This window comes from Benincasa hispida, chromosome 8 (assembly GCF_027475165.1).
Source record: "Benincasa hispida cultivar pf3 chromosome 8, pf3_genome.v1.1, whole genome shotgun sequence".
Lineage (NCBI taxonomy): Eukaryota > Viridiplantae > Streptophyta > Magnoliopsida > Cucurbitales > Cucurbitaceae > Benincasa > Benincasa hispida.
In genome coordinates, this window is record NC_143485.1 from 37,095,145 (window position 1) to 37,167,233 (window position 72,089).

Sequence of the window (72,089 nt, forward strand, 5' to 3'; positions counted from 1 at the left end):
TGATTCAACATGCTTCTTTTAAAGCCACAAGATAGCATGAATGAGTCAAATTTCATATACCATTGCCTAGGTGCTTGCTTTAGACCATATAAAGCTTGTTTAAGTAGACATAGCTTATTTTTTGTTGATTTATCTATGAAACCAAGTGGCTAGCTCATGTAGGTTTTTTCAGAGAGATCTCCATGTAAGAATGTTGTCTTGACATGAAGCTCCAAGTTGTATTTAGCAACAATTGCAAGAAGAACTCTAATAGAAGTGTGCCTTACAACTGGTGAAAAGTTTTCACCATAATCCACACCCTTTTTTTATGAAACCCCTTAGCTACAAGTTTAGCCTTGTACTTTAAGGAGTTAGTTTCTATGGAGTTCTGTTTCAGTTTAAATATCCATTTGCATCCAACAAAATTTTGATCCTTTGGTCTATCCACAAGTTCCCAGGGTCTGGTTTTTCATCAAAGAATCCATTTCTTCTTTCATTGCTTGTTTCCTTTTGTTGCTGTCTTTAGGTTGCATTGCTTCATTGAAGGTAAGGGGTTCATATTCTGCCTCTTTTTGTTCAATAGTCAATGCAAAATAAATAAAATCTGAACTAGCATACTTAGCAGGTGGTTTTATTTCTCTCATTTCTCTATCTCTTGCTAAATTGTATGTCTACAAGTCTTCAGTTTCAGTAGATTCAGATTCTATTGTCTCCACCTGATTTATGTCCTCCACCAGAGAGGGGCTTTCAGAGGTTGGTTGATCTACATTTCTACTTGAAGATGATTGAGAAAGATCAACTTAAAGATCATTTCCTTGTATGGTTTTATACTTGGTTGATTTAATTCAACCTTTTCCATGGTTTATTTTGTTTTCATCAAATGTATCATCCCTACTTATGATACGTTTCTCTTCTCCTTCTTCAATGCACCATAGTTTATATCCTTTTACACCTTTAGGGTAACCTAGAAACAGACAATTATTTGCTCTGTTATCTAGTTTTCCTTCTCTAGAATGTGCATAAGCCACACATGCAAAGACTTATAGGTTTGAAAGATCTAGTGGATGTCCTGACCATTTTCAATGGGTGTTTTGAAATCTATGGCTGATGAAGGACATCTATTAACTAAGTAGGTGGTTGTTTCAAGTGCTTCCCTCCAAAATTTTCTTGGTAAAGCTGCATTGGACATTAGACATCTTACTTTCTCTAGAAGAGTCCTATTCATTCATTCAGCAAGTCCATTTTGCTGTGGTGTTCCTCTCATAGTGAGATGTCTTTGTATTCCATCTCTTTCACACAAAGGTTTAAACTCATTACTCAAGAACTCAAGTCCATTGTCTGTCCTTAATGTCTTGATTTTCTTGTCAGTTTGCTTTTCAACAAGTATTTTCCACTCAACAAACTTTCTATAAGTTTCATCTTTTGTTTTAAACAAATAGGTCCACACTCTTCTTGAGTGATCATCTATAATAGAGAGAAAATATTTAGCTCCCCCCATTGTAGGTGTCTATTCGGGACCCCACAAATCAACATGGATATATTCAAGGATACCTTTGGTAGTATGTGAACCCTTGCTAAATGAAACTCTAGTAGACTTACCAAAGATGCAATGTTCACATACATCTAGTGTATCAATGGTTAGTTTTCTAAGCAATCTTTGCTTACTCAAATGCTTCAGCCCAACCTCACTTATATGTCCTAGTCTCTCATGCCATATTTTTACCTCATCTTGTTCTCATTTGGCAACTATTGTAGTTGATCCAACTATTGTATTGCCTTCCATCACATAAAGCCAATTATGATGTTTACCTCGGATTTTTATTATTACACCCTTAGATATTTTAACTGTGCAATTTTCTAATTTGCAAGAGAAGCCAACTTTATCAAAAACTCTTTGTGATATCACGTTTCGTTTAAGGTCTGGAACATACCTAACATCACTCAGTTCTCTTATTTGATTATCAAACATCTTAATCAGTATAGTTCCTATTCCTTTTATACTACATTCTTGTAGATTTCCAAGAAGAACCTTACCACCTTCAACCTTTTAAAGATTTTGAAACCAATGTTTATTAGGACTCATGTGAAAGGAACAATTTGAGTCTAATATCCATCAGTATCAAAATCTTCTTTTGACACTGCCAAAACCTCACCAACATCACAGTTTTCTGTTATATTAGCATTATGATTCTCATCTTCTTTCTTCCCCTCACCTTTCCTTTTATTTTTAAGCTCATATCAGTTCTTTCTAATATGCCCTTCTTTATGACAGTAGAAACATTTCTTTACCCTCCCTTGAGATTTAGATCTACTTCTACTTGAGTTTTTTGTAGTCTTTTTATCAGATCTACCCCTTTATCATAAGAGCCTTAAGTTCTTTTCCCTTTCCCTTTTTCAACTCAAGTTCTCTAGATCTTAGGGCATTAAGAACTATATCCATAGTCCGACTATCCCTACCATACTTTATTGCCATTTTTATTTCATTCTATGACTAAGGTAAAGAATTCAGTTGTATTATAGCTTTGTTTTCATCTGACATGGTTTCTTCTATGTTACTCAGATCAAGCAATATACGATTAAAGTCATCAAGATTATGTTCTAAATATTTACTTGGATCCATCTTATAGCCAAAAAAATCTCTTCTTGATATACAATTTATTCGTAAGAGATTTTGTAAGATAGATTGCATTAAGTTGAGTCCCTACCTCTTTTGTTGTATTTGCTTCAAGAATCTGTCTCAACACATTATCGGCAAGGTAGAGGATAATGGTGCTATAGGCAATCTCCTTCATCTCTTCTATCTCCTCTGGTTTTAAGGTTGCAGATAAATCTGCCTTCTCATCAAGTGCTTTTGCAATCTTCTGTTGCACAAGCAACACCTTAATCTTCTTCTTCCAAAGTGAAAAATCTCCCTTGCCATCGAATCTTTCTATCTCAAATTTGGCAGCCATGATTTCCTCTCGTTTAAGAAAAAAAAAAAAAAAAAAAAAACACTTATCCCACCTGTTGGCTTTGATACCAGACTGTTAAACTAAAATCAGTGAACTCTATAAAGCAAGAAGAAATAACAGATTTTTTTTTAAAAAAATAATATTATTTTAATATTTATTGACAAAAATAGGATTGGTTTGAAACTATTGACAAAAAAAATAGGTATATAAAATCATGGACGGGGTCCACCTTTTTTGAGTCAACACATAAATCTGTACCCCGTAAATCATGTACCCCATCTACTATTTAAAGCCAGCTATGAATTAAGGTTAATTTTTTTTTTCAAAAGCCTATAGTAAAATAAAAATTGAATCAAATTTTTAGCAACGAATTAATGTTAAATCTATTTTTTTTCCACATTTTCCCCAACTTCTATCTTCTTTTATTTTGTAAATAAAAAAAAAAATAAAAATCCACGAGTTCGTTAGCTGACATAAAAAACGTGTACCGGGTACACGTTTTTGCTACTCTATTTTTGTCAATACATTTTCCCTCCCCATATTTTTGTAATTTCTTTCCTATATACTCTATTTTTGTTATTACTTTCGAAAAATACACTATTCTTGAACATACCCCGAAATAACAACTATAAATAAGAGTAAATGAGAAGTAGAAGAAGAATGACACAAAGAAATTTATAGTGGTTCGATCTCAAGGAGAGATCTACATCCGTAGGTAACTTCTTTACTGATCAAATAAACAAATTACAGGTATACATAGCTGAATCAAAGCAAATAGACTCATGAATTTGATAGAGAATCATAAAAAAATGAGGATTAGAAACCCCCTTAGCCGAAATCCTAGCTTATGAATGCCTTCAGCCTTCACACTGTAATTTCAGATTTCCTTCTAACCTTCACTCTGCCTTTTCACGAGGGATAAGCATCCCTTTTATAGGGTAATAACGACATTACTCTAGCATCAGCAACCCACATAATTCCCTTACCTTTCTTGGATCAGTTACCTGCAGAATAGTGATGGATCAAACCCACCATTCTTGGCGCAAGAAGAAATATTAACAGGACAACTCGATAGTCCATAGATCAACAAGCTGTCCAGGAATAAAAAAAAGGTCTGATGACTTCAAATTCATAAAATAGAGAGTTAGTGAATAAAGCCGCAAAACTCAACACAATTGACTAAAAATAAGAGATAGTAAAGGACAAATGCATCTTACAGTAGTGGTAATTTATTATGAGTGAGTAATTGTAACATGCATTTCATTCATCTAACATATATAAGAAGTTTGTTGCCATAATTAAATTAAATTATACTTTTTGAGTAAGTAATTATAGCATTAAATTTGTCAACCAAAACATGGTTAAATACATTAAAGCAGATGTTCTCAACTAATAAGTTTAAGAGGTTCAAATCCTCCAACCTTCGATTGTTGAACTAAAATAATCTATATAATTACATTTTGAAAATGAAAACAGAAGCAAAAATTATGTAGGAAGAAATTAAGATGCAACATTCCTTTAATAAGAATGATGAAAAAAGTTTAAAATGTTCCTTTCTTACTAATGATATCGTTTTTAAAAAAAAAAAAAAAAAAATTCAAATATTGACTTCTTAATCGAAGATATCCATGTCGTAACCAATTAAACTATATTCAAGTTTGTAGCATATATGATATGTTGGGGTTGATGCTCTAAATCTCGTAGGATCCTATAGTTTGTAAACATTGTTGAACAAACTCATTATGTATTTAATAAAATATATGATATTTTATTCCTTGTCTATAAAATATATGATATTTTAGTTGGATTAACCACAATCCAATAAACTAAAATCCAAGGTTGTAGTAGATGGTACCTTATTCTGGTGACACTACGAGTATGACCCGCTTTGTAGGTGTTACAATTATTGAAAAGTGCTACAAATGATTTAGTCCTGATTATTCATGTATAGACAAGCGACTCAACAAGTCTACCATTTTGGGGATTCGTCTATTTGGGAGTTGGGAACACAACTACACAAGATGAAATTCAATCATTCCGAGGCAGGGGTAAATAGATAAATTGGCCTGAGAGGGGTTTAGTCATAGTGGGACTATGATTTATTGTTCATTGGAGGGATTAGTGGTACTAGATGTAACTACAGGGGCAAAACAATAATTTGGTCTAGCTGTATTTACAAGTAATTTGTGAAGGGTTGTCGTACTGTTGATTGATTATATCCAATGGACACAGAAATATATCTTTAGTGCGAAGATTGCAGCTATCGGTCTTTAGTAGAGTGTCCGACAGTTAATGAATTGTGAATAATGTAATTAAAGAGTTTAATTAATTATTCATGTACTATTAGAGCTTCAAGCTATAGCTCAATAGGATTAATTGAGAATCAGTTTTTGGATTAATTTGAATTGTTCAAATGAATGGAGGGATTTAGTTATATATGATATAATTAAGTTGATTCAATTATATGTGATATAATTGTCATAATGTATTTGATACATTATAGCTTAATGAGAGGAAATAAATATTTGAATGAGATTCAAATATACTTTTTATGAATTGAATTTATAGTTGTTAAATTTAATATAAATATGATTTATATTAAATGTCATATAATAGAGAAAAGAAACTATAGTTTATATTGTATGTGATACAATATTTACAATATAAACTATAGGTTATATGTTATATTTGATATTATATATATATATATAATATGATTGGTTAGTTATCATATTTATATTATTATTATTATTATTTTAATATTAAGGAAGGGAGTTAACTCCATTCCCCTCCTTTTCTCTCCACCCACTTATATTTGACAAGTAGAAAAGAATTTTTTTTCTTCTTCTTGCTGAGGTTAATCGAAATTGAAAAGGAGAGAAAGACAACAAAAGTTTCTGTCGTGACAACAGAAGTGTTCCGTGGTTTTGAGTCTTTGAGAGAGTTCTCTAGCTTTCCTCCTATACATTAAGCTTTTCCCCTAAAAAATCTAAAATAGCTAGAGCACATCACTCCTGGGTTCTCACCCTAAAAATGCCAAGGTAACATTTGTGGTAGTGTTCGGTTTTGTTTGAGGTTAATCTTGAAAAAAGTCTTCAAGTTGTTCGTGAATTGTTCGAAGGAAAACGTGAAGAAAGGTCTTCAAAGGTGAGGTTTCTTGAAACTTTTTCTAAAGCATGCTGTAATTTAGAATTAAATGCATATCTTGTTTATTGTTTACCGTAAACTTTATATTCAATGAAAATAGAATTTGGTCAATCCGCTTCCGCTCAAGGTTCTCTCCCATCAGAGTTCCTTCATGATATTGTTGTTTTTTTTTTATTATTATTAATTTACATCATATTATTAATAGGATATATTATTGGAGTACTAGCTCTTGAAATAAATCATGCCATTAATTTCTTGGTGCTAATCTAATGTTTTGTTATTGTTGTTGTTTTAATGTGGAGTTCACTCTAATGCAAGGTTGGTATCTTATAATGTACGGAAAAAAAAAACAAGTAATAGATGTTCTTTCCACAAAATTTCAAAAACATTCCAACAAAAGATTGTTGTTAAACTAGTAGAAAGAATCATCTCTTCCCTATATCAATCTCATATAGTTATCTTTTTCTAAATTGAACTGATGACTAATAAAGAATTATTGGAAGAACAGTTCTAATAATTTATGTGGAAGGTTTATCCAAACAATTAGCATTAGTTGCCATTGCCAAAGTGATCAAATTTTTCAATCAAAAGGAGGCACAAAGATTCTAGTTACGGATCACGATGGCTAATCTAATAGATCATGGAGCCTTTCAACATCGACAAAACCGGAATTGATTAAAAGATATATCACGAGTCGCTTTATTTCTTCGGTTTATTGCTTGCACTAAGACAAAAAATGCAGACCTGCACTATTACAGAAATTAAATTACTTGACAATTTTTCAATGTCAAGTAAAAGGTATACTTGACACTTATAAAAGTGTCGCCTATTCAAGTGTCAAGTATAGTATAATAACTTGACTCCGAAAAAATGTCAAGATAAATATTTCTTAATACAATTTTCGTGTCAAGAAAAAAAATACACTTGACATTGGTAGTATGTCAAGCTTATTGATTCTTGACATTGATTACGTATCATATATGATAACTCTTTGACGTTTTTTATGTGTCAAGTATATGTCTTTTTTTTTTCAAATTAAATGCCCCAATCGATATTCTCATTTTCTGCCTTGTATTCCAACAATACAATTACATCAACTAAATAAACATTATACATTTAAGATCTATCAACTCAATATATTCACTAAAAATCCATATGTTCAACTATGATCTTTCATATGAACACGCCTCACAAATTACAACAATATTTCTCTTTCACATGTACATGCACAAAATAAAATCTCAACTATTGCTTTTGTATACAAAACTCAACTTTCAACAAACACAAAAATGACAGATTGTTTAATAAATAACCTCTCAACAAAATACATTATTTAATCTATACATTGAACTTTGAAGTCTAAAGATCGAGAACTAAGGGTCAGGCAAGCCATGTTTAAGCAAGTCAACCTGCAAAATAGAATAAAGGGCGATAACATCAAATTTCAAAATATATAAATAAGTATTAAGATACAACGACGCCAAAAAGTCAAGCACATGCTAAAATTTAAAATAGAAGAATGCAGATACCTTTCCCCCAACTTTCACAAAAAATAGAGAATATTGGAAGCTTAATCTTATCTACAAGCAATAAAAAAATTTCTTCAAAATTTCATTCACCAAAATAACCAATTAATTCCAAATAGATTACCCAAAATGTGACTTGATTCGAATGCCATTTCAAAATTACAACAAAGTAATCCAACCTACGAAAAATTCAATAATAATGGTTACAACCAGCAACTATGTAACAATTCCAAAAGAGTTTCAAGGCCTTAATACTATCAAAACGTCCAAATATCGTTAACTTTGTTGGACAGAGGCTCCAATCCCTTGAAATCTTTGAATTGAACATCAAAAATTGAAAATAACTTAATTATTAGACCAATACTTCAATGGGTAACAAAGAATTATTAATACTAACCTCCAAACTTACCAAAAACCTTGCCAAGATCGGTCTCAAATCTATTAGATAGTAACTCAACTCCTTCCAATACTTCAAAATCAATATCATCATCAAACATTCAAACAAGAAAATCATTACAGAAGATGCTACATTAAAACCCAAATCACAAATTCATTCAAATACATCCAAAACACTTACCCGAAATGTTTGCTCAAATCGATGCTTCACTCGAGCCTCGACCAACTTTCCTGAAAAGAAAAAAAAAAGAGGAACAAGAACACTCATACACTGATTTATTTATCCAGTCTGAATATACATCAAACCAAAGTTTAATAACAAGTTACTAAAAGTTACCAAAATTTGCCAAAGTCAAAACCTTGCAACCCCGCACAACATGCTTCCAATCTTCAAACTCCGCTACAACCTGAATCTATGACCCAAACATAATGGATTTTTATCAGAACTAACCCAAAATCAAACAATAATCAAGATTATGCATATAAACCCACAAATTATCAAACCTTACCCAAAACAAGGATTGAGGGCATTCGGCTACAGATCTGGGCAGGGCTGAAGCAACAGAAGTGACAGAAGCGACAGAAGCGTTCAACTACAGATCTGGGTGCTGTTGAAGCGATGGAAGCGGTTGGGGGCATTTGGCTACAAATCTGGGTAGGGCTGAAGACTAGCGAACGACGTGTACAGCTGTCCCGTTGGTGCGGCTGAGCAGACGACGGAATGAAAAACTCAATAATAGCGACACGAACAGAGGCGGGGGAGAATGAAGGCTGAAGACAACTAGGGCTCTCGGGCGCACGGAAGAAGAAAAAAAATTAGGGGGAAGGGGAAGGTTGTGAGTGAGATGGTGAAGGAGGAGAAAAAGAGTTTTTAATTAAAAAAAACAAAAAATATTATTTTAATAAAAGAAATAAAATAAAATAAAACTTGAGAGGGAAATGAAAATGGGAGAGAGAAATATTATTTTATTTGATAATTTTGGTAGGAGGGAAACCAAATTTGAGAGGGAAATGAAAATGAGAGAGGGAGGGAAACAAAAAAATAAAGATTAAAAAAATATATACTTTTTATATTTTACTTGACATGAAAAAGTACAACTGTCAAGTAATGTAGATTTTGTAGTAGTGTGATCGCTTAAAGTCTCTACACGATCATTGAGTAACACTAGATGATCACCCATAAACACTCCGCGGTCACTTACCCGGAACTACTTGATCGCTTACAAAACATTACACGATCCTTTACCAGTCTCTATAAAATCGCCTACCAAATACTATACGATCGTCTACCAAATGCTACACGATCGCTTAGCTCTACTACACGATCGCTGAGTAATACTAGACGATCGCCCACAAACACCCCGCGATTGCTTACCCGGAACTATGCGATCGCTTACAAAATATTACACGATCGCTTACCAGTTTCTATACGATCGCCTACCAAAAGCTACACGATCGTTGAACTCTGCTACACAATCACTTAGCTCTGCTACATGATCACTGAGTAACATTAGATGATTGCCTACAAACACCCCGCATCACTTATCTAGAACTACACGATCGCTTACAAAATATTACACGATCGCTTACCAGTTTCTATACGATCACCTACCAAATGCTACACGATCGCTGAGCTCTGCTACATGATTGCTTAGCTCTACTACACGATCGCTTAGTAAAAGTAGACGATGAGCGGCACACTGCGATGACTTCTCCACAACAGAGTCTTCTGAACTCTCACTCTCAAGAGCTCCCCTTCCTCACTCTTGATATTCAGATTTCATTGCCCTCTCTTTCCGTTTCCTTCTTATTTTAAACCTCCACTTCTCTCAACGGAATTGGATGTCCTCTTTAACCGATTCAACTGCCTTTCCTTTATTCTTTCTTTCTTGATATTGCTAGATAATTTGAGGCCTATCAAATATCCGAAATATTCCGTCAATCTCTGCTTTTTTTTAACCCTTTTACTTGACACGAAAAAATGTCAAGTAAGAGCATCTTATACTTGACACGTGAAATGTGTCAAGTAAGACCTTATATTACTTGACACGAAAATCGTGTCAAGTAAAAGTTCGAGTGAAAATATCTGAAATATTCCGTCAATCTCCGCTTTTTAACCCTTTTACTTGACATTTTTTTGTCCAAAATCATATTACTTGACATTTTTTCCACAGAAACGTCAAGTAATTAAAAACTACAAGTGTCAAGTAATGTAGATTTTGTAGTAGTGCTGATTCGACAATCTCTATGGACTAACACAAGTCCTCTTGAAAAGCATATGTTTTTCACTACCCTTTTGCTCCAAACGAAGTTTAAATCCATGAACCATACATTCATTTCACCCCAGATGAAAATTATGCAAATGTTAGGAGATTGATGAGGCAGATTGAGGATAATTATCACAAGAGCCTATTGGACAAGGATTCACACTGTGATTTGAAGAGCAACCACGAATTGAAATGTGGGTTCAATTCGATTCGAGTAATGGGTATTTTTGTGGTTTTGATGATGTTCATTTCTGTTATCTTTTCGGTCTTTGTCATTCTTAGAGACCCACCATTAGATGTTGTAATTGAAGGTTCAGATGTGTGGATTTCTCAGTGGAACTCTGACCCAGGTATTTGATTTTTGAACTTCTCGGAAATTAGTATATGCTTTTTGCCACTATCTTCAGGCTCTGTGTATGGGACATTGCGTTGTGAGTTTCAGTTTGGATTGCCTTCAATGCATTGTGTGTCAAGTGTTATGAGTGTTGAGTTGTATGTCATAAAACTCACAGTTTGTAAAGTTAAACATTTTTTATTATCAATAAAGATATTATTCAACATTTATTCAATAAAGTTGGTTATTGAATTTTGTAAATTACACTTGTAAAAACAAAATCTAATAAACTAAGATCCATGGCTATTATATGAATACTTGAACTTTATGTAGAGACATGAAGATGGATCAAGTTCGAGTAAATCGCCAAAACGGTCTATAGTATACGAATAAGGTTGGGTGTCTTATTCTGGTAACACTATCGGATGTGACCCACTCTGTAGTTGTTACAATTTGTTGTAAGGTGCTACAAACGAAGTGATCCTGATTCATTCATGTATTGACATGAGGACTGGGGGCGTCCTCTGCAATGAATTTGCATAAGACCGGATCAAGAAATAAGTCACTCTTACTTTATAATGTTGTTTACTGTTTAAGACTGACTATTTCACTTAGATGACCTAGGTAACTCGATCTTAATTCTGAGCTAACTATGGACTTCTGTTTATTCGGGATTATCCTTAGATTTACATAGTTGAGGGATTGGCTCAATAGCGCCGGCTCAATAAACTTCCAATTTTAGAGATAAGACCGGGTATATAGCTGGGGACATAGAGTGCAAGATGGAATTCATGCCTACCCGAATTAGGGATAGGAGGAAGGTTGTTCTCTTAAGTGCTGAATCCAGGTCTTGAAAAAGGGCTTCCCCTCTCATTAGTCGAGAGGTATCTGGTTTATTTGTTGGATCACAAACCAATTGTTCATTAGATGATCAGTGGAATTTAAGGAATAAGATGTAATTTCGAGGGTAAAACAACATTTAACCCAGCCGTTATTACAAATAACCCGTGAATGGTCGTCTTACTAATTATGGTTAAATCAAGTTGACACAAATATATCTACAGTGAGGAGAGTGCAACTATCGACAACTATCGAGCTATAGTGGTGTGACTCGATAGTTAACGAATAATGATTAATTCGATTTAAAGAGTTTTAGCCAATTAATCTCAAATCGTTGAAACTCATGATATGTAGGTCCATAAGGTCCCTCTACTAGCTTGTAAAACATGAACACCTTGAATTATTAAATTGAGTGAATTTAAAATGATTTTAATTTGAAGTGTTCAAATTGAATTTAGGGTTTTCAATTTGAAGCATTCAAACTGTAATTAGGGTTTGAATAATTATATTTTGATATAATTAAACGTTTAATTTATCGAAATTAAACAAAATTAGAGATTTTATAATATTTATATATTGATTTAAATATTAATTACATGAATAGGATTTATATATCAAATAGGTGTTTGATTGATTTAATATTTGATATTAAATTATTATTTAATTAATTAAGTTTGTTTAGTTAACTAAAATCAAATTATTTTTTAATTTTAATTCCATTTGAGAAATTGGATTTTGAAATTTTGAATTTAATTAATTTTGAATTAATTAAATAAAAATTCAGTTTTTTTTATTTAATTTTGAATTAATTAAAATTAGAAATTGAAAATGTGATTTGGTAGTGGACTTTTCCATTTTTTGAAAAATTGATGTGTTTATATACATTTCCTACACCTAACCCACTTCCAAGTCCACATTGATGTAGCATTCAGCTTCAAACATAATGGCTGCATGCATGATTTATATAGAATCACTTCAATTTCGAATTGAAGGAGAGAAGGAAGCTGAATTCTCCACAAACTAATGCAGGAAAAGGTTTTCTACTGAAACCCTCTTGATTCCTTCACAATTCACTTTAATTTTGATTTTGAGTTCCACCGCTCAAATTCAAGACTAAAAATAATAGAAAAGATCTCTTAGTGATTCGCTAAGGATTTGAAGCTGAAAATTCAAAGAGAGCAGCTAGATTTTGGGAGATTCTTTAAATGTACATATTCTTGAAATCCTTTTCTATAAAATAATGTTTTACATGCATTTTAAAATTCAAATTAAATGTAATTAGAGTGCTTATTAATTCTAATTACTTCCGTTGCGTGTTTCTACATTCGATCAAGGAGAGTCACCTTGTATTCAATTTGTTTGTGTAATTACTTGAATTAGTACCGAGTGTTTAAGCACTCAAAATGATTTGGAATTTTGTGGTAATCGACTTAGATATGGCATTCCAAAAACATTCTGACAACAGCTGGATTGCACTGCACTAAGTTTATTACAAATGCAGCACTTTCACTTGCCCTTGCTCTTATCTTATTTGCATACTATATTTTCAATTGTGTCTGAGTTCTGGCTCATTCATACTTTATTTACTTTTCCTATTATTTCTTCACGATGAACTGAACCAATAGAAAGGAAGAAGAGATAAAAAGTATCTTCGAGACTGTTTGAGATAATATGTTATGATGTGCTGCTATATATGTAATATAATGATTTGATATGTTGATATTTAGAAAATTAGTTAAAGCTGTAAGTGGGCTTTATAAATTGTCTTCCCTGTAACCATTTTGCAAATCAGAATACAGAAAGAATACTTTCACTTATTCACAAGTTATTTTAGTTTTCCTTTGCTTCTTTATCTAAGGATGTTTATGTTGCAGTTGATGCCCTAAATCTTATAGGATTCTATGATTTGTAAATTTTTTGTACAAACTCATTATTTATTTAATAAAATATATGATATTTTATTACATTTTCAGTTGCATTAACCACAAACCAATAAACTAACATTCAAGATTATTTTGTAGCTTAAACATGTATGGGTGGATCATGTTTAAGCGATAACCTAAATCATCTATAGCAGAAGGATAAAGTTTGGTACCTTATCCTGGTGACACTACGAGTATAGCCTACTTTGTAGTTGTTACAATTGTTGTAAAGTGCTACAAATGATCTGATCCTGATCATTCATGTATAGACATGGGAGCGGAGATATTCTATACAAAGGAGTTTGTATAAGACCGAACCACGAAATGTCTAGTTTGATTATTTAACGTCGTTCATAATAGAGATTTACATTTCACCAGGATGACCATAGGTAACATGACCTGAATCCTGAGTGAGTTATGAACTTCTGCCTATGAGGGTAATCTTGTGATTTGTATGAGTGAGAGTGGCCAGATCTCCAACTCAATAAGCTTACCATTTTGGGAATTCGTCTAATTAGGGAGTTGGGAACGCAACTACACAAGAAGAAATTCACTCCTTCCCCGAGCTCGAGGTAAGTAGATAAATTTCCCCCTTAAGGGCTGATTCCGGGGCTTGAACAATGTGGTGCCACACCCTCTCCTGGCCTAAGAGGGGTTTAGTCATAGTTGAACTATGATCTATTGTTCATTAGAGGAATCAGTGGTACTTAAGGAGTTAGATGTAACTACAAGAGCAAAACGGTAATTTTGGCCAACTGTACTTATGAGCAATTTGTGAAGGGTCATCGTACTATTGATTGGTTATATCCAATGGACACGAAAAGATTATCTGAAGTGCGAAGAGTCCGATTTTCGGTCTTTAGTGGAGTGCCCGATAGTTAACGGATGGTGAATAATTTAATTAAAAAGTTTGGTTAATTATTCACGTACTACAGGTCCATGAGATCCCATTGGTAGCTAATAGAACTAAATGAGAATTAGTTTTTGGATTAGTTTGAACTGTTCAAATTAATTGAGGAAATTAATTATATATGATATAATTGTGATAACGTATTTGATACATTGTATTATTTATGAGAGAAAATAAATATTTGAATAAGATTAAAATATAAATTATGTGAATTGGATTCATATAATTGAATTTAATGTAAATGTGATTTATAATAAACATCATTTTTTAGAGGAAATAAATATTTGAATATGATTTAAATATTAATTATGTTAATTGGATTCATATAATTGACTTTAATGTACATGTGATTTATATTAAATACTATTTGTGAGAGAAAAAAAACTATAGCTTATATTGTATATAATACAATATTGAAACTATAGATTATATGTTATATATGATATAACATATAATTATATATATAATAAATTAATTATATTATATTAATTTAAATTAATTTTTTATTTATTAATTTGAATTAATGGGAGGGAATTAACTTCTCTCCCCACTTTTCTCTCCACCCACATATAATGTGGGTAATTGGCAATTCGTATTCTTCTTCTTCCTTATCTTCTGAGAAAGAACATAATAGTTCTGTGACTTCTCAAAGAAAGAAAATCTCATTTTGCTATCATTCCTTCCTTCCTCTTAATCATTTTCATTCCCTCACTAAAATCACTAGAGCCCACACCTCCTGGGTTCTCAGACTGAGATTACCAAGGTCTCTTTCGTGGTAGTGGCCAACTTCAGTTCAAGGGGTTTTTCAATTGAAGATCAGTCTTCAAAGGTAAAAGTATTCTGAAACCCTATTTTTTTATACATATGAGCATGCTATAATTTTGTAAACGCATAATTTTTTTTCTTTTATGTAAAAATTTAGTTCTGTGTAAAAATGGGACTTCGGACGATCCCACTTCCACTTAAGGTTTCCCTTCAATGGGAACCTTCAGTTTCATCATATATGTTTTAGTGCGATTGAGATTCTGTTTTTCTTTTTGCATAGGTTAACTTCCTTCTTTGTTAATTGTAATTTCTCTTTACCTATATTGCATATTGTTTTTGCTGAATTCCAATAAAAAATGGTCTAATCTATACCATTATGAAATATGCACCTCATTCCAAGTTAATCTGTTGCCTTTCTTATCTTCCTCTTATTATTTTCTTTCAGTAGATTCTAAGGTTGGAGAACTTCATGCGATTATACAGCCAGTTGATAAACAGTTTAGTGGCCTTCTTTCTGCCCAACATGGGGTTAATTATTGTCTCAGTAGGTACAATTCAGTTGCTTATCAGCACAAGATCACGTATGAACCCTCTTCATACTTAATCTCCAAATTGCGGAGTTATGAAGATCTTCATAAGCGTTGTGGAGTTTATACTGCATCTTACAACAAAACTTTGGAGCAGCTAAGGTCTAATGGTAGTAGCAGCTCCTCAGATTGTAAATATCTTCTGTGGATTTCCTTCAGTGGATTAGGGAATAGAATACTAACTCTTGCTTCAATGTTTCTATTAGGGTTGATGCCCAAAATCTCGTAGGATTCTATAGTTTGTAAACATTGTATGAACAGACTCATTATGTATTTAATAAAATATGTGATATTTTATTCATTGTCTATGAAAATATGATATTTTAGTTACATTGACCACAAACCAATAAACTAACATCCAAGGTTATCTTTATAACTTAAACATATATGTGGAGACATACGAGTGGATCATGGTTAAGTGATAACCTAAATGGTCTGTAGTAGATGGATAAGGCTGGGTACCTTATCTTGGTGATATTATGAGTATGACCCGCTTTGTAGGTGTTACCATTGCTGTAAAGTGCTACAAATGATTTGTTCCTGATCATTCATGTATTAGAAATGTGAGCAAAGATATTCTATACAAAGGAGTTTGTATAAGACCGGACCACGATGAAGGAAATCAAGCATGAGGATTTCCATGAGCAGCGGAAGGATCGTTCCATATTCCATTCGAGTGAACACAATCAATTACAGTCTAAGAACGGAAACTAAGAGGTCATGCACAAAACAAAATTACAGCATGCTAAACGAAAGAATCAAGGGATAGAGTATGCATACCTTTGAAGAACCATTCTTCAAACTCCCTCGATCAATCTCCTATGCATCCAACACAGCAATACAGCCCTCGAACGCAACGACCGATGCACAGTACGAACACAACGATCACAAACCCGACAAACGACCTCCACGAACCAAGCGAATCACACTCGATTCACAAAGTGAGTGAGGACACCACCACAATGATTACCTTGGTATTCTCGATGTGAGAATCCAAAAGTTGTGGGCTCTATATGATCTTGGCTTGAGAAAGAGACTAGAGGACAACGATCGTGCAGACGATCGAGCAAGTGGGAGATAGGAAGCTGTCTATCGTATAGACAATGTGCTCGATCATTTAGTAAATGGCAGTCTATCGCATAGACAAAGTCACACGATCGTTTAGCTACGAACAGCTAATGAACTATCGTATAGTCAATGCTTCACGATCATTTAGTCTCTATATGGTTATCGCTTAGTGAAAAACTTTCATTTGATAGCTTCTCCGTGATTTCTTTCTGAAAGTAGAAACTCTCTAAAATTTAGGAAAATATTTTTTCTTTTATCTCACAGTTACCATAAAACTACCAATAACCTCTCACTCAATTGGTTATTAGAGAAAAAGAATTAATTATCACATAATTAATTTATTATAAATAAATATGATAACCAACTTACCATATTATATTTATAACCTATAGTTTTAATACTTCATCTCATAAAACACACAAACCATAATTTTTTTTCTATTTTATGGTACTTAATGTAAATCATATTTACATTAAACCTCCACTCGATGTATCTCATACATCACACCAATTATATCATATATAATTGAATTTTCTCATGTTAATTTGAACACTTCAAATCAACCCCAAGAACTGATTCTCAACTTGAATCCATTGAGCTACCAAAGGAACCTTATGGACCTATAACTTGAAGCTTCAATGGTACATGAATAACTAACTAAACTCTTTAGTCACGAGATCCACCATCCGTTAACTGTCGGACATTCCATTAAAGGCCGACGGCTGCACTTTTCTCACTATAGATATATTTCTGTGTCCATATCAACCAATCAATAGAGTATAGAGCCTATAGGACAGACAACATCTGGATTAGGGCAAGTGGGAGATATTGTACTGAGCGTGTTATGCCCTAGTATATTATTTGTGTACTTTGTATTTTGTTTGTATTATACAACCCACTAGCTTTAGGTCAAGTGGGAGATTGTTGGGGTTGATGTCCTAAATCTCGTAAGGTTCTATAGTTTGTAAACATTGTATGAACAAACTCATTATGTAATTAATAAAATATGTGATATTTTTATTAATTGTCTATAAAATATATGATATTTTAGTTGCATTAACCACAAACCAATAAACTAACATCCAAGGTTATCTTTGTAACTTAAACATGTATGTGGAGACATACGGGTGGATCATGTTTAAATGATAACCTAAATAGTCTGTAGTAGATGGATAAGACTGGGTACTTTATCTTGGTGACACTACAAGTATGATCCGCTTTGTAGGTGTTACTATTGTTCTAAAGTGCTACAAATGATCTGGTTCTGATCATTCATGTATTAGCCATGCGAGCAAGAATATTCTATACAAAGAAGTTTGTATAAGATCGGACCACGAAATGTTTAGTCTCATTATATATAACATCATTCATTATAGAGACTTACATTTCACCAGGATGATCATAGGTAACATGACCTAAATCTTGACTGAGTTGTGAACTCCTGCATATGAGGGCAGTCCTTTAATTTGTATGGGTGAGAGTGGCCAGATTGCCGACTCAACAAACCTACCATTTTGGGGATTCGTCTGATTGGGGAACTGGGAACTCAGCTACACAAGATGGAATTCACTCATTCCCCAAAGTAGGGTAAGTAGATAAATTTCTCCCTTAAGGGCTGATTCCGGGTCTTGAACAATATGGTGCCACACCCTCTCCTAGCCCGAGAGGGGTTTAGTCATAGTGGAACTATGATATGTTGTTCATTAGAGGGATTAGTGATACTTAAGGAGCTAGATGTAACTACAGGGGCAAAACGGTAATTTGTCCTAGTTGTACTTACGAGCAATTTGTGAAGTGTCATCGTACTGTTGATTGGTTATATCCAATGGACACAGAAATATATCTGTAGTGCGAAGAGTGCAGCTGTCGATCTTTAGTGGATTGCCCGACAGTTAACGTTCGGTGAATAATGTAATTAAAGAGTTTAATTAAGTATTCACTAACCATTGGAGCTTCAAACTACAGGTCCGTGAGGTCCCCTTGGTAGCTCAAAAGATTTAGTTGAGAATCAGTTTTTGGATTAATTTGAATTTTTTAAATTAATAGAGGGATTTAATTATATGATATAATTAAATTATTTCAATTATATATGATATAATTGTCATAATGTAATTGATACATTATAGTTTAGTGGGAGAACATAAATATTTAAATGAGATTCAAATATATTTTCTATGAATGTGATTCGTAATTGTTAAATTTAATATAAATATGATTTATATTAAATGTCATATAATAGAGAAAAGAAACTATAGTTTAATATTGTATCACGCGTGATGCAATATTAAACTATAGATTATATGTTATATTTGATATAACATAATATAAATATAATATAATAAGTTAATTATCATACTTATTTATATTATATTATTATTATTTGAATTTGAATAATATGGAATGGAGTTACAACTCCCTTCCCCATCTTTTCTCTCTACCCACTTTAGTGAGGTGGTTATTCTATTTGGCAAAAGGAGAATAAAAGAATTTTTTTTTCTTCTTCTTCTTTACGAACGTAATTGTTATTGAAAGATTGAGAATTGTTAAAAACCTTTTGTGACTTTTGAGTTCTTATGTGATACTTCTCAATCATCTTCCTTCATCTAAACTTTCTCTCTAAATCAAAATAATCAGAGCCCACCACTCCTAGGTTCTCATCTTGAGAATAACAAGGTAACACTGTGGTAGTGTATGAGTTTTTGGTTCGAGATTATCTTGAAGAAGATCTTAAAGTTGTTCGAGAGAGAAATGCGAAGAAAGGTTCTTGAAATGTGAGGTTTCTTGAAACCCTTTTTTGTTTAATAGCATGCTGTAATTTAATTGTAAATGCATATCTAGTTGTATGTTTACTGTAAACTTTGTATTCAATAATTTATGAAATTTGGTCGATCCGCTTCCACTCAAGGTTCTGTTCACCAGAGTTCTTTCCAGTTTTCTTATGCTCTACTTACAAATCGTGTTCTTCTTGTTGACCCTGGAACTAACATAGCTGATCTCTTCTATGAACCATTTCTTGAGGTTTCCTGGTTTCTTCCCTAAGATTTCCCATTAAAAGATGAGTTCGGTAAATTCAACCAAAACTCTCCTAATTGCTATGGGAAAATAATAAAGAATAGCATGACCCCAGATTCAAGTGGAATAACCTTGCCAGTTGTTGTTTATCTTCATTTGGTGCATGATTATAATGATGATGATAAGCTTTTCTTCTGTGATCAAGACCAAGCTCTTCTGCAGTAATCTCCTTGGCTTGTTATGAAAATCGACAACTATTTTGTCCCATCTCTCTTTTTGATCCCATCATTTGAGAAAGAACTTAATGATCTTTTCCCAAATAAAGATACAGTCTTTCACTTCTTGGGTCGATATCTGTTTCACCCCGTGAATTCGATTTGGGGACTGATTACGAGATATTATCAGGCTTACTTGGCTAGAGCTAGTGAAAGAATAGGCATTCAGATTAGAGTGTTTGATACAGGGACTGTACCTTTTCAACACATCCTGGATCAGGTTCTGGACTATATCCTGAAGGAGAATCTGTTGCCACAAACTGAAAGGCGAACGAATGTCGTTGCTCCAGCCAGTAATCAAAAGTCAAAGGTCATGCTGATAACTTCCTTGAGCACTAGTTACTTTGAGAAGTTAAGAGATATTTACTGGGAGAATCCAACGGTCAAGAGAGAGAGAATTAGTTTCTACCAACCAAGTCATGAGAAACACCAGCAAACTGAGAAGCAGAAGGCATTGGCAGAGATGTATTTGTTAAGTACAACTGATGTATTGGTCACCAGTTCATGGTCGACCTTCGGATACGTGGCTCAAGGTCTTAGGGGTCTTAAACCATGGATATTATACAAACCCGAAAATCGTACGGCACCGAATCCACCTTGCCGTCGAGCCATGTCAATGGAGCCCTGTTTCCATGCACCTTCTTTCTATGACTGCAAGGCTAAGAAAGGAGTGGACACCAGTAAACTTGTTCCTCAGGTGAGGCATTGCGAGGACATGGCCTGGGGACTTAAGTTGGTTGATCAATCTGATTGATTTTGCGGCTTTTGTTGTGAAATTGTTGTAGTGAACAAATTCTGCAGTTTGTAGATTACTATAGAAGATCATTAATTTACTCAAAACAAACTTTTGAAGTTTCTCATTCCATTATTAGAAAGATGTAATATGTTAGAATTTCCTAGGTAAACCATATTTCTAAAGAAGCTTTGTTTTCAAGGTAAAATCTCGAATGGAGTTTTGAAAGTTCTCTTTGTGGTCGATTTGGTTCATAGAAATAAGAGGTGGGAATGAGAAATGATATTCTATCACATGTTTGTTACAAATTTTTGACTTTGGAAAAGAGAATATCTTATTCCAAGAAATTTCATATTTCCATCTTCTCTCTTACTTTTTATCTTTTTATTTTATTTGTTTTTCTTCTTGGTTGATATTAGTTGATTTATTTAATTTTTATAAACATATTTAAATTTATAATTGACATATATAATTAATTTTATTAATAATAATATAAATATAATAATTTATTCTATTATTATGAATTAATATGAAAAATCATAATCTTTTTTTAAAATATGAATATGCATAATCATAATTGCTTAAATTCCTTTACTAAAATTATTAATTAATCTTTAAAAAATATTAATTAATTAACTAATAAAAAAAATTAAGTTAATTTTTTTCAATTAAACAATCTTGTACCCTTGTACTTCTAGTTTTAATCTACAATCATAGTTATTTTTTAAAATTTAAAACATTGTTTGATGACTTAAAATCAATTAGTTTATATCAACTTCTTATATATATATATATATATATATATAATTGACATTAAACAATTAATTAACTACCTCTTAATGAATAAAACAACAGGAAAAAAATAGATATTCAAATTAATTGGAAAATTTAAAAGGATATTGTCATTTTAGAAACTATTTAGGAAAATATTGTTGTTTTCAAACTATTTGTAAAAATATTGTTGTTTTTTATTTTTTTTTAAATAAGTCGAGGGTTGAAAATTCGACCTACATAGGTCGAATTTTGAACCCTCGACCTTCCCCTTTCGTATTTTTTGTACATCGAACTTTGAACCCTCGACCTTAGCCTAATATTATTATTGAGTCTGTTTAATTTTCATTTCGGAGACTTTCCTCATAATTATTTGATGTGGAGAGAATGAAAGACTTTCCTCATTCCGGAGACCTTCCTCCTAACACTCATAATTATTTGATGTGTTAAAAATAATTTTGTATTGGGAGAGAATGAAAGAGGGAAGAAAAAGAGAGAGAGCGAGATATTGAGAGAGAGCTGAGAGAGCGAGATTTTGAGAGAGACCAGTTTTTTTCTTTTTAACTTGGGAGTTTCCAGCTTGATATGTTATTCTTTCTAACCCATTCATTGGTACATATCTGGCACAAAGCTTTTAACTTGGAGCTTCCAGTTTTTTTCCTTTTTGGTCTAATTTTTTTTTGGAAACTTTATGAATGGTAGTTTTTTCATCTCAAGTGATTGGATGAGGAGAGAACGAAAGACCTTTCTCATAACACTCATAATTATTTAATGTGTTATAAATAATTTTGTATTGGGAGAGAACGAAAGAGAGAAGAGTAAGAGAGAGCGAGATTATGAGAGAGAGCGAGATTTGAGAGAGAGCGAGATTTGAGAGAGAGCGAGATTTTAAGAGAGAGCGAGATTTTGAAAGAGCGAGATCCTGAGAACGAGAGCGAGATGTTAGCGAGAGTGAGATATCCGTACAAATTTTCCTTTTTTTCTTTATTTAATTCCCCATTCCACCTTCTTCTTTCTTTCTTTTTTTTTTTAATTTTCCATTTTATAAAAACAATTTCTAAAAATATTTTATTATTATTTATAATTTTTTAAAAAAAAAAAAAAAACAAAAAAAAAAAAAAAAAAAAACAAACTCCATCAAAATCTTGGTACCAAATGTACAAAAGGAATCCAAGATCACTATTGTAAAATCTTTTAAACTATTGACCTCACTACTGTGATTAAAATTTCTGTTCTTTATATCAATTAGTCTTATTTATAGACTTGCATGTGAAGGTTTTGAGTGTTGATTTGATTTATTATGTCCCCAAATTATTATCTAAAATATGTAAATTTGAATATTGAAGTTTTTTTTACCTAACTTTTTAGATTTAGACTATCTGATGTTATAATTTATGTCAGTGACATTTAAAAGCTTCTATATTAAAATAATTACTATTCATAATATATAAAAAGAATAAATTAAAAAAATAATATCTCATAAAAATACAAAAATGTAAATTAAATATCTCATTTGTATAAAAATAATTACAAAAATCAATGTGTCCCACAAGGCGGACTCGTAGATTTCGAGCTTGTTGTCATCGTCGACTTCGAACTTGAGGTTGCTCGGGTTCTTCTTGATGTTGCTTTGGTACCTCTGCAGGTGTTTCATAATATAAATATTCATTATGCTCTCCACGACCCCGGCCATGTCCATGCACGTATGAAGACGAAGGACCAGCCTCTGAGTCATAATGTCCTAAACCAAATGTTGGCATCATCATTTGACTAACATAATCAGTTTGACTCTAAGTCTGCATCATAGGGGGCAACTCTTCCACATTATGTGCAACCTCATCAAACTCATCCTCTTCCCGAACAGGTCCTCTACGTCTAAGAGCTAGTGGAGAAACAATAGGTATATCGTACATATAATGAATTTCCTCCATATAGCTTTGGTTGTCACTACATATAACAAGAACCTAGTTCGGATCATTCGCAACCTCACGGAGTCTATGGTTGTTCGATCTCTGTATATTATAAAATAATTAGACAATATTTAAAATACATTTAAATTAAAAATAATTAGATAATATTCATTTTCCAGATGACCCACAGCTGCTTCTGGACGAGTGACGTAGCGCCTTGTGATATTATTATACCAATGAATATATTCTGGAATGACATCTGTGTCAAACTGTTCAAGAGAAACCCCCACTGCAATAAACCTTGCATGATAGTGTCATCGCACTACCAAATGTGCAACTTTTTCGGATCAATCTTCAGTCCTTAGGTCAATATCATGCAGTACGGGTTCAGTATTATAAGGTGATGAGACATCCTGCTGAAAACCGAATTGTCTGCCATATGTTTTGACCATTCGTAAAAAAATTAGGCAAAGTATGCATAATAATTTTGTACGGCTCCCAAATAACCTGAAACAAAAAATATTATATTAGATAATATTAAAGACAAATACAATAAAAATGTGTATAAAATAATCAATTAGGTTCAGTGTAATGTACCTGTTCAAGTTGAAGCAGATCAAACATATATCTATACTGGCTGACTACATGTGTGGTTGTCCTAGTCACACAAAATTTGTCTCTCCACCTAAATTTTTAAATTGATAATTTAGAATTTAAATTAACTAGATCAGTGATATGAAAATTAAATTGAATTAAAATAACATACCGAGAACCGTAGGCTCGTCCAACTAACTGAGCGTCATTAACATGTAGTTTTGGAGCCATTGTTGGAAATCGCTCCCAAACCCATAGTTGCAAAAGTATGAGAGGCCCAGCTATCTCTCGAACCTCAGGTCTTGCTGCTTTGCATAGTTGTCTATACAACCATGCCAAGCATACTCCACCCCACGAATACCGCCCTACATCATGGAGGTTAGTTAACAATGGCAGGAACATCAAGTGAACAAAATGGCTTGATTTATTTGAAAACAGACTTCCACCCATCATTTGTAGTATATATGCTTACGCATATCTTATGACGGTTTTCTCGTCTGCATTATCTGTGAGCTGATGAAATGTGTTCCTAACCATATTAAACTTAACCTCAATCCTTAATCTTATCAGTAGGTGGGGTCGCACCGAGGTACAGTTGACAAACTTCTAACCAGTCATCGTACATCACTTCGGTGACCGGCTCACCATCAACAGGTAACCCCAACAACACTTCTATGTCATGTAGAGTGATAGTGCACTCTCCAACAGACATATGGAATGTATACGTCTCGGGCCTCCATCTCTTGACCAAGGCTGTGATCAGATGCTAGTCCAACTAAATAGATACCAATCTAACAACCCCATAGAATCCAGATGTGCGTAGTAGCAGTAGTATTCGAGGGTGGAGCGGGATAGTGCGCTGGAGAACTGCCTCTCGACGCCTGCAAGATATTTCTCAAGTAGTACGATCTCGCCATACAATAGATGATCGATGAATGGACTGGTCGTACAAAATATCGGGATCAACAGGTCTGGGCTTAAAGCCATGATCTGGAAAAAAAATATTTATTTCTCAATTAGAAAAATATTTGTTTCTCAATTAGAAGAATAATGTACAACTTAATTAAAAGAATAATTTACAACTTAATTAAAAGAATAATTTACAACTTAATTAAAAGAATAATTTACAACTTAATTAAAAGAATAATGTACAACTTAATTAGAAGAATAATGTACAAGACAAGTTAATTAAAAGTTATGTACAAGTTAATTAAAAGAATAATGTACAAGTTAATTAAAAGATTAATGTACAACTTAATTAAAATAATAATGTATAATTTAATTAAAAGAATAATGTACAACTTTATAATATAAAAAAAATGAATATACAATAGGAGAGAGCGAGATGTTCAACAAGATTGTAGGAGAGAGCGAGATGTTCAACGAGATACTCTCAATCTCACTCTCTCCTGCAATCTCGCTCTCTCAATCTCACTCTCTCCTATAATCTCGCTCTCTCTTACAATCTCTGAGAATGGAAGCTCCAATGGAAGTAATATACAAACCCATCTCTGACAATCAATTTTTCGCCATTTTATTCGATCATTGAATTTATCTCAGTCGTTGCCTACTGAGAGAATTTATCATTATTTTCTCAGAATTTTGGTTATTTTGTTTGTATGCAAATCATGTTAGATGAAAGTCCATTCTCGAGCGTGGTAACTTGCATAACTAAACCTTTGTTTTTAGTTTAATTATATAAAAGATAGAAGTTTGAACATTTTACCTTACAGATATGTAACATCTTGAGTTAATTCAAAGTGTACTAATTAATGATAATATAGCATCTATTAATGATAGTTCTTATGATAGTTCTTATGGTTAAATTAATTAAAACCTTTTAACAACGTATGTATGAGAAATGTTGAGGATATGGGATGATTGCATAGGATTAATTAGACTAAGCTTATCCTGATTGTGTAAAGAGCATTAGTCATGGTCACTCTCTCCTATAATCTCGCTTTCAACCTCGCTCTATAAATCTCGCTCTCTCCTACAATCTCGCTCTCTCAATCTCGCTCTCTCCTACAATCTCGCTCTCTCTTACAATCTGCTTCACCCACTTATCTTCCTTGTCGAGGGTTGAAGTTTCGACTTATGTATGTTAAGACTATACAAAATTAGCGAGATTCCCTTCTAGAGCAAAATCCACATCACAAAATTAGCGAGATTTCCATATATGTCGAAACTTCAACCCTCGACAACCCTAATTTACGTATTGTTTTCAAGTTTTTTTTTGTTTGTCGAGTTCTCAACGTTCGACCTCTACATTAGTCAAATCCTCAACCCTCGACTTCTAGCCTCGAACTCCCAAAACAACAATATTTCTCTAATAAGTTTTGAAAATAACAATATTATTATTAAAGGTCCCAAATTAATTGCCAATATTTTTTTAATAAAAATTGATAATCTAAATGTACATTTATGAAGCACAGATACTTCATGTGAGACAAAGAATCAGTATTAGACACGTATCGAATACCAATACTTCCAGATACTTCCCACGTGATTTGACGTATCTATTTCTATGCGTATTTTTTTTTAAGAAAAAAGACAAGTAACTCATCTGATCTTTCCTAATCTAAAATTAGGCAACTTATTTAAAAAGCTTACTACTCGAGTCCAAAACTAAAAAAAAAAAATAATTGACCAAACTCTAGACTAGAATCATCTAATCTCCATCTTCACATTTGAGTCCCCACAAAGTTCACCAAAATATAAACCATTTGGATATCTTCAACAATAAGTTCTTCGTTTATCTTCATACTTCTCTCTCAAATCTTCTTCTTCTTCTTCTTTGCAATATGACTCACTTATCTATTGCATTTTATTAACTATTGTACTTCAACATCTTAGGTATTGCTTTTTGTATTGTATTTTAGTGTTTATATTCTATTTTGTGTTATTGTTATTAACTTGTATGCTAAATTTATCTATATCCTAGATTTTTGAAGAAAAAAAATATATCTTCAACATATCAGTATCCTTGTTTTTTAAGAAATATATATATAAAAAATAACACATCCTTAGACGTATCCGTATCTTAGTTTTTTAAAAATTGACGAATCGTCGTATCTGATCATATTCGATCGTATTCGTATTGTATAACCGTATTTGTGTTTGTGCTTCATAGATGTGCACTAAAAAATTTAATTGATAATAAATATATTAAACTGGAGAGTGAGTGAGTAAATTTAGTTAAATTTTAATGGTTTAAAATTATTTAATAAATTAATGTAATAAAATAAATTAACAAAAAAAAATAATTATTGAAATTAATTTTCTCAATCATAACCAAACACAACCATCTTTGATTTTCAAACATCTTATTTCTAGATACCATATTATCTGGCATTTAAAGTTATGAAGATCCAAAAGATATACTTTCTTAGCCATAGGCCCATAATCCATTTAAGAGATAGTCTTCTTCTACTTTTTAAAGAAAGGGAGAGATGATTGTTTATCAAAACACTTTGGCTTGGTGTTAATTACTCCTTTTTTCCGGCTCCATTGGTACGAACGGATTGCATGAATTTATTGACCTTGAGGTGTTAGATTTGGTTATAATAATCGGTAGTTATTACGGTCTTTGTTTGAAGTGAAGAATATTTTAGGACATGTTTGGATTGATTAGAGAAAAAATATTTTTTAAAAAATATCATTTCTATTTGAACTCTTTTGATAAAAACTATTTAAATACACTCTTGAAAGTGTTTCAAAGGCTATTTTGAGTGGTTGTCAAACACTTCAATTTTTTCCAAAATAACTTATTTTCAAAATTAAATGCTTGAAAAGTTAAACCAAACACACTCTTAGTTTGGATAGAAAATAGTAAACAGTATAACAAAAAAAGGGAGAGAGGATGAGTAAAAAATAGTAAGCACGGTAATAAGGGATTTCAATTAGTATTACTAACACTACTATTATATTTGGAGCTCCAAACATGGAATGTGCTATACTGACTTCACGTTGGAGACCGAAACAACCCTTAAATAGATATTTGGTTATTTTTAATGTTTTGTATTAGTATAAATGTGTAAAAAAAAAAAAAATAAATAAATAAAATAAAATAAATAAAATAAAGTAATCTTTCTACCTTTAGGTGAACTGGACATTTCATTTATAAATGAAATTTGAGTGTCTAATTTTTATTTTTTAAATATAATAGAGATGAGAGATTCGAATCACAAACCTTTTAATCCTTAATATAGTTATGTCTCATATCTATTAGACACGTACTTAAGCACAATCTTTTTCTAAAAGTACATTTCCAACCTTGTACTCATATATATAGTACTCTCATGCTTTGTTGGATACATACAAGTAAAAATACCATTTATCAAGGGCTCTTTTGCAAAGAAATTATAACTTTTATAATTATTTTGAACATTTGGCAGTGAGGATCAAATTTTAAAATATAGTTTTGAACTCTTTATTCTTTCACTCCTAGGAGAACATGGAGAAGTTCCCCACTACCAACCTATAAAGAGAGAGATTGAAAGAATATGACAATTTACAAAGAAACATGTCAAAGTGACTTATCTATTAGGACTAGGAGGCCAAAAAAAAAAAAAAAAGAGAGATAAGATAAGATAGTTTATACAATAGAAAGATAGTATTATCAATTAATAATTAAGATGTAAAAAAGTAAAGAAGAAATATAGTATAATGTAGAAAGTAATGGATAGTATTATGTGGAAAGTAGTAGATAGAAGAGGTAGGAGTTAGACATATCACATTGTGAAGATGACAGTGCCTTGATTCCATTAATCTTAAGACTCTCTCTTATTGACATCTTTTGGAAGAGGAAGATGTGATGGATAAAAGAAGGCCAAAGCTTTCTTTGAAAGAGACTCCTTAATTATAACTTACTCCAAGATAAGCTTCAAACCCTTAAATTAAAAATTATTCTTTTGATCCCGAATTTTTAATATAATTTATATTTGATTTTTGAACTTCAAAATATTACACTTTTACTCGTGAGTTTTGTTGTTTAATTTTCAAAATGTTACATTCTTACTTTTAAGATTTTAAGTTTTGTTTCTATTTAATATCTAAGTTTCAAGATTTACTATTATATCCTTGATATTTGACTCAATATTCACTTTCGGTTCTTGATATTAATTTTTATTAATTAATTTAAAAGGAACTATAGTAGACACTACTAATTTTCATCACTATTAAAATTAAATAAAAAATTTTACATCACAATTATTTTAAATTGCTTAAAATTAAAAGCTAAAGATCAAACATGAGTGTTAATGAAAACTTTGAAGTAAAAGTGTATAACATTAAAAGATGGGAGCTAAGTGAATGAAACTTAAAACTCAAATAAAAATATAACATTTTGACTTCCTTTAAAAAAAAATAAAATAAAATAAAAATAAACATTTTGAAATTTAAAGAGTAAATGAAAATTCGACACCAAAGTGAACTTAACTCAATAATAATTTGCATGATTTCCTTTAAGGTTGGAGTTTCGATCCCCCACTTCTACAGTTGTCTACAAAAATAAGAATTAGACTTTAAACTCAAAAGATAAAAATGTAACATTTTGAAACTTATGGTATAAATAGAACCTAGAATTAAAATATATGAACCAAAAGTTTTTTTTTTTATTTATTTATTTGAGTTTGTCATTCTCAATCTTCATTCTCAATCTTAATCAACAGAATTTAAGATTGTGATGTCCTGCATGACGCATTTAAATATTAGATATATATAAATACTTGATACTATACTTAATTTAAGTTTGTGCATTTAACCTAACATACATAGTTTTTACACAATGAGATTGTTGAAAAAGTTAAAGGGACCACTAATCTATTGGTTATGAGTGCTTTACAACTCTCCACTTTAACAATAAATGGGTATGGATTGAAATTTTATGAGAAAATGGAAAGTGTAATCACTTTAATTGGTTCCTAGACTTCTACTAAAGACATATATATGTATACATACAACAATATGCAATCCAAAATGCAATATTTATTTGTAGTATAATACTTGATACAAATACACTTTGTAGAAGAGTTGTGCAATTTTCTTAACATGGAAAAATGGATAACATTGATCTCTCACCCAAAAGAAAAGGGAATAAAATTAAATGGATTAGAAGAAAAATGTCATAAATATTTGAGATTTTCAATCCTTGATTAAAAAAAAAAAAAAAAACTCAAATAAATTCTACTCAAAAGGACTTAAGGGGTGGAATTTTCTGATAAAACTTAACACACTGTACTTGTTAATCTATCATAAGAACAATCCATGTAGTTAGTTTAGTGTTTTTGTTTTTTTTTTTTTTTAATTTAAAAAAGAAAAGAAAAGAAAGAATCTCTATTAACATTATCTATCATGGTATTTTCTTTTTCTTCCATAAAAAATATTATAATTATTTAAATAATTTTAATAAAAATTAACTTTGAAGGATTAAACTTAAGAATTATTAAATATAAATATACTAAAATTGTAGGTTTATCGAAAATATATGAACCATTTGAGTCATTGAAATGTAAGAAGATAAAAAAAGATGACTATATATATATATATATAGGAATAATACTTTGTTGGTTCCTAGGTTTTGACTATAATTTCTATTTGGACCCTAGTTTTTAAAATGTTACATATTTAGTCTTTAAGACTTAATTTTGTTTCAATTTAATCCTTAAGGGGGCGTTTGGGATAATGAGTTAGTTATTATAGTCCTAAATTATTATAGTTGAGTTATAATAGTTTGTGCTTAAAGTGTAGATTATTTTAGTTTGGACTATAATAGTATGTGTTTGAGACGTAAACTATTTTAGTTTGAGAAGAAAATAGTAAACACTATAGCAAATAATTAAAAAAAAATGATGAAGGTAAAATAATAAAAACTGTAGCAAATGAGAGTTTCGAAATAGTGTTGACTGTAACTAATAAGAGGTTTTGAAATAGTTTTTATTGTAACAAGAAATATGGTTATTATATTTTGATGATAACTCTTGTCCTAAATGTGCCCTAAGTTTCAAGATGTTACAATTTTACTTTTGAGATTTGAGTTTAATTTAATCTCAATATTTCATTAAATACTCATTTTCAATCATTGACATCAATTTCTATTAATTAACTAAAAATAATTATGAAGTGAAATTTTAAATTTAATTTTAAAAGTGATAAAAATAATTAAACTTAATTAATTATAATTCTTTTAATGGTTTTAAATTTATTAACATAAATCAACTCTAAAGAGGAAAGTGAATATTTAGTAAAAAAATCAAAATTAAAAGTGTAAATCTAAAAATATAGAGACCAAATTGAAGTAAAACTCAAATGTCAAGAGTAAAATTGTAACATTTTGAAACTTAATAACTAAATTTGAATCAAATTCATAATTTAAAGGCTAAATTTGTAATATTTTAAAGTACAGGGACAAATAGAAACTAAAAAAAAAAACTTAGCAATCAAAAAAGAAATTTTCCCCATAATTTTTTTAATTTTAACAAAAGGTTTGGTAAAAGTGATATTGACTTTGTCAGACAGCTGTTCAAGAATATTGACACGTGGCAAGTTCCAATACGCCCTTAACAATGGGCAAATGCGATGCTATCAACGACCCGACCCGATATACTTTCTAGAAGGTAAATCAGCGCCGTTAAACCGTGGCCGCCGTTTTACCCTCTACGAACGGACGTGTCATTAATTGTTGGGTGCTTCTTGAGAATATTTCTATTTCTAATTTCTTTTTTCTTTTTTTCTTTTTCTCTATTTCTTTTTGGGGAAATTCCAAATGTAACTCAACCCCTTCATATTACTTTCTTGTATACTCTAAGGGTTTTGATTATTATTAATTTTCAGGAATTAAATAAGTTCTCTCTACATTTTTTAAGAATTAAATGTGATATAACTAAAGAGACTTTGATTGACCAAATTCATTACCATAGAACAATGAAATCCAAGTGTAGAGCCACCCTCTTTACCTCTTGTTTGTAAACTGAAAAAGCATATATCAAATACATAAGATTATATATATGTAGTTTATTATAATAAAAATACTCCTTGTGATAGGTAAATTATGTGACGTGTGGATATGATTGACGAGAGTAAGACTCAACACCTTAGACTAGAATCTTGATTGTTATGTTAACTTTGGCTAATACGAGAGAAAACACAGTTGTGAGTATGAGACAATTCAATGAAAAACACGCTGAATATCACATTATTTATGGATTTAGGTACTTTGTTAAGCTCATTCCAAAAGTTAATTCTAATTCTCTGTAGATAGTGAGACTCACCTCACATGCAATTACATGAAAAATAATTTGTTAACCCTAAGAACATTTTAGGTTCATAGTGATTTAAGTATCAAAGTAAGTTTGTGAGAATACCACTCCAGGGCATTTAATTTCTTTGTGCACGTCTCTAACGCAGTTGATTTGATCCTCCCATCGATTTTATCACAACCACAAAGCCACGTAAGTGAGCTAGAGTTACGCAACCACATATACTTGACTTGTAGTTTACATCTTCAAGGTTTCAAGAATTTAATGAATTATACTAACAATAAATTAGAATGTAATTTTTTTCCACTGAAAAAACTTTTCTTAAAAGATTAAAACTTATAATCTGGCCTCTTATAAACTTAACTTCAATTAAACATGTTTGAAGAGATATTTTTTACCTAACAAAAATCCTAATTTGTAACATGTTAACTATATCTTCCTAATAAATTACATCTACTAAGTTTGTTTAAAAAAACCATAAAAGGTTGATAACAATAAGATAGAATGGTTTTAAAAAACAAGTAATAGAAAGTGAAAAATAAAAGAGTCGAATTTATTGCAATTCAATGGATTAAAGCATATATTCTCAATTATAATTAAAGTATGTATTGTTATTAAGATGTCAAGAAATTCAAATGGAAATAACACTTAAAATCAATCTAACTCAATTCAACGTGTCATTACTACAACATAAACATCAAAGGTTTTAACTGAATTTAATCAAACTCAAACTGAATCATAATCATTCCAAATGCACTAATTACTTTACACAATTATCATGTAAAGATCTGAATATGAAAGCGAATGGTCACATACTTTTGTTTGATTGTAAAAAAGAAAAAAATAATGGAGATAGAGACCATCAATTATCCTTATCATATCATATTGATATTCATTTCTTACAAAGTCTCAACATAACATCTTCAATGGCTACGAAACGCCATTAAAGTACGGCTTCAACCTCACTTTCACAGCAACAAAACGAACTCCAAAGAAAAAAAAAAAAGGAAAATCCATTTACACATAATGCATCTATTGAAACAGAGTTCCATTTTTTAATTTCTTCAGTAATTCCACACAATATGGGGGTTCAATGGCACAGTCGAAGCAGAAGGATTGTGTTGATTTTCAAATGGTAATCGACCCATTTCGAGATTCGAAACAACAGAAGAGATTTCATTGTTTACATCAGTAGTTAGCCCGGTTTCTTGGGAGACACTGATTCTTCCTTCCCCCTCTGTTCGAGCCATGTTTTGGAACTGCAAATTTAAAGGGAAAGAGATGGATTGGGGATTGTGTAATGAAATGGGCTGCGTGTTTCTTGGGAAAATTGTGGGGAAAAAGGAAGAGAAATTGAAAGAACGATCATTGATTTTGGGTAGGGTTCTTTGAGTAGAATCCATGGTGTTGGAGAAGCAGGGCACGTGAGCCAATTCAGAAACTGGTTTGATCTGGAATGAAGATGATGAAGAAGAAGAATCCTTCAATGGCGGCAGAGCAGAAGAACAAGAACCCAATTTAACTAACCCAGAAATGTGAACTTTTTTCCCTCCACAGCTCTTCTGAAACACCCTCGAAATCACCCATTCATTCTGCAAAAAACAGAGAGCTCCGTAACTTCAAAAGATTCATAGGGAGGGGAAAATTTGTGAAAAAGTTTGTACCTTTGCAGTATTAGGGAGATTAATGGCAGAGGATTTCCCTTCTAATCTGAATTCATGCATAACCCAATTGGATTTTTCACCTTTTGGGGCTCTTCCACCATAGAAAACAAGAGTCTTCTTCATACCCACAAGAGTTTTTCCTCTGTAAATCTCTTTATCTTTCCCAGTGGCTTTCCAATACCCTGATTCAGTGGCTCTGTTTGTTCTCAATCCAGTAGGATACTTTCTGTCCCTTAAACAGAAAAAGTACCATTCCCTTTCCCCCATTTTCGCTTTCCCTGAAGTACCCCATAAATCAAAAACCAACAAAATAAGATAATTTCAGAGAAAGAATGGGAAAAAAAAAAGGGTATGAAAAAAATAGAGATCTTACAGGGCAAATCCCAAGGCTCAGACTTGTTGAGATCGACCTCTCCAATGGGCTTGCAAGAGAAATTGGCGTCGACCACTTTCTTACAGAGATAGTGAGAAATAAGTTCTTCATCAGTTGGGTGAAATCGAAAACCAGGAGGCAAAACAATCTGGGATTCTTCAAGAATAGGGGCTGTCATGTTTTGTTCCATATATTTGTCTGAAAAATGTTTGGTGAAGAAAGTTATAGTCCAATGGAAGAAGAATTATATGGGTTGTGAGGTTTTAAGTGGGAGAGAAAATGATGGGTCATTCAATTCCAAGTTGATTGAAGTTATGTGGTGGGTTCAGAGCTCCTTACAGAAGAAAACAAAAATAGAGAGATTATAGAGAGAGAAGAGAGAAGAAAGAAATGGATGAAAGTGAAAAAAGAAAAAGAGAAAAAAGATGGAGAAAGAAGAAAGGTGGAGAAGTTGAGGGTATAGGAGGAAAAGAGGAGGAGAATGAGAAACATGGAGTGAAGTAAAGCTCCATAAAATAATATGCTGCTTAACTGACTTTCCCATTTCCCTCGACACAAAAGGTGGCATGCAGACCCATCCCAAATACATTAAATTACAAGTTTAGTCATCAACTTATTCCACTATTGTGTCCAACTATTTAGTGAGTATGGTATTATCAACCTCAACCACTCAACATAATTCAATATTTAAGACATTTTTACTTCGAGTCATTATTAAATTTTTAGTGGCGGGAGAGAGGAGCGAGATACTTAATTTCTCTTAAATAAATAAATACTTAACTTAAAAAAGTAATTTTGATTCGTGGATGTACATGAAAGTAACAATTTAATATTTTAATTTTAATTTTATAGTGATATAGTCCTAAATTAAGTCGTTAAGTAATAAAAAATGTAACCAATATCAAGATAAGAACTAAACTATTACAATTTTAAAAATATGAGGATTAAATTGTAATAAATTTGAGAATATAATGACTTAACTTAGGACCATATAGTCATTATAAGTTACAAATTTTATTAAAAGTACGAATCATTATAAATTAAAATGATGTAAATTTAGTACATGTTTTTTTAAAAAGAAAAAAAAAATGAAAACGACACATGTCTATTAAAGTTGACTATTCAAAATTTTGGGAGCTATTTGAAAGTTATGATATATTAAAACTTATATTTAATCCCCATAAGAACAATAATTAAAAACAATACATACGTTTTTACATATATAAATATAGGAAGCTGAACCTCCAAACAACTCATTTTGTATTCACAATAGAGATCAATTTAAATTAAATGGAGGATTTGTCATAAAAGTAGACATGAAAAATTATGAAAAAAACCATTATTGATAAAGGTAAGAATATCGAACATCAAAACACACATATACAATCTCAACTAAGAGTTCAAACATTCAAATCCTCCGCTAAAATATTATTGAACCAAAAAATATATATATATATATATAAACATCTTATGAGTCACTTATATATTCGGAGGATTTTTTTTTAAGAAATTCTACTTGCTCTCTTGTTAATAATTTAATTATGGATTTAATATGAGATCTATCAACTTGTTATCATAGTGAAATAAATCATCCATTCTCATGTCATTATACCACATGCACTTCCTTCGTGTCAAAATATAATCTTATTGTTACAATATATTATTATTAGACAAGGTCTACAAATTTTCAAAAATAAATAATTTACACTTTTAAATAAGTCTAAATAGTTATTCTATATATTATATTTATTATCGAATTTTAATGAGATAATAAAAATATTGATTTAACCCTTACGTCAATGTCATAGTATGCACAGGTAAAGAAAAAGTCAAATTCGATAGAAATTTAATACTTAAGTTAACTATTGCTAATTAATAATTTAAATTAATATTCAACAAAAAGACAAAATTCAACTATTGACCAAGCCAATGCTAATAAACAAAAATACACTAGGACAAAACTACCTGCTTTTTAAGGATAAAATGATTATAAAAGAGATGTTAAATAATAATGTAAAACAATAACCTAATTAGCAAAAATATCCATAACTAAAATAATGAATGCACAAAAATAAATATTCCCATACTTGTACGGCACCGTTTTTCCCCATATAAACAGAAGAATGTGAAACCAATCCCCAGATTTGGATTATGAGATGGAAAGAGGAGCATTCTAATCTTATTCAAATACAAACAGTATACAAATTCTATTTGCTGAAATTTTCAAAACACATTTGAAGCTTTCAATTAGACAATTCCACACAAATCAAATCAAATCAAAATCAGACACTTAACATTGTATTGGATACACATCGACGTGCGTATTTATACGTTCTCTGTCATACAACTAAAAAAGGGGTTTCAAGCTACGAGCTTTTTTTTTCTTTCTTGTCTTGCCAAACTTTCTTCTCGGATTCTATCCTCGCTTTAACGTTCGCATGAAAACCGCTATACGGTTCATATTTGAATAAAGCATGAAGAATCTGTGCAAATAGTTCACGAATTAGTAACATTTTCAAATGTTTCATTGTTAAACCAAGAAGAGTACAAGTACAAGGAGGGGTTTGAGAAAAAATAACCTCCAACACAACAAAGAATGGAGCCATTAGGAAAGCTTGAGCAAGGTTGTCGATGAGAGCGGGTGCTCGTTTCTACCAAACGAAATCAAAATCCAACATCATTGAGGAATTGAGGTTGAAAAACAAGTTAATGTTTAAGATATTTAACTAACTAGTTACCTCAAACACCCCATGGCCAATAAACTGACTTGTCCAGCAGAACAACTGTGCAGCCAACACTACCTGATATTATCAAATGACAAAATAACTGGCTTTAGCTTTATATGCTAGAGATTATAGATTTTGCAATGAATTGATCATATCTTGTAGATCCTTTAAGTTTGATACAAGTTATAATTTGCAAAGTAGTACTCAAAATTTTACAGACGGAACGACCGGGTCACAGTTATGCCAAGGAGTACTTGAACAAACGCGAAAAATGTCGGAGGCTGTCAAGTTACTATGATATTGTAAAAAGAAAAGGAAACAATGTCGATCATATTAGTACTGGTGGAGACTTTTTGTCAAAAGGTGGCCTTAGATTAGATTATCTAAAAGGAATCTCCAAGCTGGTCCAACATTCAAAAGCTGCAAGCTTTCCCATCCCAAATATCAGCACAAGACTTTGAGATAATTCTCAAAAAAGCATTTCAGATAGAGGATAAAAATCTCTTCCAGATTGATGTCTATCAAGTTTAGCCTAGTACAATTATATTAAGATGCTGTACATCCCCTCAAAAAATGATATTAGTAGCCAAGTTTCTAACTTCTGAGAAGATCAACACAATATAAATCAATCAAACAAAGACATCTGCTAAATTAAAGTGTTATTAAACCAAACCTAACTAGCCTTGCTTTAACTTTGAAACCAGAAGCCACCATCTAAGCAGCATAGCAAGAAAACTGTGTTGATAATAAAGACAGAAGTTACACGAGTTTAATAAACAAATTGAAAGGTGCTGTCAATTCAATTGTTGCTAGAACAATGAAAAATCTTTAACAATTGTCAGTGGAGCAACTGATAAATGTGAAATCACAAAAATAGAGTGCATGTCATAGTGGTTTTGAATCAGTTAACCTCACTTTTGCCATGTTAAAAACTACTCCAAACATGCCTTTAATCACTGAGAATCAATTTAATTTTCAAACCACGAAATTGATTTAGAATTATTGAAAGCATGTTTAAACGAGGATTTTGGACATGACAAAAGTAATTTTAACTTAGAGTGCAAGTCATGGGAGTGGTGAAAAAGTTAAACTCACTTTTGTCATGTTCAAAACCACTCCGAACATATCTTTAATCATTCAAAATCAATTTGATATTTGCTTTTACACTTTTAAACATAATTTCCACACCATCAAAATTGATTCTGAATTGTTAAAAGCATATTTTAAGAAAGCTTTTGTACGTGATAAAAGTTGTTTTAACCATTTTAAAATCACTTACAAGCATGCCTAAACAAGTGGTGTGATATCTATTCATAGTTAGTTTCACTAAGACCAAGTGAATTGCCAGCACAATCTTTATAAAATGAAGAAAGAAGAAGAAACAAGCCCAAATAAGGTCTTAGATCTGTGTTCATAGTTCACTTAAAATTTTTCAAGATCAAATGGTTAGCCAGCAAAACTTTGACAAATCTGTAAAGAAGAAGAAGAAGAACTCAACACAGAGCAATAATTCTTTTCTTCTATCTTATATAGGCAAAGGATCGAAAGAGAAAACTTATTTCTCAATTTCAGCATGAACAGCCTATTTTTGGTGCAGAAAACAACAAAAAGGAACAAATAATAAATACGAGCAGTAAATTCTCGACAACCATAAAGTCAGAAGAAGCTCAAACAAAATTCTTTCTTCTTTATTAGATTGGAAAAGGATCGAAATGTCATTATTGTTATGCTAAAATAAGCTTTCCTCGACGAAAACGAAATCCATCCTAGTGTACCAAGAGAAATAAATTATAGTCTAACACAACCATAAAGTCAATAGAAGCTTAGTCAACACCATGGCCAACCCTTCATACATCAGATCAAAACCAAGTCTCGTCCCCATAAGAAATTAAATACAACTACAGAGAACAGGGTTTCATAAATGGTTCGAATAATTGAATTGAAGCAGAAAGCAGACAACCCAATAGGATTATTTAAAGAAGAGTGAAGTATTAAATTGCTAGGCCTATTTGACAAAGAAGAAAACAAACAAAAAGGGGGGGTTTAGCGTTTAAGGTTTACCTTCCAAGTAAGAGTCCATCCAAGTTTAAAAGCGAAAACACTCGCTCCAACCCAGCAGAGAAAACACATAAAAGCGGCCAAAGATCCAGCTCTCTTGTCAAAAAGTACATAGAAAACAGCATAAAGCAAAGCAAACAAGAACCCAAAATTCAAAACGAGGCCAGTATTGAAGCCACATGGGCATTTGGGAAAAGAGTAGAAGGAAGGGGTGTAATAGAAAAGCATGAGCGCAGTGAAGAAGATTGGCCAGACGAAGAGAATATGGATGAAAATATTAGTTGGGTTGCTGTGATAAGCCCCATAGAATGCAAAATGCCTCTCGAGATCGAACAATCCACGCTTTCCCATTTGAAAACTTGCAAAGAATCGAATCGAATCGAATGGAATCGAATGGAACGAGAAATTCAGAAGGAAATGGAAATGGGTGCGATAAAGAAAGGGAAAGACAAGTGGGTTTAAAAGGGAAGATGAGGAAATGGGATTAGCAAAACCAGAGTAAATGGGCACATCGAAATATATATAATCCAATGTGTGGACTGAGGAATGACGTCAAATTTGGGAGTTTTGGACTTTGTTTTGGGGCCGCGTTGAATTTGGAAGGGAAATTTCAGGACAACTTCCGGTATTCCACATCGCGTAGATTGATAAGATGCGGCTGTGTAGCGTGTAGATAGATGACCTTGGATTTTGGATAATTCCTTTCCCAAATTCTATTGCCTTACTAAATTCATATATCATATTCTCGGGTTATAGCCGGTTGGATTTTATCGATTCTGAGATCAATCAAAGGTCAAATCAAACTAATCAATTTTATAAAGAGAGAGCCAAACCAATATCTAATAAAAAATAAAATCATTTGATTGATTTTATTTAAAACAGTTTATTATCGATTTGATTCTTGATTTTTGACAATTTTTCTTTTTCTCTTCTAATTTTTATTTTTATACCACTTTATTTTGAATAGGTTCTTTTTACTGATTTAAAATTAAAATTGGGTCTATTTTTTTTTTCATAAATTGACATTTGACTTTTTTTGTTTTACACTTTTCTAAATTAAAAAATATACATGAACCATAATATTAAAATACTAAATGATAGTTTATTTTTAAGGGTATATATATATATATATCACTGTATTGGTTTGGTTTGATTGATTTTTCTAATAAAAAATCCATCCGAACCTACTTTTTGGTTTTCTCCAAATATAAACTAAGATGTCCAATTTTATATTAAAAATCAAACCAAACTATTAGATCGTTTTAGATTGGTTTGATTTTCAGTTTTTCAATTTTTTGTTGTAATCCTATCTGTGTCTTGAATGGTAAGTTTCATCTATAAGTTTTAGATATATGTTTTATCCAAATAAATAAATAAAAATAGTAGCTCAATTTTGTATTCAATTGATTTTTATTTTAATAACACATTTTCAAATTTTTAGCTCGAACTCAAAAAAAAAAAAAAATTCTTTTTCATTGTCTAATATAGTCTGACATGAATCTCTACAATATGATTCTTAATTAAGATGGATAAAAACAGGAGTGTAGGGCAAAAAATAAATGTTTTAATTTAAAAGTATATGGACTAAATTAATCGAAATTAAAAGTATAATAACATAAAATAGTATTTAAACTTTTACTTGCTTCTCTTCCGATATGGCTAAACTACAAAAGAAAAAGAAATCTAAAAAATTTGGTCCTATTTGGTAATCATTTTTTTTTTTTTTAATTTAGTCTATTTCATCCACATTTCTTATAATAATTTGCATTATTCTTAAGTACAATGGTTAAATTCTTAGTCAAATTCTAAAAACAAAAGCAACTTTTTTAAAGCTACTTTTTTTAGTTCTTAAAATTTGGCTTGGTTTTTTAAACCTAACAAATGAAGAAATTTAGAGGTGGAAGTAGTGTTCATAGACATAATTTTAAAAAATAAAAACAAAAAACAAAATGGTATGTGCTTTTGTTAGTGACACTACAAGAAAATTGAGCTATTTCGACAATCTTTTATCGGAGGCTATAAAAAACCTTTGAGAAAGATATACATTTATTGAAGGTATTGGAAAAACCTTTGAAAAATATGTACTTTTTATTGAAGGTTAATAAAAACATTTGAAAAAGATATATATTTATTGGAGGATTTGAAAAAACCTTTTAGAAATATGTAGTTTTTATCGAAGGGTAATAAAAACCTTTGAGAAATACATACATTTATTGGAGGTTTCGATAAGTCTTTCGAAAAATATGCACCTTTTATTGAAGGATAATAAAAACTATTGAAGGTATTGGAAAAATCTTTGAGAAAATGTACTTTTTATTAAAGGTTAATAAAAATGTTTGAAAAAAATATATATTTATTGGAGGTTTTGAAAAAACCTTTGAGAAATATGTAGTTTTTATCAAAGGGTAATAAAAACATTTGAGAAAGACATACATTTATTGGAGGCATTGATAAGTCCTTTGAAAAATATGCACGTTTTATTGAAGGTTAATAAAAACCTTTGAGAAAGATATACATTTATTGAAGGTATTGAAAAAACCTTTGAGAAATATATGCTTTTTATCGAAGGTTAATAAAAACCTTTGAAAAAGATATATATTTATTGGAGATTTTGAAAAACCTTTGACAAATATGTAGTTTTTATCGAAGGGTAATAAAAACCTTTAAGAAAGACATATATTTATCGGAGACTTTGATAAATCATTTGAAAAATATGCACATTTTATTGAAGGTTAATAAAAATCTTTGAGAAAGGTTAGGATCGTGAAGATGCGTTAGACGATCGTGAAGATGCGCGCGGTGTTAAACGATGAGGAGTGACGCGCTAGACGATCGGGCTATATGATAGGCAAAGTACTGCACGATCAGTGAAAGCGCTAGACGATAAGCGTAGAAGCTGGACAATAGCACTAGACGATAGCTGTGCTGCGCTAAACGATGATCAAACGCGCTACACGATAGGCAGAATACTAAGCGATAGGCATTGGGCGATAGACATAGGCGCTGGGGGATGACATTAAGCAATAGGCGGATACATTAAACGATCGTGAAGATGCGTGCGGCGTTAAACGATGAGGAGTGACGTGCTAGAAGATCGAGCTATACGATAGGCAAAGTACTGCACGATCAATGAAAGGTAGTAGACGATAAGCGTAGAAGCTCGACGATAGCACTAGACGATAGCCGTACTGCGCTAAACGATGAGCAGACGCGCTACACGATGGGCGTTGGGTGATAGATGCAGGCGTTGGGCAATGACGGATGCGTTAGACGATCGTGAAGATGCGCGCGATGTTAAACGATGAGGAGTGACGCGCTAGACGATCGGGCTATATGATAGGCAAAGTACTGCACGATCAGTGAAAGGTGCTAGACGATAAGCGTAGAAGCTCGACGATAGCGCTAGACGATAGTCGTGTTGTGCTAAACGATGAGCAGACGCGCTACACGATAGACGAAATACTAAGTGATGGGCGTTGGGTGATAGATGCAGGTGTTGGGCAATGACGTACATGATAGACGAAATACTAAGTGATGGGTGTTGGGTGATAGATGCAAGTGTTGGGCAATGACGTTAAGCGATAGGCAGATGCGTTAGATGATTGTGAAGATGCGCACGACGTTAAACGATGAGGAGTGACGCGTTAGACGATCGGGCTATACGATAGGTAAAGTATTGCACGATCAATGAAAGTGCTAGACAATAAGCGTAGAAGCTGGATGATAGCGCTAGACGATAGCCGTGTTGTGCTAAACGATGAGCAAACGCACTACACGATAGGCGGAATACTAAATGATGGGCGTTGGGCGATAGACACAGTCGCTGGGCGATGACATTAAGCGATAGGCAGATGCGTTAGATGATAAAGCATCAACACTAAACGATGGAGGTAAACGATGGGTGCGGTAGCTAAACGATAGGCTATCCGCAAGTGATATTTATTTATTTTTATTCGAAATGATAACCAAAATTCATGTCTTGCCCTGCCCTAGATCTCTAATTGCAATTTCTCTCTTTCTTTCATTTCTTTTTTAATCGAGAACCTCCGATTCCTCTTCTCACCGTCACATGGTGCTGAATTTTGAATTCTTCGCCCTCGATTCCCTCGATTCCATGTTCAACTTCCCCTAATAATCTTCCATTTCTACGCTTCTCTTTCTTCTTTTTCCTTCCCGGATGGAACCTCACATCGGCAATAAGTTTTGCCTTTGCCGGAAGATCGGTAGCGGCTCATTCGGGGAGATCTATCTTGGTTCGTCTGGTTTTTCTCCATTCCAGCTTCTCATTATGCTCCTCTATTACAACAACTAGATTTTAATGCTTCAATTCCATCTGCAGGTATTAATATACAGACGAATGAAAAGGTTGCAATTAAATTCGTAAGTGTTCCGATCTTAATTCAACACTATGATTCTAGCTCCGCCTACTCTCTCTCTTCCTTCGCTTAGATGCGCTTATTTTCTGTTCCGATCTTACTTCAACACTACTATTCTAACTTGGATATAAATGTTTTTTGACATCTTTGATAATATTTAGAAATTCTTTTAAATAACTTGCTCTATTATCAGTTTTTATGTGTGATTTTCAGGAAATATTTCCGTCAGATTTGTGTGCAATAAGAGAAGATTATGGGAAGGATACAAGTTTTCGACAAATGTTCGTGAATGAATTATTCGGCTTTAATAGCTGTAGAGATATGCATTTTTCTAAACAAGCAAAGCTGACAATGATCTGAATTGTCTAGTTCGACGTCTATGACTGTTGAGAAAGCGATCAATCTATGATGCTATTGTTCGACAGCAAAATTTTTACTGTCGAAATTTGGGAACCTGGTAATTTACATTCTTGCTTAGTTTCTTTGATCATATGGATTTGAATCGGGGCTCGCTCTTCAATCTCTGCAGAATTTAAAAATCCCTCTTTAGGCATCACAAAGAATAAAGAATCCTTTGGGACGTTCCTAACATCTGATATATTGAGGTTAGAATCCAACTCTGCTGCGTCTGTTTTATTTTTAAGGATTACTGATCAGTGTAAGGGGTTATCGGTTAAATTCTATAATTACTTGGAGAGTTAATAGTTAGGTTCAACGCTCTTCGAATTCCATGAGACTAAATTTGTAAATCTTGAATCTCTCAAACTGTAGAAAATGAAAAGAATCCAAAACCTTTTTGTGAATTGATAGGACATAAAATGCATAGATATTTTGCATTGATTTGATTCTATTGATGGTATGATTGGGAAGAAGTCAAAAGAGAAAGTAGACATCCACTGACTGACCAACTCACACTCTCCATCAACCAACATGATACCTGCCTCCCCTTCATCTCTCCCTTTCTTCACTTCATAACCTTAGTTTTCCATTATCTTCTCCCACTAACATCCTTATCCTCCCTCATTGATATGTATATATATATATACACTACAAGTCTTCAAACTGCCAGAAAAAATGTCTGATTGTTACTGTTTTTTCTACTTATCCACATCAACGAAGTAGGGAGCATAGTTTAGGTTGGAGTTTTATTTGGATTGTTCATTATATTGAAAACAATTGTACTGATTAATTTGTTGATGGAAATGATAGATTAGGACAGAATTGTTAGGTATATTCTCAACACCTGTCTTCATGTGGGAGGTTGGATTTTAATTGGCGAGATGGATAAATTTGAACTTATAATCGTAGGTAGTTTATTCACCTTCACCCTATTTTTCCTTTCAATTTGGTATTTAAACATAAGACTTCCAACTAACTTGCTCTTTAATTCTTCAAATGAGCATAAATAAACCAAATAGTTGGCATTGTTCATCAAATAAATCTGCATCCAAGTTCACATTAGCCATCGAAATGTGAGAATGTCGTAGCGAGAAATGGTAGACTCTTATGGAAGAAGGGGTTGGGGTAGAATAAAGTGAAATTTGACTGTCTGATTTGAACAGAGTGAAGTCCTAACTAAACATAGACTTGTATTATAGTAGGGATTACTTTGGTTTGCTTGCTGTAATGTAAACCAGAATGTACTCTACAACCTTTCTTCTAGTTTGACTGATTTGAACCGATGCAAGAATGTCATAGCAAGAAATGGAAGATTCCTATGGAAGAAGGGGTTGGGGAGGAGTCACTCTGCAATTTAGGGGGGATGTAAGAATAGGATAATGTCAAACTTGACTGAATGATTTGAACTAAGTGAAGTCCTAACTAAACAAAGACTTATACTATAATAGTGATTACTTTGGTTTGCTTGTTGTAATGCAAACCAGAATGCACTCTGCAACCTTTCTTCTATTTTGAAAGGTGTTTTTGATTTGTTGGAAGATAAGATGTTGTGTGAGGCTTAGAAGATGGATTTTGACCCAACATTTTTTAATATCTCAAAATTTTCCTGGTTTAGTTGAGTGGAACGTTGATCCTCTCTGGTTATGCTACTTGGAGGGATAGTGAATGCAAAGAATTTTAAAGCAAATAGATTTTGTGTGTGTGTGTTTAGTTGGGTTTTTGGATGCATAGTTATTTGTTCATTGGGTTAGTAATGCTTCATTGAGCTGAATACTGTAGTCTTCATTTTCTTTATAAGCCATGGCTAAAGAATGCTTCATTGAGCTTAATACTGTAGTCTTCATTTTCTTTGTGTGTGTGTGTTTAGTTGGGTTTTTGGATGCATAGTTATTTGTTCATTGTGTTAGTAATGCTTCATTGAGCTGAATACTGTAGTCTTTATTGAGCTATGTTTTATTTTGATCCCTGTACTTTTAAAAATGTTCATTTTGATATTTGAAAATTTTAAAAAGTGTTTATCTTGGTCCCTAATATTAAGATTTTATTAACTATTGAATAAAATGGCCAGTTCATGTTCTTAGTAAAACATAAATCTAATTTGCTTTACTTTTCTCATGTGCAGGAAAATGTCAAGACGAAGCATTCTGAGTTGCTTTACGAGTCTAAGTTATACAGAATTCTTCAGGGAGGAAGTAATGAGATATTCTTCTCTTTTTCTCTGGATGGAAGTAAAATTTGAATGAATGCTTTCTCCTATGACCCTTTCTTTTCACAATCTTTTGTCTGAACTCTTATTTGATTTTGCAGACGGCTTAATGATAACCTATTAAATGGATCAATCTCGAGAGAACTTACTGGAATTACAAGTCTGGACCAATCTTGAGAGAACTTATTGCAATTACAAGTCTTGAACTTGTGTAAGTCTTTGTATAATTTCACCGTTGTGTATTAGTTCATTTAGGTGATATGCATCCCTAGTTGATGTTTTGTGTCATGTCATGTGATTGGTTTATGATGGATTGTGTCTCCTTTGTTTCAAGGATGTCTCAAACAATGACTTGTGTGGAATAATACCAACTAGTGGACCATTGAGCACATACCTTTAAACAAGTAGGTTTCTGAATTTTTTAAACTAAAAACACAATGAACAATTATGATGAATACTTATATTATTTAAACTACTTTTAAATACATTATTTACTTTTCTTTTATTTTCATTATCTCCCTTTATTCTTTGAATTGTAAATTAGTTTAAAGTAATAATTTGGTGTTGTTAGATGTAATAAAAATACTTCTTGAATCTCCATCTTCCCCACTCGAGGTAAAAATACATCTTGATTCTCAAACAAAGACATGTGTTTGTTTGTTGTCAACATTTGAATTTATATATGTTAGTTTTGAATTATAATATGTGAATTTGTATTTGTGTAGTCGAAACTTAAATCATATGCTTCTCAAGTGATTGATGGTACACTTGACATGAACGAGGATGAGATTTTCGTACGAGTATTTGGACTGGAGAAACACGGGCGTGTTCGTGGTTATGGAGTAGGTGTTACTCCTTCTGAGTTGTTTGGATCATCATCTACTATACGCGATCTTGAGCGTCGTCTTAATGAGTCCGAACAACGACTTTAAGAATCTGAACGACAAAGAAAAGAATCTGAACAACAAAGAAAGGTTGAGGTAGAAGCACTTAGGCGTCAAATAAGAGAATTAGAAAATTATTTTGAGGATAGATTTCAAAAAATGATGGCAAAGATGCATAAAAAATTTGTTTCTAGTTGATCAATTGTAGTTTGATGTTATAGAATTTCGATAGCCTTTTGGTATACTTTTATGACATATAAGTTTACTTCCATCCATATCATTGTCTATTTTTTCTATTATATTCTTATACTTTGTAATTCAGGGTACTACATGCATATGAATTAGTAAAAACTACTTTTCGAGATTTGTCAATAAATGTGCTAAAAGGTTTTGTAAGAGAATTTTCGAAGGATATACAATGTTCATAAATAAGTTTTTATGAAGATTTTAAAATTTTTGAAAATAACATGATAAGCCTTTAAAATAATGAAAACCTTCGAAAAAGACTACTTGCTAATAGATAATTATCGATAAATAATTTGACAATTATCAAATATATATAACCTTTGAAAAATAATAATTTTTGAAAGTTAATCAACCTTTGGAAAATAATATTTTTCAAAGGAATCTATTTCGACACTTTTCAAAGGTTGAGGTAACCTTTGAAAAAAAATGTATCGAATGTCTATTAAGTGTTTTTTTTCGAAGGTTTTGACCTTCGAAAAAGGTCAATTTTCTTGTAGTGTGATCTGGAACATAAACTGGGACCCAAATATTATTAACTATTTCAGGTGCCATACGCACACTCATGTCACGTCTCAATTTCTATCCACAATTCTAACCAATTTCTACTCCAAAGATAATTTTCAAATATCATGAACTCTAAAAATATGTTTGCTATTCCTTCAGATGAGAAGCATAAATCTTCTTATTTATTTTTTTTGTTTTCCTAAATACAATTAGGGACGAGGTTCGAATGACATACCTCTTAATCACTAACATATATCGTGTTGGCATTAATGCCCTAACTCTCGTGGTTCTTGTGGTTTGTAAATTTATATATGAATTATTTAAAATAAGATGTTATTTTATTTGACATTTATATTGCATTAACTCAATGCAATAAACTATTATCCGATGTTATTTTATGTAATTTAAACATGTATGTGGTTGGCATACATGTGGAACATGTTGATGTAATGATATAAATGGTTTGTAGTATATGGATAAGATTGGGTGTCTTATCCGGGTGACATTACAGATATGACCTACATTATAATTGTTACAAGAGTTGTAAATGAAGGATTTAAATCCTCAGCAGAAGCGATTGATCGCCTTATGTTAGTGATTTCTTTTTGGAACAAAACATAAAACCAGAGAAAACAATACAGAAGAAGGATAAACAATATTCTATCTAAGCATGCTGCCCAATAATTAATTACAAAAAGGAAAAAGGAAGAGTAACCACTTACCCTTGAAGATAAACAGTCTTTACGTTCTCCTTTCAAAATGATTATAAACTTGTCCTCATGAACATAACAACGTCATTGTCTCTCTTGGGCACCACCACAAGCCTTCCTTGGTTATTCTCAAGGTGAGAATTAAGATGGAGTTGTGGGTTTTCCTTGTTAATTTTGGTGAGGGAGAAGGGAATTCTTTTCGGAGAGATCTTTCATAGAGAGAAGAAGAATTGCAGAAAGGATGATGTTTTCTGTCTACCTCAACTCCTTTGTAATCATACATATGAGAGAGATGAGGGGAGTTATTCATAACTCCCTTCATCATGTAAAATAACTTCCTAAAACAACTCCCAAATGAGTTATTTTACCTTTAGTTATATTAAGATAATATAATTAAAACAAATCTTATATTATATCTCATATAATATAACCTATGATTTATATTATATCATATATAATATAACCTAACTTTATATTCTCTCATATAATCTATAGTTTTAATATAAATATCATTCATATAATTAATATTCGAATTATATTCAAATATTTCTCTCTCATCAAACTTTATATTATAATGTATTCATATATATTATATTAATTGCATATGATATAATTAACTCTCTATAATTATTTTAGGTCTTGTTTGATAACCATTTGGATTTTTTTTTGTTTTTTAAAATTAAGCTTATTTCATCCACATTTCTTATAAATGATTTACATCTTTCTTATGTATAAAGGTTGAATTCTTAACCAAATTCCAAAAACAAAAAAAACTTTTTTAGTTCTCAAAATTTGGCTTGGTTTTTTAAATCATTAGTAAAAAATAGATAACAAAAGAAGAAATTTGAAGGTGTAACTATTGTCCATAGGCTTAATTTTCAAAACAAAAAAAAATCGTTACCAAACAGGTCCTTAACAATTCAAATTAATCCAAAATTAATTGATTCTCATTAATCCTTATTGAGCTAATAAGAGAATCTTATAGACCTACAGATTTGAAGCTCCAATGATATGATATTAATTAATTAAACTCCTTAATTAAATTAATCAACATTTATTAACTGTCGGCCATTCCATTGAAGACCCACATCTACACTCTTCGCATTGTAAATATATTTCTGTGCTCATGATATAACCAATCAACAATAAGTTGACCCTTCATAAATTACTTGTAACTATAGTTGGATTAAATTACTATTTTATCCCTATAGTTACATCTAACTCCTTAAATACCACTAATTCATCTAATGAACTATTAGTTATAGTCCAACTATACACTAGTCTCTTCTCGTACCAGTGAGAGGATGAGGCGCCTCATTGTTCAAGACCCAGAATCGGCCCTTAAGGAAGTAATTCATCTATTTTCCCTTAAGATAGGAAGAAGTGACTTCCATCTGTAAAGATGTGTTCCCAGTTTTGGGTTTTATGCCCTAAAAATTATAAATAGTAAATTAAATAATTGATCGTCATCAATAAAAAGTTATCGATATTATTTCAATAAATGTTATTAATTGTATTGTATTCTATTTTGTCTTAATAACCCTAAATCCAATAAACTAACATCCTAGGCTATCTTGTGAGTCTTGAACTGTATGCAGAGACATACAATGATCAATGTTCAAGATAGAACCTAAAGGGTCTATAGTATAGGGATAAGGTTGTATACTTTGTCTTGGTGACACTATAGATATGACCCACTTTGTATTTTATACAAATGCAATGATCTAACACGTTTGTGTAGCTAACATGTGAGTGGAGGTATCCTATGTAATGAGTTTGCATAAGATCGGATCACGAAATAGTAACCACTAGATGTAATTGTTGGGGTCGATCCCTAAATCTTGTAGGGTTTATAATTGTATTGTACAAACATTTTATTTATGCAATAAAATATGTGATATTTTATTTAAAAATTAGTGGCATTAACTACAAACCAATAAAATAACATCCAAGGTTATCTTGTAGCTTAAATATATATGTGGAGACATACAGATGGATCATGTTTAAGTGATAATTTAAATGGTCTGTAGTAAATGGATAAGGTTGGATACCTTATCCTGGTGACACTACGAGTATGACCCGCTTTGTAGATCTTACAATTGTTGTAAAGTGTTACAAATGATCTTATCCTGATCATTCATATGGAGACATGTGAACGGGAATATTCTATACAAGGAGTTTGTATAAGATCAAACCACGAAATGTTTAGTCTCATTATATAAAGTCGTTCATAATAGAGACTTACATTTCATCAGGATGACTATAGGTAACATGACCTAAATCTTGAGTGAGTTGTGAACTCCTGCCCATTAGAGCGGTCATTTGACTTGTATGGGTGAGAGTGGCCAGATTGCTAACTAAATAAGCATACCATTTTAGGGATTCGTCTGATTGAGGATTGGGAATAAAGGTTGACAATGGGGTGGGGCAGAGCGGGGGATGCACTACCCATCCCCGTCCCCGTCACCATAGGGATTTATGATCTTCGTCCTTGTCCCATTCTCCGTTTTGGGGAATCGGGGTCGAGGTCGAGGACTCCTCGTTCGGGGATCGGGTCCCCACAAGGAAAAATTCTCCGTTTATAATTTTATTTTTAATTAATTATTTATTTAAAATCAATTAAAATTTGATATTTATATTCAAATTTTAAATATTTAATATAACAAAGTATTATTATTATTATTATTTTATGTATTTAAATTAATAATTAAAAATATTTCAGATTTAATAAAAAATTTAAGATAATTATATTATGAGATAAATTTTAAAAAAAGTTAAAAAAAAAAAGGTTAAAAGAATAAAATAGTAGATTAGCTACTGTTATATATGTATGTATGTATGTATGTATGTATGTATATATATATATAATTAGAAATTATCTGGGGCGGGTCGAGGATGCGGACAGGGCGAGGATACGTCCCCGTCCCCGGTCAAGGACCCGTTTTCTATCCCCGATTTGACCCACCATCCTCGGTCAAACCATGGATTCATCGCCTCGATCGGGGAAGGGACCCGACCCCGCGAGAATTTTTGTTAATCCTACTAGGAACACAGCTACACAAGAGGGAATTCACTCCTTCCCCAATGTCGGGGTTGAAGAAACTCGCTTACAAGGAGATCCATGAGTGGAAGCAGATCGTCCAAATTCCATTTTGATTGAAAACAAATATTTACAATAAACACAAACAAATTATCAGATTATGCATTTTAACAAAAATTACAACATGCTTTTAAGCAAGGAAAAAAATTTAGAGATTATACCTTTGAAGAACATTTTTTCGCGTAAATCCTTCGAACTGTCACAAACTCTTCAAACAACAACAAGAACTTGAAGACCCTCTTCAAGTGAATCACGAACCAAAAAGGATGAAGACACTACCACTTGGTATCCTTGGTATGCTCAGGGTGAGAACCCAAGAGTGGTGGCCTTTGACTATTTTGGTTAAGAGGGAGTTCGAGAGTTTGGAAGAGGAAGACAATTCAGGAAGAAGCACTATCGTATAGCCAAGTTCTTCAATCATATAGTATATTCTACTACTATTTCGTGTAGATTCACCTTGGAAAAAATAAAATCTTATTTTATTTATCCCATTTGCCACACCACTTAACCACCGACTAGGGTGGTTAAAGAGAAAAATAGATTATTATTCAAAATAATAAATAATATAAATAAATATGATAAACAACTATCATATTATATTTATAACTTATAGTTTTAATATTGCATCATATACAATATAAACTATAGTTTTTTTTTCTCTATTTTATGGCATTTAATATAAACCATATTTATATTAAATTTAACAACTATGAATCGCATTCATAGAAAACATATTTGAATCACATTCAAATATTTATTCCTCTAATTAAACTATAATGTATCAAATACATTATGTCAATTACATCATATGTAATTGAATCAATTTAGAATTTAATTATATCATATATAATTAAATTCTCTCTTATTAATTTCAACATTTCAAATTAACTCAAAAACTGATTATCAACTAAATCTTTTTGAGCTACCAAGGGGACCTTATGGACCTGTAGCTTGAAACTCCAACGGTACGTGAATAATTAATTAAACTCTTTAATTACATTATCTATCATCCATTAACTATCAGGCACTCCACTAAAGACCGACAGTTGCACTCTTTACACTACAGATATATTTCTGTGTCCATTAGATATAACCAATCAACAGTACGATGACCTTTCACAAATTGCTTGTAAGTACAACTGGCCCAAATTACTGTTTTGTCCCTATAATTACATCTAACTTCTTAAGTACCACTAGTTCCTCTAAAGAACAATAGATCATAGCCCTACTATGACTAAACCCCTCTTGGGCCAGGAGAGGGTCTGGCGCCAGATTGTTCAAGACCTGGAATCAGCCCTTAAGAGAGCAACTTATCTACTTACCCCTACTTCAGGGAAGGAGTGAATTCCATCTTATGTAGTTGAGCTCCCAACTCCCCAAGTAGACGAATCTCCAAAATGGTAGGCTTGTTGAATCGACGATCTGGTCACTCTCATCCATACAAATCAAAGGACCGCTCTCATAGGCAGGAGTTCACAACTCATTCAGGATTAAGGTTATGTTATCTATGGTCATCCTAGTGAAATGTGTGAAACCCGGATTTCAATTTCCTTACTTAAGCAGGTAATTAAGGGAATTAACTAAGTATAAGTTAAATCCTATGTTGAAGAGAAGAAAACTTTCTAAGTGTAGAAAAGATTTTCCTCGAGTAGCTTTAGGATGAGCCTTAATTAGTGAAATTTGGCTAAGTATGAAGTCAAAAAGAAACCTGCATGCAGTGTTAGGAAACATTAACGCATGACATGAGGCTAAGTTTGTGGAGGTTAAAAGGAGTTAAGCATTGAAGCCAAGGACAACCATGCGTTGAGCTGGTGGACACATATTGGCCGAAGCATTGGCAAGAGGCGTTGCCCAAAGGTTGCTCATGCGTTAGGATGATAAGAGGTTGTATGAGTGAGAGCGAGAGGGCTAGATAATGAGCATTGTGTAGCTACATGCAATGCTAAACGTGAAGGAAATCGAACACAAGGATTTCCATGAGCAGCAAAAGGATATTTCCAAATTTCAATCGTATATGAACAACAACAATTATAGTCACAAACGAAAACAATACGGTTATGTGTAAAATAGAAATTACAACATGATTCTCTATATGATAAAGGGAAGGAATTAACAAACCTTTGAAGACTCATCTTCAAGTTCCTTGATCACGAACGCTCGATCACAGCAACACAACAACACACGAACGTCCATCCAACACGACCGCTACACTACATGATCACAGTGAACTCGAACTAATCGATCGCCAAGGTCACAAACACCCCGAACACCGCGAATGGCCTCCATAGAACCTCGACTGTGTCGAGTTGAGTATGACACCACCAAGAAGTTTACCTTAGTATTCTCGGTGTGAGAATCCTGAAGGTGGGCTCAGTGTGGACTTAGTTAGAGGCAGAAAACCGAAGGAAGAACAATCGTTTAAACGATTGAGCAAGTGGGAGATGAAACATCCTATCGTATAAGTCAATGCCCAATCGTTTAGTAAAAGCTATGCGATCATCTAGCTCATCGTCTAGATGAGTGTCTATCATATAAAAACACTCCACGATCATTTAACTAACTCCAAGCTGTTGTTTAGTAAATCTGATTTACTTGAAAACCATCTGTGAGTTCTTTCCGAGATAGGAAATCTCAATTAACAACTTTGCAAAAACTTACTAAAATTAAGAAAACATTTTTCCTTTTATCACACGGTTACCATAAAACTACCAATAACCTCCCACCCAATTGGTTATTAAAGAAAAAGAGATATTATCCAATAATTAATATTCTTATAAATATAAATGATAACTAACTTACCATAATATATTTATCACCTATAGTTTTAATATTTCATCTCATGAAACATATAAACCATAGCTCTTTTACATTAACCCTCCACTAGATGTATCTCATACACCACACCAATCATATCATATATAATCGAATTACCTCTTGTCAATTTGAACAATTCAAATCAACACCAAGAACTGATCCTCAACTTGAATCCATTGAGCTACTATGGGACTTGTAGCTCGAAGCTCCAACGGTACGTGAATAACTAACTAAACTCTTTAGTCACGGGATCCACCATCCTTAACTGTCAGGCACTCCATTAAAGACCGATAGTTGAACTCTCCTTATTACAGATATATTATGTGTTCATCTTAACCAATCAACTGTACGACAACCCTTCACAGATCGCTCATAAGTACAACTTGGCCAATAACCATTATGCCTCTGTAGTTACATCTAACTCCTTAAGTACCACTGATCCTTCTAATGAACATAAGTCATAGTTCTACTATGACTGAGTCCTCTCTTCCAAAGAGAAGTTGTGGTCACTATGTTCAAGCCCCAGAATCAGCCCTTAAGGGAGCAATCTATCTATGTACCCCTACTTCGGGGAAGGAATGAATTCTATCTTATGTATTGAGTTTCCAGCTTCCAAATCAGACAAGTCCTCGAAAAGGTAGACACATTGAGTTGGCAATCTGGTCATTCTCACCCATACTAATCAAAGGACCGCCCTCAAAGGCAGGGGTTCCAAAACACTCAGGATTATGGTCGTGTCACCTATGGTCATTTAGGTGAGATGTAAGTCTCCAGTATCAACAGCGTTATATATAGAAATGAATCATCTCGTGGTCCGATCTTATACAAACTCTTTATATAGGACACCCCCGCTCACATGTCTCCACATAAATGGTCAGGATCTACGATCTGTAGTAGCTTACAATACTTGCAAACCCCTACAAAGTGGGCCATATCCGTAGTGTCACCAGGATTAGGTATCCCACCTTAATCCTTATACTACAGACCTATTTAGGTTATCACTTAAGGCATAATCCACTTGTATATCATATATACACGCTTAAGTTTACATAAGATAACCATAGAACTTTGTTTATTGGATATGAGTAAATGTTAGAATGAAATAACAATTATTTTATTCACAAAACAATGTGTATAATTACAAATAACTAGACTCTGGGAGAATTAGGACACCAATCCCAACAAAACGATGCGCTAAAAGATAGCACTACATGATCAGCATAAGTGCTAGACGATAGCACTAAACGATGAGCTCGGGCGCTAGACAATAAACGTAGAAGCTAGTCGATGCGACTGTTAGACGATAGACGCAAGTGCTAGACGATGGCGTTACACGATAGGCAAAGCGCTAGATGATCGGTGTTGCGCGATAGACGCAAACGCTAGACGATGGGCGTGATATGTTGGACGATAGGCATCAATGCTACATGATGAGCGACAGTGAGAGGTATGAGATGAGCGACAAGAAGATCGTTGGGTGATAAGCGACAATGAAATCACTAAACGATGGAGCTATGCGATAGGCACGAGTGCTATGTGATGGGCTATGTGTTGAAGGATGAGCGACAACGAGATCGTTAACAAGGAGAGATCACAAAACGATGAAGTTATGTGATGGGGCATAAATGCTATGCGATGGGCGCAGGTGCTAGACGATTGGCAACAACGAGAGGGTTGGATGATGAACGACAGCGAGAGGGCTAGATGTTAAGCGAAAGTGAGAGATTAACTAAACGTTGAAGCTATGCGATGAGTGCAAAAACTACACAATGAACTAAACGATCGGCCAAGTGCTTATGCATTGTTGAGGCTTGCGTTACGCAAGGCTGATGGATTCACCCGGATAAATGGCTGAACTGAGAGGAGGTTGAGCTTGAGTTAGTAGAAGGTGGACAAATAAAGTTTCATGCAAGGAAGATTTATACATGAGGAAGACAACTCAAACTTCATGCAAGTAGGTAAGTGGCATGGAAGTAGGTGAATGGCATGGAAGTAGATGGTGGCAGAGCTTGGTGCAAACACTCCAAAAGTTGCTAAAGAAGAAGGTGTCTTGCATTGAAAGTCTTAAGAAATGAGAAGGATTAATTTCTTTGGCCTATAAATACCACCACAAGTCTTCTCTTTAGTCCATAACACAAATTATCTTCAAAGAATAGTAGGAAGAATGTTTGATAGAAAATTCGGAGGAAGACCATGCGGTTCCAAGAGGAGGAGATGTTGTCGGACAATGAGGTCTAGAAGTATCATCAACTTGGGACGAAGAGTTCTCCTAGAATACTCATGCGTTTTAAGTGATTCCAAAGCCACCTGAAAGCTCTAAGAGTCTATTTTTCAAGGTAGGGCTTCCGGAGAAGAAACTTCAGGGAATCAGTCTGAAGAGTGAGGAAAAAATAGAAGGGTCTAGCTCTCGGGTAAACTTGAGCCAGTTTTGATGATTTGAGAATTCCAGCCAAACCACGAGGAGTTCTGAGCTGGTATTTTAAGGTAAGCTTTATGAGAAATTTTAGAACATGTTTGTAGAATAAAGTGTCTCGAAATAAGGTTTTTGATGATGAGTAATCTAAGCTTGAAATTGAATCTGGAATTTAGGGTTCAAAAGGGAGTCCGAGGAAACCAAGGAACTTCTAGAGAGGAAGGTTCCTACCTTACCAAGGTGAGTGGTATTTCCTTTAAGTCTTAAGCATATCTTCTAGATTATTTGTATATTCTCATGTTGTGGATGAGTAATTATAATTAGATTGAGAATATGTGAACGGGATGGTCAGGGGGTCAATAGACCTAGTTCCTAAGCCCGGAGCAGAACCTCGTAGAATGGTCAGGGGACCGAGAGGTCTAGTTCTTGAGCTTGTGAGAGGAACCTCATATGGGATGGTCAGAAGGCCGGCAAGTCTAGCTTCTGATCACATAAGTGGGGATCTATGTGCACATAGGAAACATAACAATGCAAGAGAGTAAGTGTTTATGACTAGTATTAGTTTAACTATCTACCGTGTGTGTAGGTAGAGTTTGAGAACAGACTCATTCAAGGCTGATATTTGGATATTAATCTCGTATTTGTGATATGCTTGTTATTTTTATGAGTTGAAATAGACTCTAGAAGTTGTTTACCATTCACTGAGCTTCTTGAAGTTCATTCTTTTCTTTCATGTTTTTCTTTCCAGGTAACGAAAGGTAAGGAGTTCCAGGGTGCTGCTAAGGTCAAGGTCTGCCACAACAACAGTCACACTTCTGGGTTTTAGAGTTTTTAATGTAAACTTTGTAGTTAAGCCTGAGAGTTGTATAACCATTGTACTATTTGTAATAAAATGAGTTTAATCAAACAATTGTTTACATCTTTGGCTTAAAGTTTTATGAGAGTAAAGAGGTTCAGATGGGTAGTAGGTATCACAAAAAGGTGGTATCTACAGTCCTTCACGCCTCCCCTCGGGCTCAGAAGACAGGCTCGGGGCGGGGTGTGACAAAATGAAAGTCTCTATTATGAATGGCGTTATATAATGAGACTAAGCATTTCGTGGTCCGGTCTTATACAAACTCTTTTGTATAGAATATCTCCGTTCACATGTATAATACATGAATGATCAAGATCAAATCATTTGTAGTACTTTATAAAAATTGTAACAATTACAAAGCGGGTCATACTCGTAGTGTCATCAGGATAAGGTACCCAACCTTATCCATATACTACAAACCATTTAGCTTATCATTTAAACATGATCCACCTGTATGTCTCCACATACATGTTTAAGTTACAACGATAACTTTGGATGTTAGTTTATTGGTTTGTGATTAATGCTAAAATATCACATATTTCATAGACAAAGTGAATAAAATATCAAATATTATGAATCACATACAAGTTTGTTCATACAAGGCTTACAAACTATAGGACCCTACGAAATTTAGAGCATCAACCCCAATAGAGGCAAGTAGATAAATTGTTCCTTTACGGGTTGATTCCGAGCCTTGAACAATGTGGTGCCACACCCTCTCTTGGCCCGAGAGGGTTTGGTCATAGTTGGACTATGATTTATTATTCATTAGAGGGATCAATAGTACTTAAGGGGTTAGATATAACTACAAGGGCAAAACGGTAACTTTAGCCTAGTTGTACTTACGAACAATTTGTGAAGGGTCATTGTACTGTTGATTGGTTATATCCAATGGACATGAAAATATATCTGTAGTGTGAAGAAACAGCTATCGATCTTTTGTGGAGTGCTCGATAATTAACAGATGGTGAATAATTTTATTAAAGAGTTTAATTAATTATTCACATACCATTAGAACTTCAAGCTATAGGTTCATGAGGTCCCCTTGGTAGCTCAACAGAATTTAATGAGAATCAGTTTTTTGGATTAATTTGAATTGTTCAAATTAATTGAGGGATTTAATTAATTATATATGATATAATTAATTTAAATTTAAATTATATATGATATGATTATTATAATGTATCATTATAATATTAAGTATTTATTTGAGAGAAATTAAATATTTGAATATGATTCAAATATTAATTATGTGAATTAGATACATATAATTAAATTTAATATAAATGAGATTTATATTAAATATCGTTGTTGAGAGAATTAAACTATATGTTATATTGTATTGGATACAATGTTAAACTATATGTTATATGTTATATTTGATATAACATATACTTTAATATATATGTTCAAGATACAACCTAAAGGATCTATAGTACAGGAATAAGGTTAGGTCCCTTATCTTGGTGACACTATAGATACGACCCACTTTATATTTGATACAAATGCAATGATTTAACACGTTTGTGTAGTTGGAATGCGAGTGGGGGTATCATATGCAATGAGTTTGCATAAGACCAAATCACGAAATAGTAACCACTAAATGTAACTGTTGGGGTTGACACCCTAAATCTCATAGGGTCCTATAGTTTGTAATTGTATTGTACAAACATTTATTTATGTAATAAAATATGTGATGTTTTATTTAAAAATTAGTCGCATTAACCACAAACAAATAAACTAACATGCAAGATTATCTTATACCTTAAACATATATGTGGAGACATATGGGTGGATCATGATTAAGTGATAATCTACATGGTCTGTAGTGACACTATGAGTATGGCCTACTTTGTAGATGTTACAATTACAAATAATATGATCTTGATCATTCATTTGGAGACATGTGAGCAAGGATATTCTACACAAAGGAATTTATATAAAACCGGACCACAAAATGTTTAGTCCCATTATATAAAGGCGTTCATAATAGAGACTTACATTTCACCATGATGTCTATAGGTAACATGACCTGAATCCTGAGTGATTTGTGAACATGTGCCCATGAGAACGGTCCTTTGATTTGTATGGGTGGGATTGGCCAGGTCTTCGACTCAATAAACGTACCATTTCGAGGATTTGTCTAATTGGGGAGTTAGGAACACAACTATACAAGAGGAAATTCACTCCTTCCCCAATGTCGGGGCAAATAGATAAATTGCTCCCTTAAGAACTGATTCTGAGCCTTGAACAATGAGGCGCCACACTCTCTCCTAGCCCGAGAGGGGTTTGGTCATAGTTGGACTATGATTTATTGTTTATTAGAGGAATCAATGGTACTTAAGGAGTTAGATGTAATTACAAGGGCAAAATGGTAATTTTGGCCCAATTGTACCTACAAGCAATTTGTGAAGGGTTATTGTATTGTTGATTGGTTATATGCAATGGAGACGAAAATATATCTGTAGTTCGAAGAGTGCAGTTGTGCATCTTTAGAGGAGTGTCAGTTGTGCATCTTTAGTGGAGTGTCCGACTGTTAATGAATGGTGAATAATTTTATTAAAGAGTTCAATTAATTATTCACGTACCGTTTGGAGCTTCAAGCTACATGACCATGAGGTCCATTCGTAAGTTTAACGGAATTTAATGAGAATCAATTTTTGGATTAATTTGAATTGCTCAAATTAATTGAGGAATTTAATTAATTATATATGATATAATTAATTTAAATTTTAATTATATATGATACGATTACTATAATGTATTTGATACATTATAATATTAAATATTTAGTGGAGAGAAATTAAATAGTTGAATATGATTCAAATATTATGATATGAATTGGATTCATATAATTAAATTTAATATAAATGAGATTTATATTAAATATCATTGGTGAGAAAATTAAATTATAGGTTATATGGTATATTTGATATAACATATACTTTAATTATATAATAAAATAGTTATCATATATATATATACATACACACTAAGGATTATTATTAAAATTAATTTTATTAGTTCTAATTTGAAAAAAAATAATTTTAGGGAAGGAGTGGAAGGAGTTGTAACTCTCTCCCCCTTTTTCTCTCCATAACGTGCATGAGTGGAAGTAGTAGGTTTTTCAGTCTTCTTCTTCCTGAAAAATTACAGAGAGTTATGTGAACGAAAAAAAAAATCCCTCCTCCTTCCTCTCTCTCAATTCCCTCTTAACCAAAATAACCGAAACCCACTCCTCCTAGATTCTCATCCAGGGAATACCGAGGTTACCTTGTTGGTAGTGCCCAATTGGAGTTCGAGGGAATTCAATTGAAGAATCGTTCTTCAAAGGTAAGGGTTTCGAACCCAATCTTTTCTTCTATTTTTTTATAAGCATGTTGTATTTCTTAACTAAATGTATAATTTATGTTCTTTCTCTATAAAATTTATGTTGTATGAAATTTAGAAAAATTGGGACGATTTGCTTCCACTAAAGGACCCTTAATTGGATGCTTTAGTAACACTGTTGACTAGTTAGGTTTCTATTTCAATTGGATGACCTAGGTAACTTAGTCTTAATCCTGAATGTATTATGAACTCCTGTTCATGAGGGATTGTCCTTTGATTTGTATGGGTGAGAATGACCAGTTTTCTGACTCAATAAGCCTACCATTTTGGGGATAAAACCGAATGAAGAGTTGGGAATATAATAATACAAGATGGAATTCACTCTTTCTTGACTTTAGGGTAAGTAGATGAGTGTTCCTTTAAGTGGTATCTCCGGGACTTGAACAAAGAACCCTACTCTCTTATTGGCCCGAGAGGAGTTTATGTTTTATGGTTAGACCATAAACAGGTTGTTCATTAGAAGAGCACTGGTGCTTAAGGATATAGAGATAGCCCAAGGGTAAAACGGTAGTTTAGCTAGTTGGTGTTACGAACACTCATGAAGAACTAACTTGCTGTTATTGGTCTATATCCGTGGAAACAGAAATATATCTACAGTGAGAAGAGTGCAACTGTGGGTTTTTAATGGAGTGTACCCACAGTTAACAAATATTGATTGATTTGGTTAATGAGTTTAGCCAATTAATCTCACATCGTTGGAGCTTCTGATTTGTAGGTCCACCAAGTCCCTTTATTAGCTCACTAAAGGATATTAATGAGAAATGATTTGAATTATTCAAATAAATTGAGGAAATTATATATTAATGTGATTAATATATAATTTATTATAAATGTGATTTATAATTCAAATTATGTTAGAGAGAAATATTTGAATGAGCTTCAAATATTTAATTCATGGGAATTAGATTCATGAAGATTTAATTAATTATAATGTTAGAGAGGTGGAAGCATATAAACATGTCATATTTATATTTTAATTAATTAACTATATATTAAATTAGATTTAATATATGGTTATTTAATTAATATGCCAATTAATTAAATAAGAAGTTATTTAATTAATTGACATCAAAGGTGAAAAGGAAAAATATTTGGAGAAGGGATAAACTCTTCTCCATATAAATTCGTCTTATTAGTCCATTTAAGGCAAGAATTCATTTTGTACAAAAAGATAACCTAGCCTAGTAATTCCTCTCTACACTTTCTCTATAATCTCTCAATCTCTTCCTCTTCCAAGGGTTGGAGACCACTCATCCAACTCTTAGAATCCTAGAGAATAACAAGGTTATTCTTGTGGTCGTTTTGGTGATCGTTGAGAAGATGTTTGTGTGAAGAACAAGAGGAATTTCAAGAAGTTTGGGAATCTACGAAGGTAAGAATCATTTATCCCTTTGTTTCTCCCTTTATAATGCATGCTAAATATGATGTTTGTCCTATTCTATTATGTTTAAGCATGCTGTCTTTTTTTTCTTCAAAATGGAAAAATCGAATGCAAGGCATTCTCATGCTTCTGCTCGAGATTCGATCCCTACACTCAGTTTCCACTCAGGCGAATCCCAAAATGATAGGTATATTGAGATGGCGAAATTGACCACTCTCACTCATATAGATCAAAGGACCGCCCTCATGGGCAGAAGTTCACAATTCATCAAAGATTAAGGTCAAGTTACCTATGGTCATCCTTGTGAAATGTAAATCTCCTCAAGTAATGGTGTTAAAAAGAGAGACTAATCATTTTGTGGTCCAGTCTTATACAAACTCTTTGTATAGGATACCTCTACTCACATGTCTCCACATGAATGATCAAGATCATATCATTTGTAACACTTTCCAACAATTGTAACAATTACAAAGTGGGTCGTATCCATAGTGTCACCAGAATAAGGTATCCAACATTATCCATCTAATATGGACCATTTAGATTATTATTTAAACATGATTTACTTGTATGTCACCATATACATGTTTAAGTTACATTAAATAATCTAGGATCTTAGTTTATTAGGTTTGGGTTAATGTAAGATAAATGTTAAATAAATAACACTTTATTTTATTAAATAAATAATTCATTGTACAAATAATTTACAAACTACAAAAATACAAGATTTAGGGCATCAACGCCAATAGTAAAGTGTTACAAACGATCTAATCCTAATCATTCATATGGAGACATGCGAGTGGGAGTATCCTATATCAAGAGTTTGTATAAGACCAGATTGTGAAATGATTAATCTCTCTTTATAACACCATTAATTGAAGAGATTAACATTTCATAGGATGGCCATACGTGACTCGACTTTAATCCTGAATGAGTTATGAACTCCTGTCTATGAGGACAATCTTTTGATCTGTATGGGTGAGAGTTGTTGGATTCACCGACTTAATATGCCTACTATTTTGGGGATCTGTCCGAGTATGGAGATAGGAACATAGCTATAGACGATGGAATTCACTCCTTTCCATCTAGGGTAAGCAAATGAATTTCTCCCTTATGGACTGATTTCAGGTCTTAAACAATAAACCTTTACCCTCTTATTGGCCCGAGAGGATAAGTTTATAGTTGGACTATAAACTATTTGTTCATTAGAGGAATCAACGGTACTTAAAGAGTTGGATGTAATTATAGGGGTAAACCAGTAATTTGACTCAGGTGTAATTACGAGATATTCGTGAAGAGTCGACTTACTGTTGATTGGTTATATCTATGGACACAGACATATATCTGTAGTGCAAAGAGCACAGTTGAGAGTCTTGACTAGAGTGACCTACAGTTAATGAATGTTGATTAATTTAATTAAAGAGTTTAATTGATCAATCTCGTATCGTTAGAGCTTTTAATTTGTAGGTCTATTAGATTGTTACTAGCTAAATAAGGGTAAAACAAGAATCAATTAATTTTGGATTAATTTGAATTGTTCAAATTATAAGGGAATTAATTGTATAAGATACAATTAATATAACGTATGTGGATACATTATAATATAAAGTTAATTTTGAATAAGATTTGAAATTATACTCTATGAGAGAGATAAATATTTGAATAAGATTTAAATATTATTATATGAATGAGATTCATATTTAATTATAGGTCATGTGAGAGAATGTTATTTGAATATAATTCAAATGAAATAAACTACGTGATAATTAATTAATAAATTAATATTATTCAAATACATATATATTAAATTTGATTTAACATATATTATTAAATATTTTTCTAATAAGGAAAAAACTCTCTTGTGAGTTATTTTTGAAGTAGTGTAGAGGAGTTTTGAATCCCTCCCCAACCAATCATTAAAAGGGAATGAGAAATTTTTTGTCCAACTGATTCATTGGTACATATCATAGAAAAAGAGAAAAAGTTCTCTCTCTCTACATATATATATATATATAAATCATCTTCTCTCTCACTCAATAACTCTCTCTACCAAATTAAGGATCCCACAATCCTTGATCCTTGTCTGAAGAATAGTAAGGAAACCGAGTGGTGGTGTCTTCCTTGGGTTCGTGTTCCTTCGTGAGTTTGGAAAGAAGTTCTAGTGTTTGTGAGTTCAAGAAAAGGAGGAAGACTATGTTGAAGAAGGTCTTCAAGATGTATTCTTCTCTTTCCCTTAAAAGCATGTTGTATGTATATATGTTTATCCTGTACATGTTTCATGATTTCTTTGTCTTTTACATGTTTCTAAAATGAATTACACTGGTACATGCATTCACACGCTCCCGCTATGGAATTCCATTCCTTCAATTGGTATTAGAGCCAAATCATGCCATTATTTTTTTTTTTCATTTTGGAATCAAAAAATAGAAGATAGGTGGGTAGCTTTTTGCATATTGTATGTGGGATTTGCAAAATAGGCAATTTCGAATTTTGGCATTAGATTACAGTTTTTTCCATTAATGAGATCGATGTAAAGGGCTGCTATTTTGGGCATTTTAATTCTGTAATCAAGTCTGTAAGTCCGAGTCATCTGTGGAGAAGTGTTTGCTGTGAAAAAAGCCAGAAACTGAGGTAGAAAGACGAATTTCAAAGTTCAGACCCGAGAGGTTTCAATTCACATTTCTGCCATACGTCATCTTTCATCATGAAAAGTTCCGAAATGCCATCTATTTTTGTTTGTTTGTCATGGAAAGGTGCTCCAACAGTTCCAATTCTGGTAGTTCTTCCATTCATGCGCCCATACGGTTTTGGAGCAGTTTTCTTTAGTTTTTTTTTTTTTAAATTATGTTTATTAATTAAATTAATATAATTTAGATTATATCAATTCAATTAATTTTTTTATTAGGATCCCAAAATTCGGTCTATTTTTGTTTTTTAATTTATTGTTCATTGGATATATGGATAAATTAATATTTTAATTATATGTTGCATAATGTATCCCATATAGTTTAAGATCTTACCGTAGAATAAATGTTTTCATGCATCATATTTAAATACAAGTGTTATATTATATGGATGTATGCTTTTATAAGCATGCACATGCATCATATTTAATATAAGTATTATATTACATGGTTGCATGTATTAATTAGCATAACCATGCATCATATAAATGTTATATTATATGACGTGATATGCATGATTTTCATTAGTGATTAATATAAGTATTATATTATATGATGAAAATGGGGATGTGAGAATGATATTACTTAGTAAAAATAATAGTTATATTTAATTAATGTCATTAGAATGCATGTTATAGGTTTTAATAGTTCATTAAAAAATAAGTGCTATCTGTTTAATGAGACAGATTAAAATATATAACAAAGAGTTGCATGCAAATATTAGTGTTATATGTTTAATGAGATAAATTAAAATCTATAATAAAGAGTTGCATACAAACAAAAGGTCTTAATAATTTCAAATGATTTGAAATTAATCCACGTAGACTTATGTTAAAATAATTCTAATATGATTAGAAATAGGTTAATCTTTTTTTAATAGGATTAAAATGAAAGCATAAAAGATTAATTTTAAAAAATATTTGCCTAAAAGCTCACACCGTGAAATCTATGCTCGGCCTCATGACATCTCGATTTGTGTCCCCCCTTCAGAAGGTGTTTACATAGGTCAATATCAAGGTAAATGCAGAAGTATTTATAGCAAGTGAGAGAGGGATGTGTATCAATACATCCCACAATCTCCTTTCATTGGTTTGCAAGTGAGATTTCATGTTCGATCTCGTGGCACCTCGATTTTGTGTCCCCCCGCCCCCCCTTCTGAAGGTGTTTGTATGGAATCAATTTCTAACTCCAGTAATGGATAGGGTTGCTTTAGTTTTTCCCTCAATCGGTTTTTTCTTCGATTGGTTCATTGGGATGAAACTCTAGGATTTAAAATAGAGGGTCACACTTACAGGAAATTGTTGAGTAAGTTAATAATTTTTGACCAAACTAATTATATAGGAATAAAAGTTATTCTGGTGTAATAATTATTTGAGAGTGTCTTTATTCAGTGAAGGGGTGACTGACCACCCTTTGGTGGCTTTTATCCTAAAACATTGGGCATCACTACAAAATTAGATGTCACATAGGATTCATTAAAATTTTGCTAAACTTGATTAGATTTAAAGAGTAATGTATTTTATAATATAAATAATTTGTTTGGTTTCAGCAAACTTCAATATGACCAGCTTTAATATAAGCTTGCTTAGTGCTAATAAATTGAGCAGCGATAATTATACGACCTGGAAAAGCACGATTAACACTGTACTAATCATTGACAACCTAAAGTTTATCTTGTTGGAGGAATGTTCTTTGGTCCCCATATATGACAGGTGGGTAAAGGCAAACAATAAGGCTAGAGCATGTATTCTTGTCCGCTTAACTGAAATCTTGGTTAAGAAAGACGAGAACACGGTCATTGCACGTGAGACCATGGAATCGTTGCGAGAGATGTTTGGACAACCATCTATACAGATCAAGCATAATGGTTTGAAATTCATTTTCAATGCTCGTATGAACGAGGGGACCTTAGTGTGAGAATACGTTCTCAATATGATGATCCATTTTAACTTGACAGAAATGGATGGGGTCGTCATTGACAAATCTATTCAAGTTAGCTTTATTCTTTATCGAACAGTTTTCTATAGTTTTATAGCAATGGTGTTATGAACAATCTTGGCTATAACCTTACCACCTTCCTAAACGAGCTACAGACTTACGAGCCTTGATGAAAGTTAAAGAACAAAAAGGGGAGGAATTGCCACTTCCTCTAAAAATTTCTATAGAGGTTCGACCTCTAGAACTAAGTTTGTGTCTTCTTCCTCTGACACGAAGAAATGGAGGAAGAAGAAGGGTGATAAAGGAAAAAAGCTAACCAAGCTGTAGTCCACAAGGGCACAAAGGCCAAGGTTGCAAAAGGAAATTGTTTTCATTACAATCAGGATGAGTACTAGAAAGAAACTGCCCCAAGTATTTAGTGGAGAAGAAGGCCAAACAAGGTAAATGTGATTTACTAGTTTTGGAAACTTGTTTAGTAGAGAATGATGATTTGACCTGGAAAGTCGATTCAGGGAACACTAATCATGTATGTTCTTCTTTTCGAAGAATTAATTCCTAGCAATAGTTTGGGACTGGTGAGATGACCATGCAGGTTAAAACTAGGCAGGTCATCTCAGTGGTCGTAGTGGGAGGCATCAAATTACTTTACAGAAACTTAATTTGTTACAAACAATGTATATGTGGTTCCTAGTTTGAAAATGAACTAAATTTCTGTAAAATGTTTGCCTGAACAAAATTATTCCATTTACTTTACTGTAAATAAAGTGTTTATTTTTAAAGATGGTGTTAATATTTGTTCTACAAATTTAGAAAGTAATTTGTATGTGCTAAGGCCATTAACATCTAATGTGCTTTTAAACATTGAAATGTTTAGACCTGCAACAACTCAACAGAAGAGAAAAAATTTCTTCTAAAGAAAAGTCCATCTTTTACATTTAATATTAGGTCACGTAAATCTCAATAGGATTGAGAGGTTGGTTAAGAGCGAACTTCTAAGCGAGTAAGAAGAAAACTCTTTATGTGTATGGGAGTCATTCCTTGAAGGCAAGATGAGAAAAATGCCTTCTATTAGAAATGGTTATAAAGCCAAAGAGTCCTTAGAACTTGTAAATTCAGACCTTTGTAGCCCGATGAATGTTAAGGCAAGATGAGGATATGAATATTTCATCTCTTTTATAGATGATTATTCAAGATATGGATATCTTTACCTACTGCAACACAAATCTCAAACTCTTGAAAAGTTCATAGAGTATAAGGCTGAGATTAAGAATTCACTGGGTACAACCATTAAAACACTACGATCAAACCGAGGTGGAGAGTATATGGATTCAAGATTCTAGAATTATTTGATAGAACATAAAACCACATCCCAACCCTTATCTTCTGGTATACCTCAATAAAATTGTGTATCAGAAAGGAGAAATAAAACCTTATTAGACATGGTTCAGTTTATGATGAGTTATGCTCGGTTACCTAACTCGTTTTGGGGTTATTCAGTAATGACAACATTATATATTTTGAACAATGTTCCGTCCAAAAGTGTTTTTGAAACACTTTTGGAATTATAAAGAGGTTGTAACAATAGTTTGCAACACTTTCGAATTTGAGGTTGTCCAACACATGTCTTTGAGAAAAATAAAAAATAAATAGAACCTCGTTCAAAAGTATGCCTATTTGTAGGCTACCCCAAGGAAACAAAAGGTGGTTTCTTTTTTTATGCAAGAGAGAAAAGTATTTGTATCAACTAATGCTACATTTTTGGAAGATAACCACATTAGGGATCATAAACTGCGTAGTAAAATCATGTTATGTGAACTTTCCAATAAAATTACTGGAACTTCAACAGAAGAGGCAAATCTTGTTGGGGTTGGTACCCTGAATTTTATGGATCTCGTAGTTTGTAAATTTTGTACATGAATTATTTATTTAATAAGATGAGAGTTATTTTGTTCAAAATTTAGTTTACATTAATCCAATCCAATAAACTAAAATTCAAGGTTATTTTATGTAACCTAAACATGCATGTAGTTGACATTTATGTGGATTATGTTTAAGTAATAATCTAAATGGTCTGTAGTATATGGATAAGATTGGGTGCCTTATCCTGGTGACACTACGGATACGACCCATTTTATAATTGTTAAAATAGTTGTAAAGTATTACGAACGATGTGATCCTAATCGTTCATACGAAGACATATGGGTGAGTGTATAAAGAGTTTGTAGAGGACCAAATTGCAAAATGATTAGTCTCTCTTAAAGGCGATCTTTTGATATGTATGGGTGAAGTGGCCAAATTTGTCGACTCAATAAGCCTACCATTTTGGGGATTTGTCCGAGTAGGGAGGTAGGAACACAACTATACAAGATGGAATTCAATTCTTCCGTTCTTTAGGATAAGTAGATTGATTTTTCTCTTAATAATTGATTCCGGGTCTTGAACAACGAGGCCTCACCCTCTCATTGGCCTGAGAGGGATTAGTTATGTAACGACTCGACTTCCTAGGACTTTGGTTAGGCCGTTACTAAAATAAATGCATGCATAGGATTTGAAATGACGCTCAGTTATGTTGAAATAAATGTTAAATAGACAAGAGAAGTTCAAAAGCCATTTACTAAATGTAATTGTTAAAACAATAATAGGGTACCCATAATTCGTAAAGACTATTAAATGTATATAAAAGAAACAATCCTTAATAATAAGTTCCAAACAGTAAAACTAAACATTAAGGAAAAATAAGGACTCAAAATTTCATGATGCGGAAGTGTAAAAACTAGTCCTAGTGGCACGATCACGAATTCCGCTGCGCCATCGTCGGTGCATCTCTACCCTCACTTGAAACATCAACATAAGAAAGAATGAGTATGAAATACTTAGTAAGTAACCCCACTACTGGGGTCAGGCTAGGCATCTATGTCCTCTAGATGCCTACCTCTAGTAGAACATATAAACTACTCTAGTCCTCATGGGATACATATATACATGAAAAACTTATTTCTATCCTACTGTAGTTGAGTATGTCCACTACCTCTAGTAAGTCCCGTAGGACCCACGACCTCTGGTAAATCCTGAAGGAAACACAATCTCTTACATACGCATGGTTTTGCATACACCTTTTTCATATACACATAAACCCACTTAATATGTACCTCTTTCATACACATGGCTACGTATACACCTCTTTCGTATACACATAACCCACTGAAGGTGTGCCTATTTCGTACACCTAGTTAAGTATACATGTAAAACCCGAACTTAGGTTCCTTAGATAAGCATATTTAGCCAAAGATGATACTATATATATATATATATATATATATATATATATATATATATATATATATATATTATTTTTATTATTTTTAAAAGAAGGTAATGTGTTGTTTATAGGAATTTTGAAGAAAGAGAAGGAAATGTCTTTAATGGAGAAAATTAATCATTGTCTGGATGAAAGCATTATGAGAGGGTGATGTGGCAATTCATTCCTTGATTTCAGGAAGCGGCAGAGAGATTAAAAGGGAAGATAATCTTCAAAGGCATGGTTTCGACAATTGAGAAGAGGAAATTTAGTGAAATCAGTGCCATTTGAAAGCTGAGAGAATCTAATTTTCAAAGTTGTCTTGCCAGAGAAAGATGGCAAGAGAAGAAATGGAAAGTGATGAAATTATAGGAGAGATAGAATCTTGGGTTAATTAGGGCTCGAGGTGAAGATTGGGAGCTCTAGGCCAAACTATAAGGAATGTATGGCTGAAATTTTAAGGTAAGAAATTAACTCAATTCTAAACATGTTTGTAGAAGGAAAATTCTTCAAAAGAAGTCTGGATTTTAAGTTATGAATTTTTAAATTTGTAATAAAGAACCTGTGCATAATCAGACATCTGTTTGGGAAGAACAAGCAAATAGCTCACAGTGGAGATTATAGCGAGATTTTGTGAAGAGGATCTCGCTAATGAAGGAGATCTTGCTAATTTTGTGAAGAGGATCTCGCTAATGAAGAAGATCTCACTAAAAATTGTGAAGAGGATCTTGCTCTAGGGGGGAATCTCGCTAGAAATTGGGCAGGTATCACTGGTGCGCTAGTGAGTGGGTATCGCTGGTGGCTGAGTATCGCTAGTATCACTAGGGGGCTGAGTATCACTGGTGTCGCTGGTAATGAGATCTCGCTCAAGGTGATCTCGTTGGTCTTGCTCTAGGGGATCTCGCTGGTGTGGCTGATGGGGATCTCACCAGTAGAGCCGTCTGTGTAAAATTCCTTTTATAAATGAATTAATTAAGGTATTTTACTAGGAATTCTCAGTGGTTTAACCGGGAAATATGTCCTTTCAGGCCAAGAAGAGCTAGGAGAAGCATGTAACCCGTTAAGAGGTCATCAAGCTATGAGTGACTATTTGATGGCTTACTGTTTTAATGGTTTAGAAATTATGATTTCTTTGGAAACATTTCTGATGTTAAGTGTTTAAATGATGTGTCAAGCAACATGTTTGTGAAACTGTTTCTCATGCTAAGTAGAGCATGTTTTCCATGGGATTGATGTAGGTATGTTATCTTGTCCAAATACTTACAGTAGGTTTAAATAACTCCATTTTTATGATGAAACAGTATGATGGACGAACTAGTATGACGATTGAGCACTAATCTTTAGTGTTCAACTAAATGTTTGTGACTAGTTATATGATGGATACTGAAGGACAATGAGAAGGTATCCTTTCAACTAAATATTTATGACTAGTTATAATAATGATGATGATGATGATGATGATGATGATGATCCACTTTATACTATAATTATATTTAAATCATTTCCTTAATCCACTTTATACTATTTATTTCCTTTCCTTTTCAAAAGAAAATTAATTCCTGTCATTAATTTTCAAGTTGAATTTCAAAATTGAATTAAATTCCCACACTTATACCAAAATTCCAAAAATGTCATCCAATAACAAAATTACTAAAATTATAAAAAGTAAAAATTCGGGGTGTTACAAGTTTATAGCTGGACTATGAACTACTTGTTCATTAGAGGATCAATGGTACTTAAGGAGTAAGATGTAACTATAGGGGTAAAATTGTAATTTGACCCAGTTATAGTTACGAGTGATTCGTGAAGGGTCGACCCGCTATTGAT

The 72,089-nt window shown here is 32.6% G+C and overlaps 3 protein-coding genes and 1 pseudogene across 5 annotated transcripts; 2 read left to right on the forward strand and 2 right to left on the reverse strand.

Moving 5' to 3' along the window:
- Positions 1 to 10,319: 10,319 nt before the first annotated feature.
- LOC120083629 (galactoside 2-alpha-L-fucosyltransferase-like) lies at positions 10,320 to 20,920 on the forward strand (annotated as a pseudogene).
- A 12,178-nt stretch (positions 20,921 to 33,098) lies between these two features.
- Positions 33,099 to 34,807, reverse strand: LOC120082585 (NAC domain-containing protein 100-like). Its single transcript, XM_039037824.2, has 3 exons — positions 34,283 to 34,807; positions 33,910 to 34,187; positions 33,099 to 33,837 (listed from the first exon to the last, which is right to left on the reverse strand). The coding sequence occupies exons 1-3, from the start codon at positions 34,470 to 34,472 to the stop codon at positions 33,310 to 33,312; spliced, it is 996 nt and encodes a 331-aa protein (XP_038893752.2). The 5' UTR covers positions 34,473 to 34,807; the 3' UTR covers positions 33,099 to 33,309.
- Positions 34,808 to 36,408: 1,601 nt separating this feature from the next.
- Positions 36,409 to 39,854, reverse strand: LOC120083682 (2-hydroxy-palmitic acid dioxygenase MPO1-like). The gene is made up of 4 exons (XM_039039522.2): positions 39,070 to 39,854; positions 37,021 to 37,083; positions 36,862 to 36,933; positions 36,409 to 36,765 (listed from the first exon to the last, which is right to left on the reverse strand). Exons 1-4 carry the CDS (start codon positions 39,415 to 39,417, stop codon positions 36,649 to 36,651), a joined length of 600 nt encoding a protein of 199 aa, XP_038895450.1. The 5' UTR covers positions 39,418 to 39,854; the 3' UTR covers positions 36,409 to 36,648.
- A 3,182-nt stretch (positions 39,855 to 43,036) lies between these two features.
- On the forward strand, positions 43,037 to 47,204 carry LOC120083830 (uncharacterized). Of its 3 annotated transcripts, none has more exons than XM_090316605.1 (7): positions 43,056 to 43,319; positions 43,406 to 43,446; positions 43,656 to 44,047; positions 45,964 to 46,033; positions 46,149 to 46,258; positions 46,382 to 46,451; positions 46,773 to 47,204. In XM_090316605.1, the coding sequence occupies exons 1-3, from the start codon at positions 43,244 to 43,246 to the stop codon at positions 43,800 to 43,802; spliced, it is 264 nt and encodes an 87-aa protein (XP_090172731.1). In that variant the 5' UTR covers positions 43,056 to 43,243; the 3' UTR covers positions 43,803 to 44,047; positions 45,964 to 46,033; positions 46,149 to 46,258; positions 46,382 to 46,451; positions 46,773 to 47,204. The 3 variants fall into 3 exon arrangements, with proteins under 3 accessions (XP_090172730.1, XP_090172731.1, XP_090172732.1); XM_090316606.1 differs by lacking the exon at positions 46,382 to 46,451 and having other exon boundaries at positions 43,656 to 43,899; positions 43,972 to 44,047; XM_090316604.1 differs by lacking the exon at positions 46,382 to 46,451 and having other exon boundaries at positions 43,037 to 43,319.
- Positions 47,205 to 72,089: the final 24,885 nt, after the last annotated feature.

What these genes read in the sequence shown, in the direction of transcription:
- LOC120082585 (XM_039037824.2), bottom strand. Translation starts at nt 34,472, where the DNA reads ATGGAACAAAACATGACAGCCCCTATTCTTGAAGAATCCCAGATTGTT. An exon ending in TGAGCCTTGGGATTTGCCCT is followed by an intron (nt 34,188 to 34,282) that starts GTAAGATCTCTA and finishes GGGGTACTTCAG; the next exon opens with GGAAAGCGAAAATGGGGGAA. An exon ending in ATCTCCCTAATACTGCAAAG is followed by an intron (nt 33,838 to 33,909) that starts GTACAAACTTTT and finishes TGTTTTTTGCAG; the next exon opens with AATGAATGGGTGATTTCGAG.
- LOC120083682 (XM_039039522.2), bottom strand. Translation starts at nt 39,417, where the DNA reads ATGGGAAAGCGTGGATTGTTCGATCTCGAGAGGCATTTTGCATTCTAT. An exon ending in GATGGACTCTTACTTGGAAG is followed by an intron (nt 37,084 to 39,069) that starts GTAAACCTTAAA and finishes TGATAATATCAG; the next exon opens with GTAGTGTTGGCTGCACAGTT. An exon ending in TTGGCCATGGGGTGTTTGAG is followed by an intron (nt 36,934 to 37,020) that starts GTAACTAGTTAG and finishes TTCGTTTGGTAG; the next exon opens with AAACGAGCACCCGCTCTCAT.
- LOC120083830 (XM_090316604.1), top strand. Translation starts at nt 43,244, where the DNA reads ATGGAACCTCACATCGGCAATAAGTTTTGCCTTTGCCGGAAGATCGGT. An exon ending in ATTCGGGGAGATCTATCTTG is followed by an intron (nt 43,320 to 43,405) that starts GTTCGTCTGGTT and finishes TTCCATCTGCAG; the next exon opens with GTATTAATATACAGACGAAT. An exon ending in AAAAGGTTGCAATTAAATTC is followed by an intron (nt 43,447 to 43,655) that starts GTAAGTGTTCCG and finishes TGTGATTTTCAG; the next exon opens with GAAATATTTCCGTCAGATTT.